Source organism: Leptidea sinapis, chromosome 19 (genome assembly GCF_905404315.1).
Source record: "Leptidea sinapis chromosome 19, ilLepSina1.1, whole genome shotgun sequence".
Classification (NCBI taxonomy): domain Eukaryota; kingdom Metazoa; phylum Arthropoda; class Insecta; order Lepidoptera; family Pieridae; genus Leptidea; species Leptidea sinapis.
This window is the reverse complement of record NC_066283.1, coordinates 11,380,748-11,452,836: the sequence shown is the minus strand read 5'-3', so window position 1 is coordinate 11,452,836 and position 72,089 is coordinate 11,380,748. Positions and strand designations below refer to the sequence as shown.

Below are 72,089 nucleotides of genomic sequence, written 5' to 3'. Positions count from 1 at the left end.
CTTAATGACACTCTAGGTCCTAATTTATAGATGTCACGAATAGCTCGTTCCTGCAGTGTGAAAATAGTGTTAACACTTAACATCAGCAGAATGTCCCCAAAGTAAAATGCCATATGTCGTAACGAAATTTTATTTTACTTAGAAATAAATAAGTTCGTTGACTCTCTCGCGCCCTGTGGTGGATGTGGTGTGGTGGATTAACTTATTAAACGTCAAGAATTCTTTATTGAAGTAGGCGTTACTTTGCGGAAATCCATAATTATCCAAATGTTTTGAGTTTTCTTTAGTGTTCATTCTGCCTATATTTGTCTTTTAAACAATTCGACACGTGTTTCGCCTCTACACGAGGCATCCTCAAAACATGTTGACTCGCGAAAATCTGGCACATTTATACAGCTACGAACAGTATTATAAGTACCTACATACTTTATTAACATCCATATTCACAAACGTTGGTTCCTTGAGTATAGCAGCAACGCTATGCTAAATACGATGTTTTTCAGTGCGTTCTTTATGCCAAGGCTTTCACTTCATAAACAATACCTAAAGGACTTTTTGCTGTGTGGACGCAGCATTAAATGGAGCTCTGTTATTGGTTACCGTTGTGTTGCGTCTTCACTCGAGTTGACCGATAGGACAGATGACAGATACAAACGTCAAAAGGATTTTTTTAGGAAAAGCAGTTTTTATATGGGCCTTGTTGTAATTTTCTTCTGAAATTATTTCCGGTAGTAGTATTATGGTGTCCGTAAATAGTTTTGACAGACTTAACCACTATCTCCTAAAGCCTCTGTTAGTTTTTCCAAAGCTAGGAAGTTCTATTTAACATAATTTCTGACTTTTGACTAGTCGAACAACTTATCGACCGTAGTGGCACATCACTAATTAAGGCAGCTATATTTCGTTTCCAAAACGTGCCAAAATCGTTACACCATGGCCATGTTTTCGTATGTCGTCATGTTGTCGGCCATAGGAATAGGATACACTATTTGTAAACTACATAGATAGCAAAGGAAGAGATTATTTTCTTTGGTACACATTATATTTACATTCTCTTTGTTTTGAACGTAGTATAGCAAAGAGAATAAAATCACTATGTTTTATAGTATAGTATCAACTATCAATTGAAATTTTGTATGAATTAAGAATCAAGATTTCACAAATTACTAAATTAAGTACATAATATTATGTGAAATCAGTTTTGCAGTTGTGAGCAATTTTCATTTTAAACTGTCCCTTGTAGTTTTTCCAAGGCCGACTAGAGTTTAGGTTACTGTACTGTAAATACGAGTAAAACCTTCGAACGGTCAAACATTTTCCTCATAAACGTAAAGGTTTTTTAAATATTTAGCATTGAGTATCGCAGAAGCTGTTTGAATTCATTTGTGTAATCTAAAACAGACCTGTAAGAATAATTATTGACCTTGTGTATAGTTAATTCGAAGTGTCTTAATCGTTAGTCCGTATGCTAGGAAGTCGTCAGTCTTAATCACCAGGAATATTTAATAATCTGGAAGAAATCATGTCTTCACCAATAACCGTAAAGTTCAATTTGCTTGGAAGCACGGTCCGAGATGAAAATGCTATCAAAAATGTTTGGAATAATAACCTATATGAAGAATTTCATATAATACGACAGGTAATGTACCTACCGTTTCTGAGAAAACTTTAATTACCTAACAATTGATAATTAGTATAAATTTAATGACAAATCTACAGGTTGTTCAAAAATTTCATTGGGTAGCAATGGATACTGAATTCCCAGGTGTTGTCGCAAGGCCTATTGGAGAATTTAGATCAACGGCAGACTATCAGTATCAACTTCTAAGGTGAGTCTTGTAATGAACGTATGTCCCTTTCATTGTAGAATAAGAATTACAAACTAATGAAATAAAATACAAAAGTTTAATGAGACAATAATTAACTTACCAATATATAAATAAACTTTAGGTACCATTAAATTTTTTAACAAAAGATACAAAATTACATCAATTACAGTTATAACATTCATTGTGTGTTCTACAAAATCTGATCAGAAATCTATTAGAATAATTATCACTAAAGAATATTCTTTATTCAAAATTATAAAATAAATAGAAACTCATCTCTAATTCAAAATATGTATTATTTTTATAGATGCAATGTGGATTTGTTGAGAATAATTCAATTAGGCCTTACATTTATGGATGAAAATGGTAGAACTCCTCCAGGATGCTCCACATGGCAGTTTAATTTTAAATTTAATTTACAGTGAGTATTAACAAAGTGGGAGATAATTTTATTGTAGATAAATACTGCATTTTTTTATTTCGAATCATTGTCAACAGGGAGGATATGTATGCACAAGATTCTATTGATCTGCTACAAAATTCTGGTCTTCAATTCCGGGAGCATGAGGAGCATGGTATAGAACCACTTGAGTTTGCCGAATTATTAATGTCATCTGGTATGGCACTTTTACTTTGCTTAAAAATAAATTTGAAGTAGGTGTTACTTTGCGGAAATCCATAATCATCAAAATGTTTTGAGTTTTCTTTAGTGTTAATTCCGTCAATATTTGTCTTTCGCCAAATGAGTCTCGTGCCAGATTTTGGTGAGTCAACATGTCCTGAGGATAGAGTCATCGTGTAGAGGTGTAACATGTGTTGAATTGTTTAAAAGACGAATATTGGCGGAATTAACACTAAAGAAAACTCAAAACATTTGGATAGCTATCTTAATGTTAATAGCACATGAAGACAATCACAGGTATTGCTATGAATGAGAATGTGGCTCATTTGTATTTTTGTCTTCCTATAATAAGCTTTCGATTGTGTTTAGGATAATAAGGGATAACATAGACTGTGCATGATCTTCTGATCTTATATGTGGAATTAGATAAATTAACCTTCCAAAATTGGCAGTGCCCCACTTCTACTTCAAAGGTAAAGGATCTTTTCCTCTTCCTTAAGACTTTTTCCTTGGCATAGTTCCTCTTCCTTACTTACATCTACCTAATCTTGTAGTAAAAAGATAAATAGTATTGTTTGCAAACATATCAAAAGTAAAAAGTAACCATGTTATGTATGACAATTTAAAAATTACTCTGTGACAATGTTCTGGATTACTTTAATCTCTCTATAAATCGCCCTATAATACATTCTTGATACAATTTTGAACCTCCTGAAATTGCACATCCTAATTCCTTTAAATGACTCCTTTTGCTGGTATTTACTCCATTTGTTAATTTTTATGTAAAATGGTTATGGTAAATGTTAGATACATAAGGACATATTAAGTATTTTTATCAAATTTTGTCTTTAAAAATATAAAAATGTTGTTTAACCAAGCATTAAAAGTGTTACAACTACGATATTTTCATCATAACTGTGCAAATACTCTTTAAAATAGGTAGTCAACCTAAACATGGCATTGGCTAAATTGTGGTGGCCTTTCCACAAAGGCCACCGCTAAATTGTGGTGGCCTTTCCACAAAGGCCACATTCAAAAGAAAAAAAAAACATTATCATATTTTTTAGAGGCTTCAATAATTTGTAAGGTTATAAAATGAAAAGTCAGATACTGTTTTACTGACTTATATTAATTGAGGTAGAACTAACAAATGAATGGCCTGAGCATGTAACTAAGTGTAAATATTAAATTTCTGCCCTTTAGTTCACTTTATAAGTTCTTCCAAATAGAATTTATTTTGATTGTTTGTTTTTTTTTAGGTATTGTTCTTATGGACAACATAAATTGGCTCAGTTTTCATTCTGGCTATGATTTTGGATATTTGTTAAAACTTCTGACAGACCGCAATTTACCTCAAGAAGAGAATGACTTTTTTGAAAGTTTAAGGTTATACTTCCCTACTGTTTATGATGTTAAGGTATGTATTCATATAATTATATAAATATATAATGAATATGATAAGAATTGCTTGAGTTCAAATGATTTACATCTATATTAAAATGTTCATTAATTGGATGAAGAACCAAAGGAAAGCGAGTGTGTTGTAACACTAATAATCGAAGCTAACCATTCTAAATATGTTTACTCATCATGAACACCATGTTAGGTAGCCCATTTCCCTTTTGAGATAAACCAACCAAATTTTCAAAGAATTTTGTATGAAGGTATTAGTAATGAATTGAAGCAGCTGTCTATCACAATGAAGCTGGTTTTATTGTCTATGCTAATGTTTATGTTTAGGTAATGTTAAACCATGCCACTAATTCCTGGGTACTATGGCTCGGATCGGCTTCCACAATCTCTTTCAATTCATTGTTATTCACCTGTGTGGGAAGTCTTCCACTTGGAATCATTCTTCACATCCAAGTTTTTTATGAAAATAAAGGATGAGACGAGCAGGACGTCCAGCTGATGGTAATTGATACACTCTGCCCATTACAATGCAGTGCCGCTCAGGATTTTTGATAAACCCTAAAAATACTGAGTGGCATTACAACTGTGTACATCATCTTGAGACAAGATGTTAAGTCTCATTTGCCCAGTAATTTCACTAGCTACGGCGCCCTTCAGACCGAAACACAGTAATGCTTACACATTACTGCTTCACGGTAGAAATAGGCGCTGTTGTGGTACCCATAATCTAGCCGGCATCCTGTGCCAAGGAGCCTCCCACTGAAAGTGAGTGTGAGTTTCCATCAAGAAAGCGTTTAAACCAAAATTGCACGGTGCGTTCATTAGCAGTCCCCTCTCCAAAGGCAACACTGATATTGCAAGCTGTTTCTACCGGTTTAGTACCGCGTCGGAACTCGTATTCAAAAATCACGAAGTATCTATCTTTCTTGTCTAAGGTGAATAAAAATAGCTACTGAAAGTCAATAATTGAATGTTGCACATTTTTTAAAAGAAGAACTAAATAGGTAGCATGTAATAAATAATAGTTAAAGTAAATTTATTGAAGTAAGCGTTACTTTGTGGACATCCATAATTATCCAAATGATTTGAGATTTCTTTCTTCTATCTCGAATAGTCTCGTGACAGATTTTGGCGAGACAACACGTCCTGAGGATGCCTCGTGTAGAGGCGAAACACTTCGAATTGTTTAAAGACAAATATTGGCGGAATTAACACTAAAGAAATCTCAAATAATTTGGATAATAGTTTACGTTAAATTTTTTCACTCAAACATCTCAAACCATGAAGGTTCTGTGTCAGTTCGAAGTACCTTTTACAATAAAACAGCAATTTCATACTTTAACCCCTATTATAATGCAAGTGTGTTATAATTTGCTTTATAGCTAATGGCTCTAAAAATGATGCAATAAGGCTACGTTTACGAGCAAGTGTGTTGAAAAATATTTTACATGTTAGTTCAGGTATTTAAAGATTTTGATATTTTTCATGACACACTGACAAGTCTGAAAAAAAAACTAACCGTACATTTCTGTTCGTAAATAATAATAATATGTTAGTTGATAATCATACAAACTATTTCTTTGTTATATTGTATCTATTATTTTTAGTAATTTGCTTAAAATCCTTGTTAAATTTGTAGGTCGAACTGTATTTTGTATTTAAATTAATGTTGTGCAATGAGAGTGGTGTATGCACCAGTAACTGGCATTCATACCAGATTATGTACCTATTAGACCATAATTATTTTTAATATTATGTTTGTAATGCTGTTGGTGTGTCAATAAATAAATAAAAAGATCTCTGAGTAATGTCCTTTGATCCTAAAGAAAGCCTTTTTGAACGCAACTATGACGTATTGTCCTAGAAACACCGCATAAGGAAGGTCATACCAACTTGTATGTGGTAGTAAGTTGCTTGAAAACTGCACTGTGGAGGAACTCCACACATGGATGATATCCTAATATGTATATCAATTGCTTGGTCGATATGTATATTATGTTTAATTTTTTTCAGTATCTAATGAAGTTGTGTAAAAACCTTAAGGGTGGTTTACAAGAGGTGGCAGACCAACTGGAGTTAAGGAGGGTTGGTCCACAACATCAGGCTGGGTCGGACTCACATTTAACTGGAATGGCTTTCTTTAAAATAAAAGAGGTAAGTGCTTATATCTTTATCCATATGTAGTATGTGTATGTTCGCCTTATGAAGAGTTCCAACTTAAACATGGTTGTAACTTATTTCGTCTAATAGGCGTTACTTTCCTTTTGTCTTATTCTACCACCTTTCTTTCCGGTTGTCTGGGGTGTTGTTCCCCACAGAGGCGGCCTTACTCATTGTTAGGTTCCGGGCGACAGGTGTTTGCGAAGCCCTTTGTCTTTCGTGAAAAGTATTTGATGCGAAAGTAGGTTTGGTTAAGGTAGTTGTCATGTTTCAGGAGGAATAAAATTTGACTTTTAAAATACTTTACACTTACAAAATTAACAAATACAGATCTAATTAATTATTAAATTGATGTTTACGGCTTTTCATAATCTAACAAATGAGCTACGTCATTTCCGATTGAAAGACTAGCAAGGGCTGAAATCTTTATCATCGAATTCCTCAAATATGTTTTAATAATTTTAAGCCTCGAAACGCTCCTTTCAGCAGATATATCATAATTCTCAAGACTATTTCGAGAGTGGGGCAAACGTCAGCCATTTTTTTCCTTTTGGACCACAATGTTGAATTGGCACAATATTGAATTCAAATTCAAATATTTTTATTCAAAATAGGATGTGACATAACTTATTGAAAGTCCAAAACTACCAGCCATTCCAAAACGGACCTGAGAAGAATGGGCGCAACAAACTCCGCGGGTTTTTTTTTTTCAAAAGAATCTGTTTACAAAGTAATATTGTACAATTAAACTTATTATTTAATAGCCTGAGGGCGGTCGCTCCATTCCCAATCTGTGGTATAATTAAGAAAGTCATTTATGTTATAGTAACATTTACCACACAAACGTTTTTTAACAATTCTTTTGAATAACGTAATACTTTTGTTTTGAACATTTTCTGGGATCTTGTTGTAAAAGCATATACATCAGGCATTATAAGTTTATGTCTGTTCCTGGTGTTAACATTATGGTTATGACAGTTTCTAGCAAATTCACTTATGTGCCTATGAACATACATTACAACATTATCAAGAATATATTGAGAAGCAAAAGTCAAAATGTTAATTTTTTTGAATTCTGCTATTAATGATTCTTTACGACCTAGGTTATAAATAGCGCGAATAGCCCTCTTGTGTTGCACAAATATTGTTATCCATATCGGCAGCGTTGCCCCATAGTAATATACCATAGGACATAATACTATGGAAATAACTAAAGTATACTAGTCGCGCCGTATCTATGTCAGTTAATTGTCTAACCTTTTTAACCGTGTCTGCTGCAGAACTAAGTCTGTTCGCCAATCCTTCGATATGGGGGCCCATTGTAATTTGGAATCTAGAGTTATGCCAAGAAATATCTATCGGCTCTCCGTTTAACAAAACACTTGCATCTACATTTTTGACATTTGGTACGGTTAATTTAATATATTTAGTTTTCTTGCTATTTAACAATAGTTTATTAGCGCTAATCCAGTACACGATCTCAGATAGAATATCGTTTACTTCGTCATACATAGCTTGGTTTCTTTTCACTTTGAAAATCGTCCGCAAACAAACTACCTTATGACGTTTTTTCTCTTAAGATTAGGAAGATCATTTATATAGACAAGGAAGAGGAACGGTCCAAGAACAGACCCTTGTGGTACTCCCATACTGAGAGGAGTCCCAGGAGATCTCCTGCCATTCACGTCGACCTTCTGAATTCTATTGTTTAGATGTGAAGTCAGAAGATCGAGCGCAGTTCCTTTTATGCCATAGTGGCATAGCTTCCTCACCAGCGTTGGATGTTGAACACAATCAAAAGCCTTAGATAAATCACAGAAGATGCCAAGTGCATTCTGCGATTCCTCCCAGGCATCAAAAATATTCTTGATTAGCTCAACACCTGCATCCATTGTTGAACGTCCCCTTGAAAAGCCAAATTGTTTCAATAGAAATAACTTATGAGAGTTAAGGTAAGTAAGCATTTGGCTTAAAATAATTTTTTCAAAAATTTTACTAAGGGTCGGCAAAACCGACACAGGACGATAGTTATTCGGGTCAGAAGAGTATCCCGACTTTAATATTGGTGTAATTTTACTATAATTCAGAAGGTCAGGAAGCACGCCACGTTTAATACAATTATTAAAGACTATTGCTAGATATACGGCTATGACATCAATTATTGAACTTATTATTTTAACAGAAATGCCCCTTATATCAGCAGTTTGTTTCATGCTTAGAGACTTAAAAAATTTAATTATTTCTCCAGGGCTAACAAAACTTAAATTGAAAATTTGTTGACATTCTTTCACATTTTCCAGAAGAAGTGACTCACCAACACTGGTGGAGGAAACAAGAGTGCTTGTGATAAATAAACAGATAAAAATTGTAATGGTTGCATAAGTACAACATGTACAGAATGATTTATTGTACTGACACAGCTTACAAATTTTCTGTGTGAAAAATATATTATTTTAGATTAATTTATTCAACTTTAATTAGTGCACCGTATCTGCGATCATACTCAACTCTTGTTTGATGTTTCAGATATTTTTCGATGGCAACATTGAAAGCACTAGTGGTCATCTCTATGGATTAGGAGCTCCATTCTCACCTAATGCTAATTTCCAAGAGGCTGTTGAAAATGGAAGCTCTTGACTCTCTGACTCGGCTGATTCAGATGAAAAATCACTGAATGATTTGTTGGAAAAACGTGAAGTTTTCAAGAAACACGGGTGCTGTGATTGTTGTGCTCCCGAGGACAGTGTCAGTCGTTAACTTGAATATTACCAATTGGGTTTCCACGACTGCCATGCTGCAAGTAAAATATTGACTATATTTATTATAGACAAAGACCCAATTATGAAAGTAGTGAGTGAACTGGTTATTGTGGGTAACTGAATAAGAATTGAGAATTGACGTGTCTATGTAATATAGTATTTAAGACTTGATTTTATGTAATGTAAATTTTATCATTCCAAGTTTTCAATTGAAAGAACAAAATTATATGTAAATTATATGAATAATTTAAAAATATGGATGTTTTTATAATTTGTCATAATGATGAAATGAGAGATTAATTAGTATTAAATATTGTGTAGGATGGAATATTTACGGTTTAATGCTAGTCTAGTCTAGAATAATATTTTAGAATATATTGGAATAATCACAGCTGTAAGGATTAAAGTTTGTTTCACTTGGCTGACTACATTTATAATGTATATTATAATACTTTCTTATACTATCTTAAATATGAAATTCAACAGGCTCATATATTATGTAGTTATAGATAATAAGTGGATACAGTATGTATTGACTATATCTATGAGACATTGTATGTTATTATATCAATACATATTATGCTTAAAGTAAAAACAATATTTTTATTCTTGCAATCCCTAACCCCTGATTTGATTTGGATCCTTCAGAAATATTTAGCAAAATAGAGGACCACAATCAATACATATTAGTAAATTTAATTATTCAAATACTAGAACTGGTATCTGGCATATTCACTAACAGTGTTCAGGGGTAAGTACAGGTGTACCCCATCAAGACAGCCAGTATTTTTTTTAATTTAACTTGATACAGGCCTGGGGTAGAGAGCGGGAGCACCTCCCCCCGCTGTCTACACACCTCGCCTGCAGTGTAGTGATGTACCGTACTTGTCAGTTATCGTACGCTCACCATGTTATCATCACGTTAATACTGAAGTCTCGCCCGTGTTATTTATTTGATTTTAATAATGACTGATCCGAGCCCATTAGGTTCAGTTTCAACAGAATAGAGTTTTTAGTCATCGCCAAGCACGAGAAATGTTTTAGACATCTGTGTTGAAGGATGGCAGAACAAAATTATTTGAGATTTTATTATTCGCTTAAAATCGTAAACTTGAAGCATTGTTTAAATTTATCGACACACTCATGATTATGGTCATCGATTATAATTATTAGGTCACATCACTATCACATTCCTAAACTCTGTATTCAACCCGCGCGTCATCGCTAGTCATGTAAGTTATTCTTACCTCTAGGTATATTTTACAGTCTTTATTTTAAAGAACCACTGTCTTATTATTAGGACTTTTTGACACGGTCTCAGCATTAGTCTTGTTTTAATGGTTACTGTATCAAATATAAATAATTATACATTGCGTAAAAAACCCTGTACGATAAGTGACACGGATATGAAGTGGAATGCGGAGACACCACTAAAAATAAAACCCTTAGATTAAATGCTACCAACACACAGAACTAAAGTAAGTAAACACATAAGGTCATCGCCCTGTACTCGTTCCAATGATGTAAAACTAACGTAAGCTGAGCGGTGTGTCAAACGAAAAGGTGGGGCCCCTGTGCTTCGAGGAACGCCGTCAATCGCGGAAATTAGACACTTTTCGGGCGCCTTTCGAGAGGATCTCTTCTTAAGAGTAGGGCAATCGAAAGATCCGGCAAGGTGGTGTCGCTTGGTGGCCGTGGTCGCCCGAACTCACGCCGCTCGACTTTTAACTTTGGGGACACGTGAAAATAAAAATTATGACACAGTCCTCCATGATGAGGATGAGGAAATGAGAGCCGGTGTTACAACAACGTCGTGAAACGTTGCACTAAATGTATCGGAGTTAGTGTCGGTCACGTCGAGCAGAACCTGCGGTTGAGAGACGCTGAGCAACTGCTATTATTATATACTTAATCCAACTGTCCCCGCTCGCCGACCAGTAGCATGAATGAAATGGGTGTGTGGGCGAGGAAAAGGGGAAAAATGAAGATGACCGCATGCAGAGGTGTCCAAACTTTTATAATTTGGTACGCTATTACTTTTTTTTTTCACATTATTTTAATGTCTTTATTTCGTGAAAATCTATATTTATATGTACTACTTGATACCAATATATGCCTTAAAATATAGTACAGGACTACACTGTATAGGTAAGTATTTGATGATTTGGTACATTGAACTCTTGATTTGGGACTTCTAGCCGTAGAAGTTTAGGATACAAATAATATTATTCCATATGCCGTCTAAAACCCAGGATGCCTTCAAGACTCTTGTTGTTTGGTCGAGGAACCTACGCTAACCACAAAAGTGGTTTAATGGGATCAATTGCCGAAGTCGAAGGATTATTTTTTAAAACTTATTATTATGCAGTGAAGAAGCACACATCAAAATACTGATGTTTTCTAGTGTTTCGTGTTCATTAGCATACCTACACTTTCCTGATTTCAACGATTTTAGGTCCATATGGCACAACAATTTCCGAAATATGCCTTCTAGTTGTTTGGCATTAGGGTTATCATTATAAACACACGTCAAAAATGATCCCAAATTCGTTCTCTGCACCCTCGAGAACCTCGGATAAAATATCTATATTGTTGAAATCATAATTTTGAGCAGCGGCCTTTTTGGATATCAAAAAGGATCCCGAATTCGTTCTCTGCACCCTCCGATACGATATCCATATCGCTGAAATCATAATTATGTGCGGCGGCCATCTTGGATTTCAAAAATGATCCCAAATTCATTCTCTGCACCCTCGAGAACCTCGAATATAGCTGGCAATGGCGCCTCTATCATCTCGCTTTTTCGTTTTATCGAGTTTCAAATCACAACGATTCTAAAGAAATTTCACTTCAAAAATTGTTGCAACTATATAAATATACTTATATTTCTTTTTTATCTATAATTTATTTCTTCTTTCTAGTCACAATTTACTGATTTAGGGAAATGTCTATTCCCTTGCAACATTATTGGGCTGTCTATGTGCGTGTTGGGGAATGTAAGTACATGACGGTCCCGCACACATTAATTATAATGTTACTTCTATATTATTGACAGGAACTTTAAATGATTATAAGAATTTCGTTCTGAGTGTTATTATTCTAATTTTTTCTACATATTATACGTAGGTCTAATATTTTGTAGATAATAATGATATACATTCGCCTACCACTTGTTTCTGCAGTGTTCTTCGTGTTGTTACTTGTATTCTAATGTTAGTAGCGATAGAACGAAATTTTCACCATCACAGATATCTCAAGTAATATTAATAAATATCGGCCTACATATTGAAAAAAATAATATATATTTCTTCCAATAAAAACTGTGTACCATAACGGGGACACCCTAATTTCTTTATTTTAATAACCTAATAGCTACCTACTTTTAACACAGAACACAAATCAACTTAATTTATTTTATTTCATTGTACAAACACAAAATCAAGACAGATTATAATCTATTGCACATGGGAACGAGTGAGACAGATGTGGGATCGTTGGTTTAGTGTTTACCCTCCGACATAATTCGTTAAAATTCAGGCGGTGGGCCAATAATAGACCAGTATGCAAAACTACTTCAAGAAACACATAATATATCCACAGACTAGAATAGCTTTTGACATTGTGGACCATAAAAAGCTATGAGAAAAAATTGTATTAAACGGAATACGCAGTATTCTGTGGCAACTGTTTGTTCTTCATTACCATCAGAACACAAATGGTAGTGTTAACTCTGGGTATGCCCCGGGGCTCAATTTTGAGCCTGCTACTATTTATTAATAACATCTACGAGTTTCAAGCACTCAAACTTGAAAAAAAAAAGCTAAACAAGCAGGAAGATAGTTAAGCCAAACTATTTCTACAAAATGAACGATTCAGTTCTCAACAAAGTAGATATTGTTAGAGATCTGAACATGCAGAGAGAACATAGTTATGTTAGTTAGAACATATATTGTAGTTTTATGTACTTTAAATAATTTAATAAATAATAACAAATTATTTGGACACACAGAAAACACGGCGTGCGATGCTTATATGTGTTAATGTTATTAAAGTAAAGCTTACATATTAAGTTATATTTGTTGTTTAAAAAGTTTATATTATATTATTTTAGTTTGTTAAAACCTAAATAAACATTCGGCAAAAATAAAAAACGTTTGTGTACTTTGTGAAATTTTAATTATAAATTATAATCACTCGTACACCAACTCTACATCACAAAGAGGGAATGTAGGCTAAAAATAATAAAATAAAGAAATACTTATTAAGATAAATCAATAAAAAAAAACACTTGACACGAGTAAAAAAAATGAATATTACGAAAAATGTTTCTTATCCTTTGATCTATTTTTTCTTTTTCTTATTTTTCTGAGCTGAGTCGGTTGCATTATCTGCTGCCTTTCTTTTCCCGGCATTTGCCCCCTTGCCTGTACTATTTCCTCCCGGTGTATTTTGGTTGGGATTCCCACTCTTCTTTTTCTTTTCTGCTCGTTCCTTTTCTTCCAACTCTTGGTTCTCTCTTTCAATTAAAGTAATAAGTGTATTACACCTGAAAAACATTATAAATTGGTTCATAATTATATCTGTACAAAAAATAATTTAACTTTATTCATCATAAGGGGAGGTGTTTCAAAGTAATGTTTTGTTGATATCTGAATATATGGTATTTTTAGTAATATACATAACTAATTAGTTTGTAAGATGCTGTATCCAATATATGATGATGATATTAAATAATAAACTGTATCGGCCTTACAAATAAAAGTGACAAAGTTATAACTAAGCATAAACCAAGAATATGTAAAATGTTTACAAATAGACATTTTGCTTACGAATAGTTTGTTCGGACGTATAACGTTTCCCGCGTTTATTTGCAAGGCAGCTTGTCATTCGGAAAACTTCAGAATTATCATTTTATTGACAGTGTTGTCAACGATAATGTAAACATTTTGCATTTTCTTTGTTTATCATCAGTTATAACTTTATACCAAGATTATTTGTAAGGCCTTATAAATATAAATTATCGTATATTAAGAGCTTGAATTCATTGCCCGTGTAAGGATGACTCGTAAACATGATCGTCGTATTAAGGTTAAAGTAACAAAAATATCATTTTGAAAAATTAATTTTACACTTCACATTATAATAATATATAATAATAACAATAGTCGCAGTCTGAATCTATTGATCTTTCAGTTCAATACAAAGTATCAATATTATCATACACTGACCGAACTCTCGGTTAAGTATTTATAATATCTAATCACCACAGTATATATTTGGCTTAGGTTTTAGTTTTAATTACGATCTTTTCATGTCCCTGTTTCTGAGTTGTTACGAGTGTAACTACAAACTGAGTTATCGTTATTATAAAGAAATATTTATCAATCAAAGATTATTTAACATACATGAATACATACATTTATAGTCATTAGAATAATTCAGTTAAATTTGACATTTAATAATAATAATAATATTGACACACTTTTCACACAAATTATCTTGCCACAAGTTAAGCATATATAGCCTGTGTAATGGGTTACAAGATAATGATATATTTAATATAATATACTTACATAAACATACATAAATTCATATAAACATCCATGACTCGGAAACAAACATCCATATTCATCATATAAATGCTTGCTAGGTGCAAGATTCGAACCCGGGACCTCTAGCTTAGTAGGTAGGATTGCTAACCACTCGGCTATACAGGTCGTCAAAATTTATAATTAAACAATTTTTAATTTTGATATTCTAATAATATTTTAATCGATAGTACTTGAATTTTTGAATAACGCGCTTTTATGAATAGTATTATTGTTTTTTTTATGTTGTTGTATGTTTTCACGAAAAACTTAGAACAAGAATTATTAAGATACAAAGGTTACTATACCATAAGTGTCAGTGTGAAATGTCTATTTATAAATTGTAAGTGTTAAGTAACTGAGGCTGGAAATGTATTGATACCGATCAAAATAACGATACATATTATATATTCATGATAACTTTGTTCACTTAGTCACGTGAAGATATTTTAATCACCAGAAACAGACATAAACTTGTTATGCCTACTACTCGGCAAAGTTATGTTAGTAAGTCTTTTGTGGGGCGATGTATATGCTTTTATAACGAGATCCCAGAAAATGTTCGAAACAAATGTGTTACGAAATTCAAAAGAATTGTTAAAAAAAAGTTTTGTGATACCATAGATTGGGAATGGAGTGACCGCCCTCAGGCTGTTAAATAATAAGTTTGATTGTACGATATTACTTCGCAACCATATTTATATGGAAATAAAATAGCCCGCTGAGTTTCTCGCTGTTCTTCTCAGGTCTGAGGCATACTTTTTGGAATGAATGGTAGTTTTTCACTTCCAACAAGTGGTATGATATCTTATGTTACACTTACACCAATATAGTACTCACCGTCGCTGTAGCTCGACGGCGGTGCGCGACTTCAGGAACCAGTCGAAGCGGAACTGCGGCGCGGCGTGCACGGCCGCGCGTAGCTCCTCATACACGTTCTCTTTGTCGAAGCCCAGCTTGTGGAGCATGCACACCAGGAACCTGGCTCAGACACACACCACTCGTAACTAACTAACTTATTTTTACTAACGATATCTCTCAATGTTTTAATAACTGTATATTCCTTGTTCGCGGACGATCTTAAAATCTATAGGCCAATCCAAACAATACTCGCCATCAAACTAATTCAACAGGACCTTGATAGATTTAATCAATACTGTTCTATTATCAAAATGCACTAAATGTATCGGAGTCAGTGTCGGTCACGTCGAGCAGAATTTGTGGTTGGGAGACGCTGAGCAAGTGGATTAAATATTTAATAATACAACACTTTCATCGTTTGTCGCCCCCGCCCACTGCCCAGTAGCATGAATGAAATGGGTGTGTGGGCGGGGAAAAGGTAAAAATGAAAATGGGCGCAGGCAGCATTTGCATTTGCCCCAAACTTTAATTATAGGGTACATTATTACTCTTTTTTTCACATTTTTTAATGAGTTTACTTCCTGAAAATTTATATTTAAATGTACTCAACACTTGATATCAATATGCGCCTTAAGTCATGAAATGATTTATTTGTATGAATCGTGGTAACATAGTTCTTAACAATTGAAAGGTGTACAATACAATGGCAAATTGCCAATATATCGGCATACAAATATTTGATTGTAAATATTGGAATTTTTCTATTTATACGTCATTAATACACATTACATAGCTATCATTCAATAAAATAAACATAAGTTTGTAAGTACCTCTCAAAAAATAACATTTAAATACTATTATTTTTGCCTAAATAATTCTTTTAAACTATAGAAGCATTTATCTATTAGCCAATTTTAATTTTAATTTTTTATGCATTATTATTTTAGGCATCTTTCTAATATTCTTTGAAAGGTTTTTTTTATGGAATAGGAGGACAAACGAGCGTACGGTTCATCTGGTCTTAAGTGATCACCGCCACCCACAATCTCTTGTAACACCAGAGGAATCACAGGAGCGTTGCCGGCCTTTAAGGAAGGAATACGCGCTTTTTTTGAAGGTACCCATGTCGTATCGTCCCGGAAACACCGCAGAAGGAAGCTCGCTCCACAGCTTTGTAGTACGTGGAAGAAAGCTCCTTGAAAACCGCACTGGAGGACCGCCACACATCCAGATGGTGGGGATGACATCCTAACTTGTGGCTTGTCGTGCGAAGGTGGAATTCAACGGCATGAATCAGGTTAAACAGCTCTTCGGAACACTCCCCGTGATAAATGCGGTAGAAGACACACAATGAAGCAACATCTCTACGCAACGCCAAGTGATCCAGCCGTTCACAGATAACTGGGTCCCCGACAATTCGAGCTGCTCTACGATGCACGCGGTCATATGGGTCGAGCTGATACTGGGGTGTGCCACACCAGAGATGACAGCAATACTCCATTTGTGGCCGGACCTGCGCTTTGTACAGCGCTAGAACGTGGGCCGGCTTGAAGTATTGCCGTGCTCTATTAATGATGCCCAGCTTCTTCGAAGCCAATTTGGCTTTGTCCTCCAGATGGCCACGGAATTGGCAATCGTTCGAGATTTCGAGACCCAGTATTCCGATACTAGGCGAGGCTTTAAGGGAAGTGTTGTTGAAGAGCGGTGATACGGCAAATGGGGTTTTTTTAGTGGTAAACGCGCAAACTTGAGTCTTCTGGGGGTTAAATAGGACAAGGTTCAATTTACCCCATTCCGCGACTTTCTCAAGATTGGACTCGATAGAAGACACTAACTACAACCTGGTTAAAGACCCTAATTCACATAACATTTGCATTATTTTGATGAAGCGCTGTTCTACAGTATGGCATCAAAAGGCGAGTTGGATCTCTTAATCCTAATATGGAATAGTCGTTTGCTGGTTTAAAAAGTTCACCAAGTTTTTTAATGAACATAATTTCTAATATATATAGACGAGTAAGCGTTACCAGACGGTGCATTTTGAATAATGGTCTACACGATTCTAGAGGACTCACATGCATAAAGCCAGAAAAACATTTGAAATATTAGTGGAGTTTATGCAGCATTAATGGATACAGTTTGTCTGAACCTTCTTAAAGCGAAAACGAACTTATTTATTTTGCCTGCCACTGTATCACATTGAGCTTTCCAGTTACAATTGCTATCTAATATAAGGCCTAAAATTTATTGTGTTTGTTCCTGTTATATTTAGAGCGTTATGTAGTGTTTTATAATCAGGAAATTGTATATATTTAGTTTTTGTCATATGAGAGAATAAATTATTCTCATTGAACCATGTCAATATAGTCTCAAATTTTATTAATAGTCATATTATAATTTATCGCTTTATGCTCGTTAGGAATAATTATGGATATGTCACCTGCAAATAATACACAGTTATAGTCAACCACATAAGGTAAATCATTCAAATTAATTAAAAATAGTAAGGGTCCCATAAGATTACCTTGAGGAACTCCAAATTTACTAATTAAATAGGATGACTTGTTTGTAGTCATCTCCAGTTTCTCATTTATTTTATAACAACTTTACTTTTACAATTTGTTGTTATAGTACAAGATTTACTTTTACAATTTGTTGTTATAGTACAAGATTTACTTTTACAATTTGTTGTTAAAGTACAAGATTTTTTTAACATCCTGTATAATATATGTAATTAACAGTTGATGTTATCAACTAGTTACTAGATTTATCAACTCACTTCACAGTGTCAAGAAGTATAATATTTTATATTTCAGTATAAGAAGCATTATTTAAAAAAGTTTGGAATACATTACCTATCTTCTTCCTCAACATAATTCTTCCCCTTATTGGTGCCATATGAGATTCTGAGCTGGTGGAACGGCGCGCGGTATCGAGCCATTTTAGCATCTAAAGCTTTCTTAATAGAGGCTCTTCTCTGTATCTTGGCTTCTCCGCGTTCTATTTGACCCATTATTCTGTCAATGTCTTGCAGTTCATGACACCTCTCCCAGAATACCGCTGAGTACTCAATAACCTACAAAAAGGCATTTATTTTCTCAAAATTGATTCCTTTAGAATTCTTTCGATGTCATTTCTAATATACTAGATACTACTACTAAAAATGAATGATACTTTGGAACTATTAAAATGAAAACTAGTGTAGACGAGCCGATCACTTTATTTTGTTCTATTAAGAAAATAATTTTAAATAACTAATTAATATTATGGCAAACAAATATGGCAATTGGCGTAAATTGATGTTGTACAGTTTCGAGCACTTTCTCTTATCTAATTTACGTTGCCACAGGATTCTTAATTTTAAATCCGAAGCGACACCTCAATCGCGCTCGTCACTTTAAGATCGTCATTTCGAATATCATCCAATTTAGGGATCAACTCTTTAATCTTTACTTTCTCCGTCTGGTAAAAGCTATTTACTATCAAAATTGTAAAATGAAACAAAATTGTAAGTAGAGGCATTTAGTAAGTATTGCATAATATGTAGATGAACTTGAATTGTTTTGTTATTCGGTAGATTTCTCGTGGCAGGTATCGTCATGCTCGCTTAAATGCCTCTGCTTGTGGCGGCGACGTGGGGCGGGTCGTTCCCTTCCCTAAAATATAGTCGAGGGAGGCGATGGCTGGTCCATGCGTCATGCTCGTGAACGGGTGCTACTCGTGGGGGCTGATGATGATCTTGTTCCCGGGAGGTCTGCTTGATGTGTATTTTTTATTATTATTATTTCCTTTAAAGTTAAAGTTATTATATATTTTATTTTATGAAATGCTCACATAATGCCTCTATTTATTTACGGTATGTGTGGATTGATGCATCTACCATACTCAATAACTCTTGTGTTTATAAGTAATAATTTTTTTTTTTTTCTTTTTTTGACTTACTCGTGTAAGCCTTTCAGTTTTTGACTTTTGAGTATTTTTGTTGCGTCACTTTGCATATATTGTAATTGAAATGATTTGTAAAACAACTAAAATGTAAATCTTGACTTAAAAGAGTGGCAATGAGTTTCTTGCTACTTCTTCTCATTAGCTCAACCCTTTACGAAGTAGCGGTAAATTCAATAAGAAACAATATTTATATATTTTTTTTGACATTCATAAGTGTCATTTTTGTGACCTACATGAATAAAGTGTTTTTGAATTTGAATATCCCAATAACAGTCAAGGTCAAATATCATTACTATTATTTTTTTATGAAAAAAGTGACCATACGAGCGGTATTTGGAGAAGTGACAGTGCCGCTCAGGCTTCTAGGATTGAATCCAATATTGTAAGCGGCATCTCGCTCGTCACTTTGAGATATAACTTACCTACCTACCTACGGCGAAATAAACTGAAACAATATCACAATACAGTAATAGAACATTACTTTCTAAATGAATCTTCATACTAGAGCACCAAAATCGACGCACGCACACATACACACGATATACATGGCCGCTAAGCAATCTTGGGGACACAAAACTATTGAGCGCCGTCGACACTGGTCGCTGTCCAACATAAATTAGCCACGTCGCGCTGATCCGCCTTCTTGTATGTACCAATCTTAGCGTTCCGCCCAGACGGAGGTATAAATTTCACGGGGACCGCTGAGTTACGCTACTATTATATTACTAGTATTGTGACACTAATGCTAAATACATGGGTACCTGGGGCCGGCAACGCTCCTGTGATTCCTCTGGTGTTGCAAGAGAGTGTGGGCGGCGGTGATCACTTAACAACAGGTGACCCGTACGCTCGTTTGTCCTCCTATTCCATAAAAAAAAAATTGCTAATTACTGCTTGACGGCTGAATAAGGTGCTAGGTGGAATCTTTCAATCTATTCAAATTTAATTTAAATACCAAAATTTATGAAGATTGAGAGTCGAACACGCGCCCCTTGTAAAGGCTTATTAAAATGTAGAGTTGAACAAACATCCCAACATTTATAGCTAACACGTCATTCAGACGTTGGGCTAAGTGATCCAAGCGTACATGAGGCGCGGGTTCCATTTTCTTCCTTCGATACTTTATAAACTAATTAAAAAATTACAAACCTCTTCCGGAGTTTTTCCTTCAACGTCTTTAGCAATATTTTCAATATCATCTCTTCCATATTTCTCATTCGCTTTTATAAACTGATTGAAATCACGTTTAGTCCAGTTTGTAAACCCTGTTACAATATAAATTATATACATAATTAATATATTACCTTAATAGTTATACAGTGTGTGGGTACAAATTGTTAGATCCATGTTACACCAAGTCGGTCAATTTATTCAGTCCCTACTTAAGCATTATTCTGTATTAAGTTATTACAAAATTAGCTAACCTAACAACATCTTACAGTGTCCATATACTAATATAATAATACTGATGTATTAAAAATATTTAATTTATTAAATAATTAGATTGGGGGTAGGGGAAATGGCACATCGCGAGGTGATCACCTACCATTTTATGAGTCCCACTCCCGTCAGTTGATAGTTTACAAAACTGTTTTTTTATGACAATACGAGACGAGACGATCAGCTGATGGTAATTGATACGCCCTGCCCATTTCAATGCAGTGCCCCCAGGATTCTTAAAAAAACCCACAAATTCTGAGCGGCACTACGATTGTGCTCGTCACCTTGAGACACACAATGTTAAATTTAATTTGGCCAGTAATTTCAGTTAACTTTTAGTTGTTAGTTTTTTCATTTAACTACGGCGCCCTTCAGACCGAAACAGAATAATGTTTACACATTTCTACTTCAAGGTAGAAAAAGGCCCCGTTGTGATACCCATAATCTAGCCGGCATCCTGTGCAAAGAAGCCTCCTACTTGTAAATGCCCTTAGTCGCCTCTTACGACACCCTTCGGCCTGGGACTTCCCTATTCTTTTTATGCCCCGGTGAAGCACAGGTCAAGCGGTAGTATTAAAGTAAGCCACTACCTTGTGTTAGTAAATGTTCCTTCTCCTGTAACTCCGCTTCACTGAGCGACTCAGCTTCATCGATCTTTCTTTGCTCCTCGCGCTGAATCTTGGCAGCGTCGGGACCTAGTTCAGGGTTCCGTGGTACCTTGTATCTGAACACCACAAAGTACAAATTTCAAATAATATCACGTGAAAATCACTTATCACAACAACATCAACCTCCCAATCTAAGGATATGCCGCACACCTCAGAACGTCAGCGATGCGGTGCGTTACGGTATTACTAGTGATAACTTGTTTGTAATGCGCTTATACGATATATTATTTATTGAAGTGATAACTTCTTATGGTAGGGTAACCGCTTCGTTACGTAACGTTACGGCGCTACTCTTTCTCCCTTTCTATCACGCTTACGGCAGCGGTAGGCAGGCTCCTCCTCTCTCACTCTAACCAATTGTTACTTTTATAAAATTAAATAATGATACTAATAATGTACAAACACAAAATTATAATGTTATATACATTTTTACATTCAAGAATTGTCTAATAAATTATTTAAGAATAAAATACTTTTTTTATCTAAAAATATAATAAAATGTTTTGTTAATAAATGAAGGGTTCCATACATTATCATATTAATAAACATAAAATTTAAGTAATAAATTAAGCTTTTCTCAAGTTCAACAATTTCAATAATGAATAATTCAACTCAGATTACTTTAAGTTATCACTTTTTTCGGGCGTGACGCACACGTTTTTTTTTTGTATGAATATTTATATTTTACTCATTTCTTATTAATATATTTATTTCATTTATAAATTTAAAACAATCTAATAAATGAATAATTAATATTAAAAGTAAACATATTTCGATGTATTAAAACAATTGTAAGTTCTTAAATAAAACCATTGGTTAAAACTTAGTATCCCGTAGCACGAATTATGAGTTATCTACCATTATAATGATATCACTCTTATTACAAGGTAATGCAGCGTTCTAGAGAAATGAACATTAAAACCTAACCTCACATTATGACATTTTTACATGTACCATTTTATTAACGTAATTTACCCGTTTTAGGTTAGAATTTATTTTCGTTATGTTCTTGAAAACGATGTACCTAATATAGCACTCTTACTAACTTGTAATAAGAGTGGTATCATTATAATAGTGGATGAAAGCTCTATCAACTACAGTTTTCAAATCTTAATTCGTGCTACGGGATACCAACGCCAACCCAAACCGTTTCTTATTTCAATTCGAACGGAGAAACAAGGAGAAATAAAAATTTGTATTATAACATACTTACCCTAATGTTTTTCTGTAGTGATATATTTCTTGATCCAGAAGTTCGAAGAGTCTCGGCGGGAAGAACTGAAAGTCTTGTACAATTGGTTGTTTCGGGGGTCTTGGTGCCTGTCAATGTCATCTCGCAGTTACACCGAGCACAGAATATAATTTTACGAAATCACTCATTGTACTAATGTCAAACACCGCCCACGTTACCATAATAGTGGTTGCTAAGGCGATAAATGTGTTACTTTTGATACTTTTTTATGATAGTTCAAATTAAATTTGTTACCAAAATTTCTGAACGATGCGGGACTCGAACCCGCGACCTCTCAGGTTCCGTCCGAGCGCTCTTTCCAACTGAGCCAACCGTTCGAGCACGCATGGGCCGTAAAATTTTGTATATCTTGTTCAACTATGTTTTTTATGATATTTATAATAAATATAGACAAATAATAAAACACATCCCCAATAATGGTTATTTAGTTTTTTAGTTAGTTAGTAGTTAACATTCGGCTGCGTGAGCGAGGATTATAAAATTATTAAAATTAAATATTAATAATAAATTAATAATAATATCAATAAATTATAATCCTCGTCAAATTCACTTTATTAAAATTAAAATAACAAATTAAACGCAAATTTTCAATCATTTTTCGATATCCTACAAATATTTTTAGGACTGACAACTTGCGCCCATCTGTACACCATTGTCACTTAAATATACCTTATATATAGAACCCATGAAACTCTGTATATGTTTGTTATATTTTTCAAAATATACAATATGAGATTCATTTCAATTCAATTCAATATTTTCATAGATGTCAAAGCTTCTTGGATCATTTAAAAGATTGCGAAAAAAAAATTTAATTTGATATTTACAACTCGGAACTGAAACGGTAACGTAATTTTCTCTAAATGAATATTAATCTCGTTGGTAGGAGTTGTATTAAAGAACCAGCTCGAGATTATGTTCGCCCCCAACCAACACATTATTTTTATGTTTATCACGTTCGACGTGATTAACAGCGTTCATGGCCAATCGTCAACGATATATATGCTTCTAAAATATGATCCCAGAAAATGTACAAAACAAATGTGTTACGAAATTTAAAAGAATTGTTAAAAAACGTTTGTGTGGGAAAGGTTACTATAGCATAAACGATTTTCTTAATGACACCACGGAATTGGAATACAGCGAACACCCTCTTTAATTATAAATGTTTATTGTACGATATCACATTGTAATCCATATTTTATGTTTAAAAAAAAGCCCGCTGAGTTTCTTGCGCCCATTCTTCTCAGGTCTGAGGCAGTCTCTTTTGAATGGGTGGTAGTTTTTGACGTTCAATAAGTGATTTTAAATCCTATTTGGAATAAAAATATTTGAATTTGAATCACAGGAGGCAACTGAAGTTAATATGAGACGAGAGTGAATTTTACAAGGTTATAGTTATTTGATCTCTAATATATTTTAATAAGCTGTATAATATTAGGCTAGTATTTATTAACAGTAACACTGACTTTAACATGCAGAATGTGTTGCACCGTCGTATTCCTTGGCATTGTTAAAGTTAAAAATTGAAATATAAAGTCAATATTGAATTTTTATCTGAAACTTTTGACAGGTCGCTATTTAGCAATAACAATAGCTTTAACCGGCGAAGATTGGACGGTTACGGTTAACAGTTAAAGTTATGACGTCATCTAAAAATTGTCAAACGGCGTACCACATTGTTTTGCCTAACCGGTAATTTAACATGTTTGTTAATGCTAAAATATATAAAAATAACATGCACATGCAAATGAATGAATTGTTTGTAACTGTATCATCAGTCAAACAAAGTAGTTAGTTGTTATATAAATTGTTAACTGGCACACATATTTACCTGTACCTTGGGCGCCTTGGGCTCCGACACTCGCAGCGCCTCCCGGAAGTACGCGTCGACGGCGTAGTTCGCCTTCCGTTCACGTTTGGGCGGTTCAATCCAGCTGCCGATTGGTGTGATCTTTTGTTTCTCACGATAATCCTCACCTACGACACAATGTAGGTACACGTAAAACTTATTATACAATAATATATTCTTGTAATCGCACTGAACTCTGAAAGCTGATTTAATATCAAGTTTATTAAATACTATGATTTTCTAAGCGAACAATATAAATATATAGAAAATCAAATCTTCGTTCTAAGATATATAATTCATACGTCTAGATTAAGTCTCTTGCTGATAGACGATATAATAACCGATGAAAACAGGCCAGGTTTATTAGGTTAGTGTACGTGACAAGCTACGTATTACACTCGCGATTTGTATTTCTCGTAATGTTTGTGTACGTGCATTGCTCAAAATAGAGGTGTACCGTCAACCTCAATTTTTTTCGATGTTTTCACAGCTGTCACAGTCTATATAGACATATGAATAATTAATTGATTATATTTTTTAATAATAATTTGTAAATAAAATTTCTTAACGAAGCGGGATTCGCACCCACCACCTCTCGCATACCGTTCGAGCGCTCTTACACTGAGCCAACCGTTTGAGTGACGTATCGTTCATAAATCTTGTTCTGCTCTCAGGTTGTAGCTTCATCTTCATCATTGGATCATGCTTCATCTACATTTCTTTGCTAATTTATAAAATGGGAAAAAAGTGGGTTTCACCAGTGGGAAGCTCCATTGCACAGGATGCCGGCTAGATTATGAGTACCACAACGCCTATTTCTGCGGTGAAGTAGTTATGTATAAGCATTAGTGTGTGTGTTTCGGTCTGAAGGGTGTCGTAGCCAGTGAAGTTACTGGGCAAATGAGACTTAACATCTTATGCGCAGTTGTAGCGCTGCTCGTCACCTTGAGAATTTTTGGGCTATCCTAATCCTATAATCCTGAGCGGCACTGCATTGTAATGGGCAGGGCGTATCAATAACCACCAATTCGAACGAACGTCCTGCTCGTCTCATCCCTTATTGTCATAAAAATCCCAACCTTCGAACTGATAAACAGAGTCTGTGGTCGCGCCTGGTGTGTCCATTGAGAAGGCTCGCAGTGATGACTCTCCGAGACTCTCCAATTTTTGTTTCAATTCCTCAGTCTGAAAACAACCACAATCAATCAATATTATTGTATTGTTTTAAATTTTAGAACACTCAAAACATCTTTTTTGTTTTTAAATAATATTTTAATAGAAGCAGAAATATATTTACCAAAGGGAGTGACAATAACATAACATATTGAAACCAGTGGGAGGCACCGATTTCTGCCGTGAAGCAGTAATGTGTAAGCATTACTGTGTTTCGGTCTGAAGGGCGCCGTAGCTAGTGAAATTACTGGGCAAATGAGGCTTAACATCTTATGTCTCAAGGTGACGAGCGCAATTGTAGTGCCGCTTAGAATTATTGGGTTTTTTGAGAAACCTGAGCGTCACTGCATTGTAACGGACAGGGCGAATCAATTACCATTAGCTGAACGTCCTGCTCGTCTCGTCCCTTATTATCATAAAAAAAGAAAAACATATTGAAACAACACTTGTTCATCATGAAGCTACATCAGATTGAAAGGGGCTATCACATAAGGCGGAGAACTGATAACAAACCCCCGGCCATTTTGTAAATCATACAATGTCGTACCTTACTTTCACCCTTAGCCAATATACTGTCAATATCCTCATCAGTAATCTCTGAATCCTTTGACGAGAACACATGGTTGGCTCCATGTCGGATCATGTTAAGCATTTCATCTTTATTCAACTGGCTCTTTATATCCACAAGTCGCCCAGATTGTATAACTAATTTGTCCAGCCGTAACTTCACTTCAGCTCTTTCCACAATCTTTTCTTCAACTGTATTGTCCGTTATTAGCCGAAAAACCCTAACCTGTAAGATTAATATTTAATAAGATCAGCTTATTCGGTTTTCAAATTAGTTATATTATTCATTCTTTCATTTCGGCAGTAAGATATCCAATGCTGTACAAAGGCGTCCCCCAAACATCTACACGAGGAAACCAACCCTCACAATTAGTTATGTAAATAGGTTAATCCAAATATAAAGACATGTGAATGATAACCATCTCATTCATAATAATCTAATAATTTATAATATCTGTAGATTGCACCTTTTTAGATGTTAAACTATTTTGTCCCTCTCTGGTAAAATTAAAATAATGTTAATTGAAAGAGACACCACAGTATAAAATGTCCGAAGGGCGTTTTATATATTATAGTCTATTTTTCCTTATTTGTCTTAAATAGTAAACAAATATGGCGCACAGAAAACCAGCTTGGACCAAGAGATAATTCATAGAGACAGATAGGAATCATCGAACGAATGAACGACTCAATGGTTTTTATGCAGTGAATGATAAGTATCGGGTAGAAGGATAGAAATAATACGAATAGTTACTTTAATAATTCTATTATTCAGTTTCCGATGATAAAAACTATCTTATAATATCATTATATACCTAAAATAAAAAAGCAAATAAGCGATCGGGATTTAAGAGCAAACCAGCGGTTTCCGTCCGCTTTGTAATTTAATGTAAGACTATACAATCATATATCTTTAAAAATATAGGCATATTTCTTATAATATTATTTTAAGATAAAAAATAAAGATATGGAATGAATGATAAAAGATAAGAGATAAAGATATGAATTGGAATATGGTTCCTGACAACCATATTCCAATTTATTAAACTGTTCAGTAAGATACGAAATTATAATAATTAAAATATCAAAATAACTCAATAAATACGTGTAAGCTTATCAAAAGTATTGAAGTTATACTTCTTTTGGCGCGATGGAGAAAAATGATGAGAGTGAATTTTTACGATGCGCGCGCACACCGACACCTGAATTCTACATCGTGAAGTTAGTTCTAGGTGGCATGAAAATCGATAACTATAGTTGTATATTCTAGTATTTATATATTTAGAACACGTGTTTCGTAACAGTACAATTAAACAGTGTGAATAAATAAATATTATTTAGGTGTTTTTATTAAATCAATTTCATATACGACGGTGATAGTATTTACTAATAATTAATTAGTATATAATAATATATTGAATATTAGTGATAAAACTGATTTGAATAAACTGTTTTGAGTGCATTTATAGATTTGAGGTTAATTGTCGGTATGTATAATTTATTTACATCGTTAACTAAAAATTATTATCTAAAAAAATATATATTTTTATCGTTTTGTTTTATTTCTGGCATATTAACAAATGTTATGTATAAAAAAAATTATATCTAATATCTTTAAATGAGCAATTCTTGTATATATATATAATTGGAATCTCGGAATCGGCTCCAACGATTTTCATAAAATTTAGTATATAGGGGGTTTCGGGGGCGATAAATCGATCTAGGTTTCAATTTAAAAAAATGTAGTTTTATCCGTTTAATACAAAGGTAAATTTCGACACTATATACAAGACTATAGTAGCTCAGATGGGACATTGGGGGATCCGGAAAGCAGAAGACCCGGTTCGAATCCAGATGTCCTATAAGTTTTTTTTTAAATTCAAGTTTGTACATTCTTAAAAATCCGAGCAAGGCTCGGTTGTCCGGATATTGCCTGTTTATATACCTTAAATACTGAGTGTTTATACTATCTTTGAGCTTAACTATTTGTTAAAATTTGATTTGACGCCAAATAAGTATAACTTCTAACGCGTGTACATAAGTACACACACTCTTTTTTTAACTCGTACCAAAGAATTACCAAGCCAGCTATGAGTTGCTACTTTGTATTCTTATAAAGCTCGTTCAGTGTATTATTTGTAAGCTGTCATTTTGTTATTGTATAAGTTACTTACACCCATTATCAGTAATGGCCACAATATATTGATCCGGATAATTATCTTAATTGGAAATAAAGAAATCTATTAACCGAAAAGCAATTGAAAATCTTTTAAATTTTTATGGTCTTAGGCTACCTGTTATTCATAGCTATCAAACGTTCTTCACGATATTTCACTGTTCGGAGTCGATTCCTTTTTGCCGTTCCCGTTTCATGGGATCTATATTACGAAAAGGGTGGCACCTTTCGTAAGCCTACCCAAAGCTACATAAAAAAATGACTATTTAATAAATGACAATAAAAAATAGGTAGTAGTATCCAGTAGTATAAGAAATGACATCAAAAAGAATTCTAAAGGAATCAATTTTGAGAAAATAAATGCCTTTTAAAGCAACTAAATGTTTTAGTTTACCTGATGTTATGTAAAAAAAATCCTACAGTAGTCCTACCCTAAACTAAACAAAATAAAAGTTCACTTTCCATTCTCGATAATTCATTCTAAATGTACCGTCTCTATAGCCAAACATCAAAATCTTATGTTCATATATAAAATAATTAATACAGTTTTAAGAAAATTTATTGAAGTAGGCGTTACTTTGCGGAAATCCATAATTATCCAAATGTTTTAAGTTTTCTTCAGTGTTAATTCCGCCAATATTTATCTTTAAACAATTCGACACGCGTTTCGCCTCTTCACGAGGCATCCTCGGGACATGTTGACTCGCCAAACTCTGGCACGAGAGATGTCTCGACACTTAAGAAAACTTAAAACATTTGGATAATATTTGTTTTGTTACTATTTGTACACAAACATTGTACAATTTTAGCAGACCAAGGAACAATAAAAGAAAGGTTTCATTTGTACTCACCTGTTTCATTTGTCCAATTCGATGAGCCCGGTCCATAGCCTGCAGATCCATTTGAGGATTCCAATCAGAATCGTAAATGATCACAACATCAGCAGAAGTTAAGTTGATACCCAGACCACCAGCTCTTGTAGACAACATGAACACAAACTTCTCACTGCCTACAGCATTATATTCTTCAATTTGTCTGTTTCTGTCTTCATGTGGTGTTTGACCATCCAACCGACAGTACTGAAAGTAAATGGCATAATGATAAAGAACTTAATAATACTTAGGCTGGGGAGCATCATATTAGCTGTTATTGTTAAGATGTAAGTCAAATTTAACGTTAACAGTAACGCTGACTTTAACATACACTGCAGAATCTGTTGCACCATGTTATTCCTTGGCATCATTGTCATAAGCCGGAAGACGTCTGCTGCTGGAGAAAGGACTCCCCCAAAGATTTCCATAACGATCGGTACTGCGCTGCCCTTATCCAACGTATTCCGGCGATCTTGACCAGATATTCGGTCCATCTTGGGGGCCTACTGTGTCTTCCGGTACGTGATCGCCATTCGAGGCCTTTACTGCCCCAGCGACCGTCTATCCGTCGAGCTATGTGCCCTGCCCATTGCCACTTCAGTTTCGCAATGATTTGGGCTATGGAGGTGCCTTAATATAATAATTAATTAAATGATTGTGTACAGAAGAAAGAATAGAATAGAACAATGTTTTAGTTAAACACAAGCAAAATACTGTTTTGCAATTGAAAAACTGTTACTGTTAGGTCACTGTCAAAATAAGTGTCTAAGCCATGTTTAAAATATTTTTTTTGTACTTAATAACACCGTCTCTGTTTATGACAGAAACAGATCTGGCAGTCTACTTGGTATTTTATCTTAAAAAAGTGATCAAAGTAGCAATGGAGAGAATTCGAAGAAATCCTGTCAAATCTTTTAAAAATCTAGTGATAGAGGTGATCTAAGCTTTTTACCTTATACTGTCTCCAAAGGCAGTAATCCTCAAGAATATCCAGCATTCTTGTCATCTGTGAGAAGATCAAAACCCTGGAATCCTGTTGTTGAAGCTTGGGTAACAACTTGTCCAGTATGGCCAGCTTGCCACAGTTGTAAACCAGATGTTCATCGGTGGTATATGGAGGTCCCGGCTCGGCTCCATCAAACAGATATGGGTGATTACAACACTTTCGTAACTGCATGAGAATATTTTGAAGTCTCATCTTTTCAACTTTGCCAGCTCCGTTCACTGAAATAGTAAATAATACATTTGAATTCCACAACATTCAACAAGCATATTAATAATAGGGAAGTTAGTTATGTATAAGTAAATAAATTAAAGTATGAAATTACCATTTTATTGTAACAGGTACTTCGAACTGACATAGAACAGTCATGGTTTGAGATTTTTTTTCGGAGGAACTCTGGGTAAATTATACTTTCAAAACTTACAGCGGCAAACATATGTAGCCTTAAAAGGCCACATTGAAATTGCTTCATTTTGTATGGGCCTACTGACATTCTTGTATGATGCTACACAAACCCATGGTTGCAAACTCATCTGGCATTTGACCAGAATGTTGATGATTTTATCCTCATACAAAGAACATTATTAAGACAGGGAATACAGATTTTAGGAAGAGGCAGAGTTCAGGAATGTGATAGTGATGTGACCTAATTATAATTGATGAACATAACGAGTATGTCGATAAATTTAAACAATGCTTCAAGTTTACTGTTTCACGTAACCTAGGTTATAATGATGAAAAAAATATTTTATTAATTTTATCATCATGTTAAACTAATAAATAAATCTCGAATTTTTGTTCTGTCATTCATCAACTCACATGAAATCGAATGTAAAAAATTTTTCGCCATTACTCGTGCTCGGCCATGCATAATTTTTTTTTAACATAATCTGATGGACTCGGATGAGTCATTATTAAAATACAAAAAATAACACGGGATCGCAACTTTAGTATTAAGTAGTTACGACTACGACACAACACTACACTGTAGACGTGCGAGGTGAGGCTCCCCCCGTTTGACCTCAGGCCCCGGCTGCGTTCAACTCCGATATCGTATGTATGTAGATCATAATTGCAAGTATGTAACATAAAGCTATATTTTTTATTTTTACATACCAACATCAATATCTTTCATTAGAACTTTTGTGTACCACTCTCTTTGCATTTTACTTAATCCAACATAAACCTTAACTTCTTTCTTGGGCTTTAATTTCTTTTCCACCTCAGCCTTGAGACGTCTCAACAGAAATGGTCTCAAAACTGCATGAAGGCGGGTCACTAATTGATTATCACCAAGGGCGGCGTTTGTGTTAAACCAGGCATCAAAATCCTATACAAAAGAATAACACATTAAAAAAAATATTGAATTACGCGTTATTTTGCAGAAATCCATAAATATTCAAATTTTGTGAGTCTTCTATCAATTCTACACGTGTTTCACCTCTACACGACACATCCTCAGGTGTTGACTCGCCAAATTCTCACAACATTTGAATAATATATTTTATGTGAAATTTATTTATAATAAAATATAGTTATTTATTAAATACTAGTTTTCAATCAATGCCCTTGCCCTGTAACTACAATCAATAACTGTATATATAAGACAAACTGTCGGCATTATCATTATAACTTTGTATCATATAAAAGGACCTGTATGATACAATTATTTATTTACATTTACATAAGACTAAGAAATCACATAAAACATTACGAGAAAAAAATAGACGTGGAACGAATGAGTGAAGAAATAATGACTTATCAAATAAATAAGACAAGTTTGTGTGGGCAAGTCGTTCGCGGGAGATCTCGTAGAACATTCGTCGACCACATTGAAAACGTCATGAAAAATGAAAGGTCCGAAGCACCCGGAACCTGCAGGTATGAAAAGAGCAATGAATGTTAGAGGAAGTGTGTGAGTTTTTTAAGGATACAGGCGTGTGTGTGCGCAAAAAAATTGCACCAAGCCCGTTACAAAATTCCTACTAATATTATAAATGTGAAAGTTTGTATGTCTGGATGTATGTTTGAACTTCTTTAACGCAAAATCTACTGAATAGATTTTGATGAAACTTTACAATAATATAGCTAACACACCAGAATAACATATAGGCTATAATTTATAAAACTATAGTGTGAATTATACAAGATATAAGAAATAAGAAGTGTGATTGTTACTAATGAATACAACTAGCGCCATCTCTTATCAACTAGCAAGCACAAGATCAATACAATTTATACGGCAAAACAACGTTTGCCGGGTCAGCTAGTAATTAATATATTTAAATAGTTCAACAAATAAATTTGAATCTACCCTCCACACTAGTTTTGAACACTGTATATCCAAGAGTTAAGACCTAGTTAGATGGTTCCATCTTGAAGTAATTTCAACTAAATTATTAGTGCCGAACCTAAGATATATATCTTAAATATATAAAAATTAAATTTTCATTTCATTGTGCCCATATCCAAAAGTCATCACCTTTCATCACCGTGGTTGTTGCTCTGCTGCAATTTTATTCTAAAATATGTACATATCAATAATAATACTTACGTCAGAGCTATTAAATACATCTGGTAAAAGAAAGTTCAGCAAAGCCCAAAGTTCATGCAGGTTGTTCTGCAAGGGGGTTCCAGTCAACAACAATCTATTCATACTTTTGAATTCTCTAAGCAACTCCGATAACTTAGACTTCTCATTCTTTATCCTATGAGCTTCATCAATTACCATGTATCTCCAATTGAATTTTTTAAATACTGATTTCTCTCTGATTATCATCTCATAAGATGTAATGCAAACATCCCAGTTTCCAGGCATTAGTGTCTCGCGAATAAATGCATTCTGTAAAAAACAATTAAAACTAAACAAAGTCCCACATTCCTAATTTAATTTTATTGAGATTGAGGTAATAAGTATATCTAATATATAAAATTCTTGTGTCATGGTGTTAAACTTTGAACTCCTCCGAAACGGCTTGACCGATTCTCATGAAATTTTGAGTGCATATTGGGTAGGTCTGAGAATCGGACATCTATTTTTCTACCACCTAAATGTTAGGGGTGGTTTTTTTTTTTTAATTTTTTAAATTTGTTTGATTATGAGTCAGCATTAAAAAATACATACAACTTCAAATTTTCATTCATCTACGATCAACAGTTACTTTTGTATCGCGATTTTAATATCGGCAATACACCGCACATAGGTAGATTTCGCGAATTTAGGCGGCCAAAAACATTTTATTGTGTTAACAGCTTTTAAATGGGGTTTTAGTAATTAAAAGAGGTTATTATAAAATGAAACACTGTATGGAGTAAAACAAAAATTTTTAATAAATTATTTACTAAAAATATATATAAATATTAAGATTATAATAAAAATTTATATTATTATGTTGTCTCAGCGGAGTAATTCACGGGACGATGCCCGGTCCTTTGAGAGGCTTGCATGGGGGCATGGGTCCAATATGTAGAGGCCCTTTGAGACTTTTAACTGTATAAAAAAAAAATATATATATATAAATATATATATTTACCTATATAACTAAATATATATAAAAAAATCTAAATAAGTATACTAATATGAAAAAAAATAACGACATTTGATATTTACAAATTTGATATTTGATATTTACAAAATAATTTTATTCCATTGTATATCATAAAAAACAAAAAAAATAAAACATTTTATAAAAAGTTATTAATCTTCAGAAAAAGATGTGTCGGAGTCCTATATTTCATTTTCGGTCTCATTTGGATCCCCAGGCAACAACATTGCAATAGTTTCGCTTAAAAAAGATTTATGTGAGGTTTTCCTGATTGGCCTCAAACTACTTAACAATGGATCTGATGATAATAATAATCTATGAAAAATATCTAAGTTGCACTCTTCGCGCGAAAATTTTCTCGCGTAATTGAGCCTGTAGGTGCGAAAGTGTTTGTTGCGTGCCTCTGCCGCTTCTTCTGACAGCTGTCCTATCGGCAGCAATGCATGTTCGATGATGCTTTCACCGTGGATTAAAATCTTATGCATTGTTGGCGTCATGGGGTGCCATCTATAAAGATCAACATATAACTTTGCTGTATCCAAAGCGTAGTTATTATATTTAGAAACATCAATTTTATGGCCACTAGTAATCACCTCTAATATAACCTTCAACCTATGGATAACTTCATGGTTAATGCCTGTAATCTCAGCAGCCAATTCAGTGTCATCAAAAAAGCGTCTACTGGTATTCCCATCATTTGTGTTACCAAAGTTAGCTTTACGCATATCAACTAAAAGGCCAGTTTCTGTTCTGAATCTTTCTTGAATTTCCCTTTTTCTTTGTTCTTCTAACAACTTTTCCTCTGGGGTCCTCCTTTCTCTGTACTTTTTTACGGGTAATTTATATGCTAAATGCAAAATGCTTTCAAAAAAAATGCTTCCTGGCGTGTAAATTAGAGATTCCAAACTCGAGAGCTTCGGGACATTTTACTACATTATTTTTACTAAGATTATTGAAGTCTATTGATGTCGCTCCACATATAAAACACCGACTTGTTGAAGAAGTGTTTGTAGCTGCGTTGCATACTTTGCCGTCAATCATCGTCATTTTCATAATATGCCGAAACGTATATTCGTTAGAATTAATATCAACTTTTGTTGCGGTCAGGCGCTTTTGTGCATTTTCTACATATGCTATTTCTTCTCTAGTGATATTTGTTGATTCTTTCACGAAGCCAAATCTAATCGGTCGGCAAAATCGTGGTGACGAAGGTGTAGGATTCTGCCATACAACCTTTTTGCCCTGTTCTCCACAGACAATTTGGATTGGAACAAAAGAACTCAAGAATATATTTGCATCAGAGTCGGCATCTTCTGTAAATTTCTGCTTATACCGCGTTTGTTGTGAGTCGTCACAACCCCATTTCAATATAATAGTTAATGATTGTCTTTCATTAGAATTAAGTGTTATCAAAACTTCTTCCAGGAATTTCAATAAGCGCGTAACGGTGTGATCAATTAGGCTTTGAAGGTCCATTTCCGCGCAGGTAGCCGTTACCCGTAAAGCCGATTTCGGCGGGTAACACTCTTGCTTCGCTTTCAACAAAAGGTCATAACAAGGGAAATGTCTTTTGTTTGTTGCTCTTATTATTTCATATTGCCTACGTGTGAGATCAGCCTCAACAAACATCTTAAGTGCTTCGCAGGGGGTCAACGGAGGGATAGCTTCATCAACCTTAGAATAAGCCTTTTTGTATTGACTGGCTTTTGTTGGCGAATTGGTTACGTCCTTCAGGACTTTGGACGGATTTCTTTTTCCATCTGATTGTAAAAGTACTTGCGCAGCATGGACTATTACTTCAGGGTCCACAGAAGAACGTATTTCTTCTGTTTTCCTTCTCTTGCTTCGCTCACTCAAATCGGCAAACGATTTACTTGGACGACCCTGGCGATGAGTTGTTTCAATCGGAATCTCAAAGGTTCCACCTAACCAAGAACTATTATTTTTTTCGAAAAACTCTTTATTTTTATGTGCTTTCAACCATCTTTGTTTCATTTGCGATCTAACGTATGAAAATTTATGCTTAAGAGTTTTTTTAATTGTCTTCTGTATCACCATAGCGCACCAGCAAGTAATTCTCTAAATAATCCAATTTCTCATCAAAAGAAGGTAAGTTTTGTCCCTGCATTAGGTCATATAAATATTTTTTCGTCACTACCTTCACGCCAGAGGTATTTGATGACCCTAAAACGAAGACAACTATATTTTAGAAGCGTTAGAAAAAATAATTTTTTTTCTTGTTTTTTTACAAAAAATCTTTGATTAAGGATTTTTCCGAGATTTGCGGTTTCTAGCGGCAAATTTTTTGTTTACTATAATACTAAGACCCTGTTTATACCGTAAAAGAGAAGAAAACAGTTGGGATGGACCCTGAAGTATAATTAAAACTCTTGAGAATTCGAAAATCAATGATAAATTTGTACAAAAAACATCTTGTCTTACAAGTGAAAAAAAAATATGACAATCTGTAATAAAACACCATTATTATATATAGTTTCAAAGATTCATACCTGAATTATGCGAATCCATCACTTTCACTAAGGTAATTAACTTCACAAAAAAAATATGGACTTTGTAAGAGAAGTTGCACAGTGAGCGACGCGACGCGTCGAGAACTGTAACGTACACCGGGAACGGAGGTCAAGTTTCGACTATGTGTAAATAATTCATGGCACATGGCCCAAGGGTGGGGATAGTGAGGATAGATTCATGGAAGTGTCTTGTAACGGTACCGGTCAAAGTTTTATGGCTAAATTGACTTTGAAAAAATGACTTTTGGCCGCCTAAATCGTCGAAATCTACCTATGTGCACCGTTTGCTGGGTCAGCTAGTATTAGAAAAATAAACATACTCAAAACTCAAACACTTCTATTCAAAATTTGATTTTTAAATGCCTTATTAATAATTCAAATCCACCAGTCATTTGTAAAGCCTCATACCTGAGAACAATGACCAAAATAACCTCAGTCAGCCACATCTATATTACATTAGGTACTTTAATAATTGTTTTAAATTGAAACACATGTGCTTTGTATTCAATTAATACAGTGATCCCATTATAAAAGCATATCAATTGCCTAGCAATAGAATATTCAAGTTGAAAACGTAATGTTAGTTTTTTTATTTCAGTAAGGGATGAGAGAAGCAGCACATTCAGCTGATGGTAATTCATTCACCCTGCCCATTACAATGCAGTGCCACTTACTTTAAAATTCAAAAAATTCTGAGTGGCACTACAATTGCGCTCGTCATCTTGAGACATAAGATGTTAAAGTCTCATTTGCCCAGTAATTTCACTAGCATAATGCATTCCAATGGATTACACACGTACTGCTTCACTACAGAAGAAGGTCCCGTTGTGGTACCCATAATCTAGCTGGCATCCTGTGCAAAGGACCCCTGGTATATTGTAGTAATGAATTAATATAATTAAATGCTCATGAACATTAACAAAGACATACCCTTGTTTCTTGATCACCTATAAGACATACAGCTCTAAGTGATGGACACCATTTTTTAAACTCATTCATCCAATTTGTCAGTGTAGATTTTGGCACAATAACAATGTGGGGCCCAGGTACATTTCTGCAGGTAACATTTGTTTCAGTTAATTAAGTATTTATTTAAATTTTTGATATGGTGTACACTATAAGGTTTAATTTAATAGCACCAATAGAAGACACATGAATTGTGTTTTAGTGCTAAAAATAACATTTCTTTAATAATAATAATAATAATATATATATAACTCTTTTTTATGGAAAAGGAGGACAAAAGAGCATACGGGTCACCTGATGTTAAGTTCTCTCCACATTCTCTTGCATCACCAGAGGAATCACTGGAGTGTTGCCTTTAAGGAAGGTGTACGCACTTTTGTTGAAGGTGCCTATGTCATATCATGCCTGAAAAACCGCTCAAGAAAGCTCATTCCACAGCTTTGTAGTATGTCGAAGAAAGCTCATTGAAAACCTCACTGTGGATTACCACCACACATCCAACAGTGAACCAACCAACTGAGAATTATTACAATTCAAAAGAGTTCTATACTTAAGATAATATAAAAAACACTTTGAATTATGACAATAAATAATAATCAATTAAAATGTGCTAGGGTATTATGGCTTAGGATTCTAGGTACATTTATCTACTATTTTGTTATGTGTTTTTTTTACTACAATAAGGGACGAGACAAGCAGGATGTTTAGCTGATGGTAATTGATACACCCTGCCCATTACAATGCAGTGCCACTCAGGATTCTTTGAAAAACCTAAAAATTCTGAGTTGCACAACAATTGTGCTCGTCACCTTGATACATAAGATATTAAGTCTCATTTGCTCAGTAATTTCACTAGCTACCGCATCCTTCAAACAGAAACACAATAATGCTTACACATTACTGCTTCACTTTACTACTGCTTATTAGTGATAAAAGCTCAGAGGAAGCTTATTGAGGTTCAAGTAGTAATAATATAGAATGATAGTTGTACTATGTTTTAACATATAAAAGCCTTGATATATTAAACAATTAAGGTAGTTTTTATTTAAATATATGGAGTTTTTGTTGCATAAACAATGTGTATTATTTACAACACTTAACTTACTTGAAATGTTTCATATAACCCAGTAAAGATATTGTTTGCAAAGTTTTTCCCAAGCCCATTTCATCAGCCAATATACCATTGATACCATTTTCATACAGTGATATCATCCAATTAAGACCACGGACTTGATAATCACGCATTTCTCCATTTTTTATGTATGGTGGAGATGATTCAAATCGAAAAATTGATTTGGTCTTTGTATTTGTTTCTGCTAGAAGTTCTTCATCTTCTTCTTGTTCGGTTTTTCTATGTCGGTGACTAGAAATAAGGAAATATTAATGGAAATATTAGCAACTGGTAAATCAATAAATAAATAGAATACAGTAATTTTTATTGTGACTTACTCTCCTGGTTCCAGTTCGGGTTCTTTGATTTTCTTAGGTCTTCCAGCTTTAGCTTTTGGTGGACTACTACCGGATTTAGGAGTATTACTCATAAAGTGTGAAAAAATCTCAGTTTGTTTTAATAAAAAATCAAATCTCTTAGAACGGTCTGTTTCAATTTTACTTTCGAAATCGCCTTCCCTGCCCTTAGATGAAGTTGTATCGCTCGATGACCCATTCTGTACGTAACATTAAAAAATATAATTTACACTAACAAAGTAAATAAATATTATAAAATAAACAATGATAGGTATTACTTACGGAGTTTTCTCCAACATCCACATTTTCAGTTTCTTCGACTTGCGACATGTTGTTTCAGTTAAATTACTATGTATACGATAGAAACAACTAACATACGTTTCATTGCATGTGTAGTAATGGTTTATTTAATTACTGATACAAATTATGTTTATTAAAATGATAAATTGCAGCAGTCAGTACAACAAGTACACAATTGACTTATGTCCTACCCGTTAACCGCTTACCGCTACCGGCGCGGCATAGACACTCGACAGTGAGGAGGTACATCCTTAGTAGTCTGGGGGTCAGTCAGCTCACAGCTGTCAGTAAAATATAATATTATTCTTTGTATAGGATACAGTTAACAGAATAAACTGAATAGGCCACAGAACACTATATTATTATAATTGTGGCGAACTAATAAGCTAACAGACGTGAATAGAATGCTTCCTTTTTCTATTTATTTTATGGTTTATGTTGTTTGAAATATAAGTAAGTGGTTTAAATAATAATGTGTAATAAATAATATATATGAGCAAGGTCTGGCGAATACGGTGAGTTACGAATGGTTTCTAATTGCAGTTCCTGTACGATAAACGATTTCTCGTGCCATACAGGTCTCGCGTTATCATGGCGCAATAATGGTGAAGATCGATTCATCAGTCGGGGCTGTATCACTGCTAGTTTTGCTATCATTGTTCGGAGTTCAGCACACTATACATCTGCCGTTATAACTTGACCAGATCGGAGAAAGCTACAGTGAATAACGCCATGCTGAGACCACTATACAGTTACCATTACCTTTTTATTGGTAAGCTTTGCTTTAGGACACTGTTGCGGCGTTTTACTAGGGGTGAGCCATTGCATTTTTCGCTTACGGTTATCGTAAAGATTCCACTTTTCATCGCATGTCAGAATTCAATCCAATATTCCTTCATTTCCGTATCGATTCAACAAGGCAACACAAGTTTTAACACGCATTTCTTTCTGCAGATCAGTCATACATGAGGCACCCATTTTTCATATTTGTTTATTCTATTAATTTGTCAATAGCAAATGAGTCAATGTTGTTGGTAAGGTAATGTTAAACTATACCGCTAATTCCTGGGCCATAGTAGGCTCGGATCGGTTTCCACCGTCTCTTTCAATTCATTGTTATTCACCTTTATGGGCGGTCTTCCATGACAAAAGCGATTAAACCAAAATCGTACGGTGCGTTCATCAGCAGTCCCTCTCCAAACGCAACATTGATTTTGCGAGGTGTTTCTACCGCGTTGGAACTCGTATTCAAAAATCACTCGAATTTTCGAATCAAAGAGGATGTAAATACTATGTAATAAGAGGCGGGACTGTCATTTGACATAAGTTTGAAATAGTAGTAATTATAAAATCACAACAATTACAAATAATCCGGCTAAGTTTAAAAGCAAACAGTTGCTTAAAATGTAGTGGATTTCCATAACTCTTTTTCTTACAAGATTATAGCCGTCATCTGTCAATGAGTGGACGTTTCATACAATCGAGTGTGTTGCGGCACATCACTAGTGCCTCGGGGGAGGTGCGAGAACGAAGCCTCCAGTTCCCACCATTCAGTTCGTCAAGGACGGTCAACCATCGCGCACGCATCATAATAAAGAAACCTATCGGCCTCGGTATCCTCCGGGGCCTTGGAAGCTCCTGCTTCCAAATTGGCAGCTGCTGCTGGCTCCAATAATAGGCAGAGATACGAGACACCTTGACAGTAAGTGCCAGTAGTGGTTTTTCACCTTTGCTTCACGAGCTACTCCATCTTTACCTGGGAACAGACAAACTATTCGCCCCATCTTCTACTGCATCGGTGGAACATTACCTTCTTTCAAAAGAACCAAATCGCCAGGGTGCATCGGTATACTTGGGACACGCCACTTATTTCTCTGTTGTAGGTTAGAAATATATTCTAGCTGCCACCGTTTCCGAAAACTTTTGCGCAACGACTCCAGACGTCGAAAGCGGTCACTTTTATTGACACTAGTCTGCAGGTCCCGTGAGGGTAGAGACATCTATGGTCTTCCTTTTAGAAAGTTGGGGTCACCACAATGTTCCTTCTCGGGAATCTCTATAAATAAATACATAACTGTATTGAATCTATGGTAGGTATATTAATTGACCTTTACAAATATGACTTAAGTGCCGCGGCCGATAGGTTTCTTAATTATGATGCGCGCGCGACGGTTGACCGTCCTTGGCGGACTGAGTGGTGGGGACTGGAGGCTTCGTTCTCGCGCCTCACCCGAGGTACTAGTGATGTGCCGTAACATCCTCCGGGGCCTTGGAAGCTCTTGCTTCCAAATTGGCAGCTGATGCTGGCTCCAATAATGGGCAGAGATACAAGATTTTACTTTAAGGTGTATAATAAAACTTTGTAAATTAAATTGTGTGATGATGATGTGAAATAAAATATGTCTATGTCTAAGACACCTCGACGGTAAGTGGCAGTAGTGGTTTTTACCTCTGCTACACGCACTACTCCATCTTTACCTGGTAACAGACAAATTATTCGCCCCATGTTCCACTCCATCGGTGGGGCATTTTCTTCCTTCAAAAGAACCAAATGGCCAGGCGGCATCGGTATACTTGGGACACGCCACCACTGTTGTAGGTTAGAAATATATTCTAGCTGCCACCGTTTCCAAAAACTTTGGCGCAACGACTCCAAACGTCAAAAGCGGACACTTTTATTGACACTAGTCTGCAGTTCCCGTGAGGGTAGGGACATCAATGGTCTATTAGAAAGTGCCCTGGGGTTAAAAGATGGAACTCATCAGGGCTTGATGATAGGGAACAGATAGGACGACTGTTCAGGATCGCCTCTATTTGACTAAATAGAGTTGCCAACTCCTCAAATGTTAAATGTGTCTGCCCTAGAATGCGTTTCAGATGATGCTTAGCTGATCGAACACATGACTCTACAAGTCCATCAAAGTGTGGTTCGCTTTTATAATTATGGCTGTGTCTATAGGGCTTATTATGACGTATTGATTATAGAACATCCGATTGCATCCGAACGAATTATTAAAATCTGAAAGAAATCATTTAAGGAAGGACTTTCAGTCAAGCTATTCTTACGTTCTTTCCATTTAAAGCTAGTTAGACTGTAGTTTGGCTGCGACTAAATATATGACCGAAGAATCCCGTGATTCGGTTTTTTCACCCAGCGTATTTAATGCACATAAATTCTTTGAAACATGATCAATGACGAATAGTTAGCCTTTCGCAGAATCGCGCTGTACTGGCTGAATGTTGACTAAATAATGCAAATGGTTACTGATGAGCTGTTTGACATTGTTTTATCTCTCAAAAAGGAGACTCAAAGCTTCCTTATAATTAGGCGAGCTAACCTCCAAATTGCTGATTGAACTGAAGCTTTTCCTTCAAGTTGAAGACACTCAAGACTACGATTTCTGCAGCGAAGGGATCTGTGCAAGGACGTTGTAAATTGATATTAGAACGTAGCGCACTAGACGATCCATTTTTGCTTACCACTATGGGATCTGTAGATGAAAACGTAAATGCGGACGCGATCCTCTAAATCTACCACCCAGAAAGTAGACAGGTCCCTAACCTCATAATTGACAAGACAGCGACAGCAGATATCCTCTCTAAGATACACACATACCCCGGCATGGAGCAAAAGATGTTACTCAATTTTATACCCTGCGTCTCCTTCAGGTTTGCTGCACCGACTGAAGGTGGCGGTGGACGGTGTTTAAGTTGGAGCTGCACATCATCACCCCACCCCGCACACCGCTCCACGTGTAATGGTGTAGTTGCCTCGTTTGTATACGACGGCGAACTGAGCGAGAATGCTAGGGGAGCATTTTTGCGATGATGATACTTCTTTAAGGATAGTACTCATGTTGTGGTGGTGGGACGGGACATAGCGCCAGTTCTCGAATCAAATTATTCATGTAGGTCAAGGAAATGACACTTGTGAATATCAAAAGTTTCCGTTTCTTTTTATAAATTTACCACCACGGAAGCAGAGTGTCTGTTAACAGGATCATCTTGCCACCACAAGTAGCGCCCATTCACGAGGATGAAGCATCGACCAGCCATCACCTCCCTCGAGCATAATTTATTGAAGGGAACGCCCCGTACCACGTTGCCGACACAAGCAGTGTCATTTAAGCCAGCATGGCGAAGCCTGGCACAAGAACTCGACTAAATAAGAAAAAAGAAATATTATCACCTACACATTATTCAATACTCATTAACTAACTCTACTTATTATTTGACTTTTTTGCTTAAATTTGTTTAATATAATTCTATATCGATGCGAAACATCGTTAAATTTCGAGGCGTAAGGCCGCTACTTCACCTTGATTTTCTGTGCATGTATGGTAATTAATCCGCACTTATTACACCCGTTCGTGCTGTGGTCATGAGACAGAAATGAGTCTTCTACTTTAAAAAGACCTTAGCCACCTCTTACATAGTTGGACACCCTTGGGCTGGGAACTCTTGTATTCTTTTTAACTTCCGGTGAAGCACAGGGCAATACTACACCCATTTAGGCTTATCACATTGTGCCAACTACACGTTAAATTTCTGAACTGTCTGAAGGGCGCCGTAGCTAGTGAAATTACTGGGCAAATGAGACTTAACATCTTATGTCTCAAGGTGACGAGCGCAATTGTAGTGCTCCTCAGAATTTTTGAATTTTTCAAGAATCCTGTGCGGCACTGCGTTGTTATAGGCCCTTCCTATAACGATGTGTGATATGTATCGATTACCATTAGCTGAATGTCCTGCTTGTCTTGTCCCTTATTTTCATAAAAAAAAACAAGCACTCAAAGCTAACTGTAATTTTAATTATATCCCCACTGGTTAGAACATTGCCAAATGGTACAGTAGAATAGTTCATCTATTTTTGATGTGTCTTTCTAGCTGATGACATTTTAAATACGATTGTGGTGTCTCCCCCTCCTACAAAAAGAGACGATTGACTTTAATATTTGTATCACATATTAATATAAACAATCCCCAATAATTTCAGGTGTCTCAATATATCAAGTGTAGGTTACTGTTATAGGTGGTTTAAGTATCATAAAAAATTGTTTAATGGTACAAAAAATTAAATGATTTCACTAGACATTATATTTGTAAAAACATTTTATAACCACCTAAATCATTAAATAACATTGGTACTTAAATGTTGAGTTTCATTTGATCCATTAATACTCTTTTGGTTATGTTTCGCTTCACAGATTAATTGATTTAAATATTTTCTTTTTTCTTCATATGTTTGGCATTTTTCGTAGGCGCGCCATGATACCTAAAACAAAAAAATATCGACATCATAGTTCTTATACATGTATATCTCTGGATACCAACATGGTACACACCCTTAGATCATATTTTATACGTCTAGAATCTGGATAGACTATGACAGCTGTGAAAACGTCGAAAAAATAAATTTAGAACTAACCCTTATTTAGAGCAATTCACGCACACTAACACAAACTGTCATACAAATCGCGTGTGTAAGACGTAGCGTGCCACGCACATTAATCTAATATTACTGGCTTGTTTTCATCGGTTAGACAAGAGAATATCGAGACATATAATATATGATCTAAGTACACACCATCATTGTTGTCTTTGTTGTTTCTCAAGGAACATTATACACATAAATTATGAATAAACAACAAGATAACGAGCAAATCTTTAAGTATGTTTTGTTTTTTTTTTTTTAAGGTTTTTTGGTTATTTTTTTTTATAGAAAAGGAGGACAATCGAGCGTACGGGTCACCTGGTGTTAAGTGATCACCGCCGCCCACATTCTCTTGCAAACCCAGAGGAATCACAGAAGAGTTGCCGGCCTTTAAGGAAGGTGTACGCGCTTTTTTTGAAGGCACCCATCTCGTATCGTCCGAGTAACACCGCACAAGGAAGCTCATTCCACAGCTTTGTAGTACGTGGAAGAAAGCTCTTGAAAACCGCACTGTAGAGGACCGCCACACATCCAGATGGTGGGGATGACATCCTAACTTGTGGCGTGTCGTGCGAAGGTGGAATTCGGCGGCTTGAATCAGGTTAAACAGATCTTCGGAACACTCCCCGTGATAGATGCGGTAGAGGACACACAATGAAGCGACGTCTCTACGCAACATCAAGTGATCCAGCCGTTCACAGAGCACTGGGCCCGACAATGCTCTGCGTTGCACGCGGTCAAATGGATCGAGCTGATACTGGGGTGCGCCAGACCAGAGATAGAGCAATACTCCAAATATGGCCGGACGTGCGCTTTGTATAGCGCTAGAATGTGGGCCGGCTTGAAGTATTGCTGTGCTCTATTTATGACGCCCAGTTTCTTCGAAGCCAATTTGGCTTTGCTCTACAGATGGCCGCGGAATTGTCAATCGCTCGAGATTTCGAGACCCAGAAATCCGATACTAGGCGACGCTGTAAGGGAAGTGTTGTCGAATAGCTGTGATACGACAAATGGGGATATTTTAAGACAAGTTCCTCCCGGCACTGATCGACGATTTCCCGAGAGAGACTTGCATGGCCCGTGTATACGGCATCGCCCGTGCTGTCGAATGCATAGTAATGTATGTTAGAGGTGTCCAACATATCATTCATATGCAGAAGAAACCGTGTGGGAGACTGCACACAGCCATGGGGCACTTCAGTGTTGATGGGCTTGGGTAATGGCCTCCGGTCCTCGACACTAACCTATGCGAAACAAAGCGGCATAGGCCGCTACTTCACGCCGGTATTCTGTGCGAGTGTGGTAATTAACCCGGACGAGTCTGGCCCGATTGTGCTGACGTCATAAGACGGCAGCGTGTCTCTCCCACTTTTAAAAAGCCCTTAGTCGCCTCATACGACACCCATGGGCCTGTTCTTTTTACGTTCCGGGGAAAGTACAGGGCAAAAATCCTTTCCCTTCGTCTACACCAAGGTATACACCAAGAGGGTCACCAGTTGATCAACGGCCGACAGTGCGGTATTTTCGCCATGGTCGGTCGGCGGGCGATATGTGGTATACATACATATTTCTGGGATGGCCTCCAGTCCTCCACACTAACCAATGCGGAACATTGCGACACTAGGCTGTACTTCACGACGGTATTCTGTGCGAGTGTTGTCATTAACCCGGACGAGTCTGGCCCATCTTATGACTACAGCATGACTCTCCTACTTCTCGCCTCTTAGGACACCCTTGGGCCTGGGACTCTCCTATTCTTTTTAAGCCCCGAGGAAGCACAGGGCAAATCCTCTAGTTTCAAGAGAACTTGGGAGTTAGAGATCACATAGCATCAGGTGGCACATACACTAATTTGTCCTCCTCTTCCATAAAAAAACCAGATATCTGAATTGGGCCTAATGACTTTAAATATTTAGTTATCTTAACAAACTTTTGTGTGAAACAGTAGATAGTACAGAGCATGAATGTAATCAAACCACATATGTTGTATATTAACAATTAATTAACAACAAGGTTTATTGAAAAAAAATTGGTGAATGAGTGTGAATTAGGGTTATCTCTAATATATGACTTACAATGGTGGAACAAAATCCTAATGCATTAAGCTCTCTTGCTTTCATATAAAACTGACCACATGGTATATCTGAATTATAAATCATTGCGTTTCTCCCAGCAATAATTAATGCTATCCAGATATTATTATCATTAGGCGCAAACCAATTAAAACCAAATTTGGACTTGCTGATTTCAGTCACTGGACTTGGAGTACCTTCTTTACTATCACATATAATTAAATCTGAAAAAAAAAATATATGTAACTATTGTTAAAGTGGCATCACAATATTATATAAGCCACTGTAACACTCAACATGTCCAGTTTGTAGATCAAATTGTTGATTTTTTTTTATTTAGCAATCAATTATAATCAGCAACAGAAGTTGATATAAGTAATAGAACACACAACACCTTATATACATACAGGATGTCCCAAAGTTATGGGACATGAAGGGACAGTACCTTAAATATCGAAGATAGGCAATTAATATCTGTTCATTACTTTAGTTCACTGGAAACAAACAACAGGGCACTGGATCTATATATATATATATACAGGGTGTCCCAAAGTTATGGGACATGAAGGGAAAGTACCTTAAATATCGAAGATAGGCTATTTTACTGAAAGAAGACTTTATGTTATTTTTAAAAGTTAGTAATTCTGCATTCAAAGTTTTTCTAAAAATTACTTGCCTCGTCTGGGAATCGAACCGACTTAAATGTAAAAAAAAAACACCCCTACCTTATGATGCCAATCGAAAGAATGGCCCTAAACTAATAACTCTTCTTAAATAACATAGTATTTTAAAAGAAAGTAGCCAATTAAGTGGGTATTTTTTTGTAAATTAATTAATTAAATGCTCAAAATGTGATCCCTCTTGTCTTACGCAAATCGCCAATCTTTTAATGAGTCCGTTGCCTGTTAATTTTCTTATCATTTTATGGTGAATACTCGATATGATATGGCACAATTCTGTTTGTAACTCGCCCACGTTCTTGTATCATTTTATGTATAGCATAGCTTTCACATATCCCCAAAAGAAGAAATCTAATGGTGTAAGATCCGGGGATCTGGCCGGCCATCTAATTGGTCCATTTGTACCAATCCAAGTAGGAAAACATTCATTTTACGTTGTTCCTTTCTTTTAAAATACTATGTTACTTGAGAAGAATTATTAGTTTTTGGCCATTCTTTCGATTGGCATTATAAAAGTAGGGGTGTTTTTTTTTACATTTCGGTCCTTTCGATTACCAGACGAGGCAAGTAATTTTTAGAAATCTTTGAATGCAGAAGTACTAACTTTTAAAAATAACATAAAGTCTTCTTTCAGTAAAATAGCCTATCTTCGATATTTAAGGTACTTTCCCTTCATGTCCCATAACTTTGGGACACCCTGTATATATATATATATATATATATAGATCCAGTGCCCTGTTGTTTGTTTCCAGTGAACTAAAGTAATGAACAGATATTAATTGAGATTACTTCATAGAGTGCAGTTTAGTCCAACTTCAGATATAGCATAGTTTTTATTTTGATTTGGGACCGATATTTTTTTTTTCGAATTTGCTTTGTATGGATATATTTTCTATTAGAGAATTTTTTGATGAATCAATTTCACTATCACAACAGGGAGCATAATTAACTAAATGATGTTATGAAATATTATCAATAATACTAATAATAACAGAATTTTATTTATTATGTACAGAACAATGTCTGTCCATTTAGCTAGTTGATCTATAAGATCAATTAGTGATAAAGGGTTTAACTTAATAATATTACAAAGTAATTTACTCAACCCAAGTAATACAGTACAGATTAGTGATGAGATGATGCCATAAAAATTTTCACTTCTTGTACATGCTAGAAAATTTTGACATTTAATTGTGCTAGTCTATTAATTATACCATTCTTATGTTGGATACAACCAGACCGAGGGGCACCAGTCATCTCACATTGGGTGCCTCGGGACAGGCTAAGATGTAGAGGCAGACCCCAAAAATGTTAAAGTAATGATTGAATTATACTATTTTGGGAATGCATTTGTGTTTAATATTTTCCAATATTATTGTTACAGAAGCATACCTACCTCCCCTTTGATGGTGAGTTACAATGTGATGAGCGCCTACAAATTCTTTGCCTCCACGGGTTTCTTCAAGAACTTTTTTTACATCTAAAAACATTCTTTCTGTTATGTTATATTGCTTTTTATAGTTTTCATCAGGTATGTAGTCTGTGTACTTTTTAGCTAGGGATAGGGCTTCTTTATCAGACAAGCACTGCCAATCAACATCTTTATGCATAATTTGAATCTGATTGTGAAGAGTCAATATTTCACGTCCATATGAGAGACAATGCTTTCCATAATTTGATAGTAAAAATTCCTTATTTAGAACCCTTTTCATTAAATCCAATGGATATGATTGTAAAAGTCCCAGGTAAGACACACAACATGCAAAAGATCTACCATGTATTTTAATTTCATCTTCCCTAATTGGTTTTCTTAATTCACTAAGTACTGTTTCTATAAAATTACGTTTTGTTTTTGGTTCTAAAGAAAAAGTACCAAATGTCAGTACTAGTCTTTCAATGTCTTTTAAACGTGTCAAAGATATATTATCTAACACTTTATCGGCAATCTTTGTCAAACAAGGTTCATGCAGCGTTAATGTGCTAGCTGCCAGTAAGGCTATATGTACATTACACATCACTGATAAACGTGGAACCTCATGCTGCAGAATGTCAAGCAGAGTAATTATTTTATCATCAATCGGTATTTTTCTCGAGAAGCGAACAATTTTTAACAAAGCTGCAAGTGAGACTTCATGAATTTCCTTTATATTTGCTACTAGGTTGTCAATAATTTTTGAAACCAAATTCATACTCCTAATAGGGATTTGGCTTTTGAAAAATCCCATTGATACTACTGCTAGTTCATCCAAATTAAATTGGTCATAGTTTTTCTCTAAACATAACTCTAAGTTGTGCATATCAGATGGAGAGAATCTCATAGTTGCTATATAGAACATAGTTTGAATATACTGACTCTTAGTTAACTTATGTGACTTGTATGTCAACCTTTGAATGCTTTTATAACAAAAATCTGAAGCTCTTGTTGCATTTAATAAATAGAATAAATAAATATATGATAACCATTCATCAAATGACCATTTTTTGAACCTGTTTATGCAATCATCATCCAAAGCAGCCCAAATCTCTATATAATTCCTTGTTCTTATTGAATTTGTTTCAGGCCAAAGTGTCAATGTGTAGAAAAGGGATTTAAGTTCTTCATCTGTAGCATTCTGTATATTATCAGTTAGACTATCTACAAAATTATCAAACACAGAATTAGAAATACACAATTTGTTTTCTGTACTATATGTAGCAAATTTTTTAAAATGTTCAAAGATCTCTTCCTTTGATTCATTCAGCCAGTTCTTCGAAGTAAGTCTTTCAAAATCTTCTTTACTCATAGGTATTCGAGTTTCTGTTTTGATAAAATCTGACACTTGTCCAGTTCTTTTCAGTATTTCAAAGGCATAATGGTTTTCTTTCTCCATGAATATTTTTACACACATACGAGAACTACTGTGTATCACTCTAGTATGAGACTTAACCTTCAAGAGTCTATTCATAAGATTGTTATTGTAAGCATTCTTACTAAGCAGAATGTTTCGAATACTTTTACTTAATCCTAGCATGGTTTAACAAATTTTTAAATAAGGAGCGTAATAAATATGTATCAAGACGTATCTTAATACTACTATATTTTTTATTATAATTCCTTGTGATGTAATTTATGAAGGAAGAACTGATTAGTGTTTAGGATTACTGAAAATTGAAATTGATGCCTAGGTATAATACAGTAAGAGTAAAAATATCCTTGTTTCTTTATTATTTATACGATTACTGTTTAAACGATAACAGCTTATGTCCAAATTCCCAAAATTTTATTCGGAATTTGCCCAATAACCCACATTAATTGCCCACAATAAATATTAATTGGTTTGGTTTGACATATTTTACTTTGTTTTGATAACGTTTTGGTAGGTAGCAATTTTTTTTAATTTATTGGTGCTAGACTGTCAGTCGGAGGTAGCATTTGGAAGTATTCAGTTTGGCCGATCAGATTTGTAAAATTGCAGTATTTAGAATATTAAGTAATTTTATTTAGCTTGACCAAAACCGTTGTACCGCGCTCTAGAAACGCGCAGCGAAACGGTGGACGGGAAAGAAAGATTGCTCTTTCTTACAGTCGCGCTTACAGTTCACATGAGATCGATATTGCCGGACCGATCTTACGGTATATATTTTTTTAATTATCCGAAATACATTATTATTTTTTATCAGTTTTAAGTTACGATCGGTGTATAAAGAGATGAAATGGATATGCGGTAACTAACCAGTGTCCGGCCTGGTGCGCACAATCCGGCCGGATTCCGGATAGTACAATTCAAAAATTTCGCATCATTTTACACAAAGCAAAATATCATACCACTTTAACTTATTTAAACAAGTAGCAAAATGTGGTGAATGAATACCAAATTTGCCGCATTTTTTGGAGAAAATAGCCTTTCCATCTATACGCTGCCAGGCGCTGAAAGATAAATTCTAGCATGCCTTGACAACTAGGGGTACTGACTCAAATTAACTGACCACTAAATGTGTGCTGTCGCGCTTTTTTGTTGGACTATTTAAGATAAACATTTCCTTCATATATTATATGTTTATTTTTAACTCCTTTGGTTTTTGCAGCGCACGCATGAATAGCTTTCATCCATGCATTCTTACAAACTTTCGCGTTTATAATTATAAAATATAAATAAATAAAAATAGCACTGAAAAATAATGATAAATTCAGTATGAGAAGTAGGTTGAACTTGAAGTCAGTTGAAGATAAATTTAAAAAAATATATCTAAAGTAAATTGTAACTATACATGAAAGTAGTAAATCACATCAATTTTATTTTCAAGTAATAAATCAATCATAGATCATAAAAGTAAGTAGTAGTAGTAGGTAAGTACTACAATTATTATATTCGATTGCCATCTTGCAACCCGCGGTTCTGTTCATGGAATAGAATAATAAAAAAATCGCGATTAAAAAACAGGAGTTGATCATAGGAGGGTGAAAATTTGAAGTAGGTATATATTTTTAATGATTAACCATAAAAAAATAAAGCTACAAAAAAAAAAGTTTGGGGTTGAGGTCATGTAGGGGTATCAAAAATAGATGATGGCCGATTCTCATGCCTATTTAATATTCATACAAATCGGTTCAGCCGTTTCGGAGGAGTTTAGTAACAAACACCGCAACACGAGAATTTTATATATATAAATGTTAAAAGTAAATTATTTTTAAAGCCTATTACGAAATAAAAGACTGCATTTAAGCACACACTAGGGATGGATACTTACGTATTTACGATAGAATGATAAGCCTGCTTGGCAGTGAAATAAAATCATTTAGGTATTTTGTTTTGATTAACAAATATTGTATAATAACTTCATAAGTATTATACTATGAATATAACCATCAACCAATAAATTTGACTAATATTTATAATCAACCCTTACATTCAATAAATAAATTTAACATTATTGAATATAAATATCACATCAACTTCAACAATTTCAACCAATAAATGAAAAATCATATTCAATAAATAAAATTAACAATTACAATTATTGAATAAAAATATCATATCAACTTCAATCAATTCAACCTGGGTTTGCGAATTAAATAAATTGAATGCTTTTTATTGAATTAGGCGTTACTTTGCGGAAATCCATAATCATACAAATGATTTAAGTCTTTTTTAGTTTTAGTTCCGCCAATATTTGTCTTTAAAACAATACCTATAAATCAATTCGACGTGTGTTTCGCCTCTACACGAGGCATCCTCAGGACGTGTTGTCTCGCCAAAATCTGGCATGAGCCGGAAGCCGCTCTTATATACCCTCGTCCCATGAAATGACGCGTTGTGATTGGTCGGCTGTTGTGACGTATAACCCCCGGAAGAGACACGTAACAAAGGTGATGGGACTAAATTTGTTTGTTCATTCAACAATGTAAACCTGTTATTTTTGTGTTTTATTATTTCTAATTGCTCTAACACATTTAATCGAAATCCTTTTTCACATATATGTAAAATATTAAAATTATTATTGTTTCCGAGTGAGTGACCTGTATCAATTAAATGTTTCGCGAAGTGTGATTTTTCGGGATGATTATTCCTAAATGCGGCAATATGTTCCTATAATCTAATTTCGATATTTCGACCTGTTTGACCTATATATACCCCGTTACAAGTGTCACAACTTAGTTTATAAACGCCGGATTTTTCGGAATTATTAACAATTACCGGAGCGGTCGTTATCAAGACTTTGCACGAAGATTGTTCTTTGTGGAGATTTTGGTTTTATTTTATAATGAAAATATAATGTTCATTACAAAAACATAAAAGGAAATAAATAAAACAAGTAATTAACATTGAAAATCAAAATTTATTTTAAAATATACCTATTTTTACACTTATTGTCGAATGAAAAGTCTGTGTGAAATAAAATAGAAACACAATATGAATAATTTATACATCGTCTTATAGCTTGTTTCAATAGCTTTCAGTGACAGTCACTTAATTCACCCTAGTTATAAGCATTTTATAACTACACTTAAAATAATACGCACGGGGAAAACACTGCGCGAGCGCCGAACGCTTGCCGATCTAAGGTGTACATCAAGCGGCGGAGCGCGCTGATCCGGAAAGGTTAATCGATCTTTGCCATTACATATTCGACTGACATTGTGATTCGTTTGGAAAGACACATTAATATTGTTTTTCCTAAATATTTTAGCTATTTTGTCTGATATTGGACTAATATATATCAAACTACCCACATATTTGGTATTTGATTGTGGTGGGACGGGATAAAGTTCTGAATTAATTAAATGTTTTTGGTTATTTTTAATTAATTTGTTCACTAACTGTTTTGTATAGCCGTTGGAAACCGCGATTTGGTATATTGTATTAAGTTCTTTCGCGAAGCTCTCACGGGACAGTGGGACTGACATTAATCTGTAAACATAGCAGCGGAAGGCCGCTAGTTTATGTTGTACGGGGTGGCAAGATGACGCGGGAATACCAATATCTGTATATGACGGCTTTCTATAGATTAGGAATTTTAAAATTAGAATTCCCATACAACATAAACTAGCGGCCTTCCGCTGCTATGTTCACAGATTAATGTCTGTCCCGTGCGATTAGTGATTTTCTGTATGCGATATTTTTATTGGAGACGAAGTGAAGTGATATTTTAAACAAATAACTATAATGCGACTAGTAAGTGACTTGTTATTGTTAATTTTATTTTCAAGTCGTTGTTTTATAAGGAAGGTAATTGTAAAGCCTGTGTATCTTATAGTGTTCAAGTATGAAGAAAAAATCATTATATTTATCTAATAGCATTTATATTCTATGATCCAATATGATAAAATATTCAACTTCATTAACTTCAACCAATAAGCAAATGTTGTACTTGACAAATAATAATGAGTAATATTTTCAACCAATAAAAATATCGATTTATTTTTTTATCAGTTAACTTTTAACTAATAGAAAATTTCAACCATTATTGACATCGATCTATGTATTAATTAAAAAAAATATTAAACTTTTGTGTTTGTAGGTATTTCGTGAGTAAATATCTATATCACATAATATAATATGTAAGGTTTTCGTTGGTTATGTTCCCGCGTAGGGCTTGTCATGCTCGCTTAAAATGTGCGAGGGAAGCGATGGCTGGTTTATGCGTTATGCTCGTGATCGTGCGCTGCTTGCTACTTGCCTGGTCGGTAGTCGGTACTGTCTACGGCGATTTTGTATTGATAATAGCTATACCATTTTAAATAATAATTTCTTTTTTTTAAGCAAGTCAAAATGTTTATGTAATTTTGGTGCATCACTTTACATACATATATACAATAGACGTATACAATATAACGTAAAATATATACATTTAAAAGAGTGGTTATGTTTTTCTTGCTATTTCTTCTCATTAAATCTCAACCTGTCCGAAGCGGTGGGAAAAGTGTCATTTCGACCTAAGCCTATAACATTTCTTCTTGTCAACGTCATTGTCACATGTTGCTGTAGAGATCGGTCTTCGACGTGAGGTTAATAAATGGAGCGATAAAATTAATTCATTGGATATTTGTATTAGATACCAAACGTCGAAATGTGTTAATTATTTTATCAAAACTGATTTGGGTATTTTCATCGTTTTTAAAAGCACAACTGAGGCATTTTAGCGCGTTCACTTCTTAACACAATATAATATAATCAAACATTAAGTTGTGGCCATATTTATTTTACCATTACCTGCAATCTAGTAGGTATACTTAGTCTGGCCATAAATACAGTTACAATAATAAATAAACAAAATATTACATTTGAATTTGGAATCTGTAATTTCATATGATTGTTCATTGAGTTTTTTCATTTTGGCGCCAATACATTGTACAATATTTTGCGATATTAAAATGGAGTAAGGTGATAGAGAGAACCGAATCGATTGCATTACACTAAGTAGGAATGGAGCCAAATGCAATTTTTAACTCTCCATACTCTTGGTATTAGTAAAATGTTTATGTACCGGGCATTGTAGGTATCTACACTGAGACCTCCTCTGTTTGTGACAGAAAAACATCTGGCAGTCCACGTAGTGTTTGTACTAAAAAGGTGGTCAAAGCAGTTAGGGAAAGAATTCGAATAAATCCTGTCCGAAAGCAAAAGATTTTATCTCGGAAGATGAAGATAACACCGTTTTTTTATTTTACGAGCTAAAACCATGTCGCGTATTTTTAAAGATGACTTAGGACTTGCAGCCTATGAGAGACGTACTGGTCATTTCTTATCTGATAATTTAAAAAAGAATAGGGTGGTAAAATCGAAACAACTACTGAAGCGGTATGCAAAGGCAGGTCCCAGAAAAAAATTGTTTACGGATGAGATTTTTTTTACAATTGAGCAACATTTTAACAAACAAAATGACCATATTTATGTTCAAAGTTCAAAGAAAGCTTCCCAATTAGTCGACAGAATGCAACGTTGGCACTATCCGACTTCAGCATTTCTTTGGTGGGGATTAGCTATGAAGGAGTGACTGAGCCATATTTTTGTGAAAAAGGTATCAAAACATCGGCACAAGTGTATCAAGATACCATTTTGGAGAAGGAAGTGAAGCCCTTTAACAACACCATGTTCAATAACCAAGAATGGTCCTTCCAGCATGACACGGCGCCGGGTCATGAAGCTTTGTCTACACAGTCTTGGTTGGAAACGAACGTTTCAGGCTTCATCAGAGCTGAAGACTAGCCGTCATCTAGTCCCGATCTTAATTCGCTGGATTATGTTTTATGGCATTTAAAGTGATGTTTTCAGAAGACTGTAGCGCCATCTGTTAGTTGGCCCGAAAATGAAAGCTTTGTCAGCTGTCACTCGCTTTGAAACCTTTCAACTGTTGAGTGAAACTTGTCACTGCCCACTGGTCATAAAATGGCGGCTACTTCTAGCGTTTGCGCATGTATGTAGCTCTCGTTTTCCAATTTGCATATTAACACTAAATATATAATTTATGTTCTGTTGTGACAAAATTAAATAACTAACTCTACGCGCAATTTCGAAATGTTAAAAAATTGCATTACCTACATTAAAAAGTAGAGTAAGTTATTTAATTGCGTCACAACATTAAAAATGAATTTTATAATTCCGAGCTTGTATATAGTTATTTTCGGGGCCAATCTCCAGATGGCCCTAGTTTTCAAATAGACAGCCCATAATGCGTAGAGAGGGCTCTCTTTTCCCTATATATTATTATACTCTTTGGAGAACGGCTTGCTCTAAAGGCCATGATAATTTGGAGTCTCTAAAACAATCCGTACGATTGGCAGTAAAGAATTTTCGATGGGAAAATTAGTAATGCTTCTATTTTCTGGAGCTTCTATTCATAACCTATATGTTTTAAGGACTGTATTGCAGCCAATTAAGACCACTTGGAATAAGCTTTTTATATTTTAAATTATTTTATATTTATGTATTAAACTAACACACTGTAAAAGTAATTAATGTAACTTGCAATAGATTTTTTTTTGTTTCAGTGGCAAGACTCGTACAAGAAATCGTAAGATCAACCGCTGAATCGCGTCTCACTTTGAAAACCCCTATCTGGTGTCGTGAGTTCACAGTTCAAACATGAATTATTGTTTTAACGTTACGAGCACACCCTGCCGCGAGAGTAGGTACTCTTATCAATATTGATGGTTCAATCTAAAATCAATTGTCCATACCTCCTTTCCAAAGTTAGGTTATATGTAGCATACCAGCACTCTAGGAAAGAAAAAAGAAACCTTCTCAGTGCCTCACTTAGCCGTTCCAATTACAGAGCTAATGCATTTTTCCACCGCACTTCAAATATTTTCAATAAATTATAACATTTGCATAATATTGTTGCGTAGCAACCCTTCGAAGTATATGACGAGAGTTGTCAAACTTCAAGACATTGTTAATTTCAACAGCTCCGTCAGCAATACTCGTAGCTCAGCGGAAAAGTGTTTACTTTAGACGCTGTAGACCCATTTCCAATCCCTGACCCACTACCGTGTCAATACTGACGTATTCTGTTCTCACGTGCAATCAGCTAAAATAATTTTGGCTAATTGTAACTTAGTGCTAGATCCTAAATAGGATTGCATTGTATTTCTATTAAGCCCTTTTTATTCTGAGTTAGAGTACGTCTTTTAACTCAGTATGCCGCTTGGCAAAGGCCTTCTCTAGCTCTTTTCATTGGAGTCTGTCATGGGTCACCCTTCTCCATTGTATTTAATCTAGTTTATAAGTTTTAAATCTCACAAATTTTATACCTAGACTTGTTAAGCATTGTAATTTTTAGTTGATTTTTTACTTGTAAGTGGAGGCTAATAAATAGCCTTTACTCATTAGCATTTACCTCTGTATTACGGCTGTCAGCCCCCTAATATAAATAAATTATCAAAGAGGATGTGAATAGAGGTGGGACTGCCTAAGTAAAAAACTGGAATTTTGTTTAGTAAGAAACGTGTAGTGATTTGAAATTGTAGTAATTACAGTATGTCGATTGGCGACGAAGTATAATGCGGCTAAGTTTGAAAGCGAACAGTTGCTTATTGGTCGTTTTCAATAACCTTCTATCCTTAGTTTAACTTGCTAGAGGTAAACAAATCTATCCTTTCACGCTTACTTACATTTCAATAACCTATCGACATAAAGCATTGGACTATAACTACACACATCAAAAAAGTCTAAGCAACATGTACTAATTTAAATTTTAGGATGGTTTTTCACATTATGACGTTGTATTTTTCTTTTATGGAATAGGACAAACGAGCGTACGGGTCACCTGTTGTTAAGTGATCACCGCCGCCCACAATCTCCCGCAACACCAGAGGAATCACAGGAGCGTTGCCGGCCTTTAAGGTGTACGCGCTTTTTTTGAAATAATATTTTTAGGGTCCTATGATGTAAAACTAACAGCTGTTGTCTTTATAAGCTCTTTTAATAACAGAAATTAACAATATTAGAATATACTGCAGAAACTAAGGTACATAAGCAACTAAACATTTTTTTAACAAAATGTAATTTCTAAAGAAAATGAATTTAGTATGAAAGAATATAGTAGGATATAATGATATTAAAAGAGGTAGATATGTCACTAGCGCGCCGAAAATCAATCGCCTGAATTGAGTCAATTGGTTCCTTTTGTCGTAGTCGCTCTCTCGATACGAAAACGGTACACACGCGTTTGTTGTTGACAGAATTTCTTACAATTTGATATAGGTACAACATAAAAATGCCGTCTTGTGTTATGGGAAGATGCACTAATTACGAAAGTAAAAAAAATCATAGAATAACATACCAAAGTTAAGAAATCATGAATTATAACATTTTATTTGATTTCATTATTTATCTAACAAAATAAATTGCCATGACAACGCCGATCGCCACCAAGCCGATCATAGATTAACGTACAGAAATGACAAAATATTGATGCTGTCTGTTGCGGGATGATCGAGGTAGCTGAACTATCAAACTACTAAAACAAGGAGTTTTTTCAGTATATCCCTTGCTAACTGCAGAAGAATCAATGCATCATTTTCTTCTTCTCCCATTACCTTATTGTAATAAACCCTCAACAAAAAGACATTCATAAATAATATAAGATACAAAAAATAATAATTGTAATCTTAAAACTTTTTGGGAGCTGTTGTTAGTAAAATTGTAAAAATGGGACCCTTACTGTAGATACCTTTCGGTTTTGTTTTGGTGCCTGTATGTTTTTTTATTATTTTATACATACATAATTAATATCATCAATGTGGCTATATATTATAATCAATATTAAATTATTTTTTTATAAAATCAATGACACATTATCTACCTAATTTAAATGCAGTTTTACTACTTTATATAGCTTTTACTACATGAACTCATGAATGAATCGAAATTTAGGCATAAATCACGGTGTACGGTTAAAAATCATATCTGATGAATTAACTGTATTTTCTCTATGCAAATACGAAGCAATTAGCAAAATAGAGTTACATTACAAAGTGTGGCCTCCTCTGCTATTCAGAACATGAAGGCAACGATTATTCATTGAATTAATGAGACTGTTTATGTCATCTTGCGGTATTCGCTCCCAATGGAGTTGTAGCAAATCCTTCAGCTGTTGGGTTGTTGTCACTCCGTCCAAGTCCTTCCAAACACGTCTCTGGAGCGTGTGTGCTCGATGGGGTTGAGGTCTGGCGATTGTGCAGGTCAGGGCAATACCCGGACATTCTCCGGTGCCAAGTATTGACTGGTTCGCCGAGCTGTATGTGAACGCGCATGCAATGCATTAACGTAAGATCGGAGCCAAAGGTTTGTGCAAATGGATGGACATAAGGTCTGAGATTATCCACAACGTAATTTTCAGCGTTCATGTTTGCATTTACAAAAACGAGCTCAGTTTGCCTGTTCTACATAATACCCGCCCATACCATAACTGTTGAGCCGCTGTATGGATGAACTACCTGAATGCACCTGAGCATTTCAGTATTTCCGGGCCGACGGTACACTCGCACCCTTTTTGAATCAGGTCTAAAACCGAATCGCGACTCATCGGAAAACAATTTTATCCCATTTTTCTTGGGTCCATGTTCTGCGTTCTCTACACCATTCGTTTCGTCGAGCGCGATTCCCGTGACGTATCCTAATTGGGCGTCGAGCTCGTAGGCCGTACTCATGCAGTCGATGAATACACATATATATAAATGCTGAGATACCTGAGATTGATTTCTTCCCGCTTGCAACATCCCTACAGCTCTTTGCATTTCATTTGCCGTCAAATGACGTCGCTCCATAACTAAAGAATATCTAACAATTCAATTTTGTCGCTAACTTTATTTAAATGGTTGGTAAAATTATAAAATCAAGACTAAACGTAGCAATAAAATCGCACTTAAATTAAAACAAATTACCTTTTAGTTAATTTTATGAAAAAAAAAAAACAAAACATACTCGTTTTTTTTTACAACCAGCCAGTATGTCATCAATAACAAAAAAGTTTACATACCGATGCACTTTGAGTCAATAAAGACTTAGAAATTAATTAATATAAATGGTACATTTGTAAGATCATGCATGTTACTTAGACTTTTTTGATGTGTGTATATTGGACATAAATATGGATAGATAAGATCTTGTCATTATACGGTGACAGCAATGTATCCGTAACTAGAGATACGTTATTGAAAACGGCCGTAAAACGTAGTGGATTTCGGCTATCTCCGTTTTTTACAAGATTATAGCCGTCATATCTGTGAATATATTAATGACTGCACGTATCATACAATCGAGTGAATCGATTTTTTCTTCGAGTTTCGATAGGCTGCTCTTATGGTAACAAAAGTATTTTTTTGAAACATAAAGATACACATAATTTTCCATATTTATTTACTACAAAAACTTAAAAAGTTTCAATACAAAAATTAGTACACGTCCAACTTAATTTTATTGAATGATAAGATCAACGTTGCTTATTAAAATTACAACACACTATACATAATATGAAATTCTTAAAATTAAATTATATATTGTACAACACAATAATATGATGTGAGGCATCATTCATATACTAAAATTATCTCTAGAAAAGTTTATAAGAAAAAAAGTTCCCTATAAAATAAAAATAAGTAAAAGAAATAAAAAAATAATCAAAATATAATGTATGTTTAATGATTGATATGATTCCATTTTCTTGATTTTTTTTTCTACTAAGCAGTCTTGATTTTTGCATCAATTAACATCATCTTTGACATCTATACTCTGTGTTAATGATACAATGTTTATTCTTACTCCCAGGTATAGATTCTATGTGACACTAATAATTTTGCCAATTTCAGTTTTTGATCACTTCTAAAATATTGTGAGATACTTATATATTCGGTTTGTCTGTTTGGTTACCGGATCATGATAATTTTTCATTATGTTAGACTGAGCACTTCAGGTTTGGTTATGTCACTTTGTCAGCCTGCAAGGATCAAGACGAATTTCCGTTCTCACCATTATCTTGGAAACTGTTGGAATTGACTGAAAATGGAGCACCTAATCCATAAAGATGGCCACTAGAGCTCTCTATGTTGTCATCGAAAAATATCTGAAAGCACAAGCAGTAAAAATAGTAAAAATTTCATAATGATTATTACTCTTGTTTAAATCAAAAACATCCTCACATGAGTGACTGTTCCTCTGCCATAAGGATTCACATCAATGTTCCTAAGTTTAATATGCCATGTTAACTTTCAAAACTATTTTCAATAATTTCTGTTATCAAAATAGTGTGACCATACCTAAGATTTTTTTACGGAAAAGGAGAACAAACGTAGCGTACGGGTCACCTGGAAAATACCACCACCCGCATTCTCTTGCAACCCCAGAGGAATCACAGGAGCGTTGGACACGCTATTTTGAAGGTACCCATGTCGTATCCTCCCGGAAACACCCCATAAGGAAGCTCAATCTGTGGATTAATTGTACTTAGTAATAGGCTTTGTTCTACGTGGAAGAAAGTTCCTTGAAAACCGCACTTTGGAGGAACATCAGACATCTAGATGGTGGGGATGATATAATTTGTGGCGTGTCGTGCGAAGGTGGTCTTCGGCGGCAGGAATATCTATGCATCACTGTGATTTAAAAATCTTTTAACCGTTTCAAATGTCAAAACTTACCTCTTTGATTTTAAAAAACGCCATTCCTGTCAAATGAGAATCAGACCCCGCCTGATGTTGGGGTCCAACTCTTCTCAGTTCAAGTTGATCAGCTACTTCTTGCAAACCACCCTTTAAATTCTTACACAGTTTCATTAGGTACTGCAAAAAAAGTCATTTATATTATAACAACACTGCCATATTTCACTATTCATTTAATTAATACAAGTCATGCACTCAGCTCCGGGTTATGCATCTGTGGCGCCCGTAGAAAATTCAATCGAGGGGTTATGGGCCTTATGAAGTGGCAAAAAAAGAGTAGCAGATCAAACAAAGACGATACTTATACTTATGAATATGGACTCATATTATTATCATATTTTTTTTTTTGCATCAAGTCGTAAATATATCACGTCTGTGTGTCAACAATACGTGTTGTCACACTAACTCATACATATACATGTACCAGTGGGAGGCTCCTTTGCACAGGATGCTGACTATATTATGGGTACCACAACGGCACCTTTTTATGCCATGAAGCAGTAATGTGTAAGCATTATTGTTTCGGTCTGAAAGGCGCCATAGCTTGTTAAATTACTGGCCAAATGAGACTTAATATCTTATATCTCTTGGTGACGAGCGCAATTATTGTTATTGACTCTCTGAGTTTTTGGTTTTTCCCTTGCATAATCGGATACTTATACTTTCAAAGGTGTGGAAAAAGATTTTATTTAGGAGTATTGGTCTGCTGGAGTTTCAAATCGGATCCTCGGGAGCTATTACTTTTAGCAGGCGTACGATCCTCAAGGATTCAGGTGGGATGTGCAAGTAGCAAGGAACTCATAATATGAGGACATAATTACCTTAACATCATAAACCGTTGGAAAATATAATCGTAGACTATCAAAAAAGTCGTTTTCATCTTGAGGTAGGTTCTGATCCGTCAATAATTTTAATAAATAGCCAAAGTCATAGCCGGAGTGAAAACTTAGCCATTTAATGTTGTCCATCAACACAAGTCCTGTAAGTCAAGAGACAATTAATTTACCCAGTGATTCAACCAATAACTACGCCAAGACGTCTAGTCGAAAATTATATATTTAAACGTTAAATATTCAAAGAGTTTAAATACCATTCTTTATGATGAAACGCACAGGCAAAGAATACGTAATAGTACAAGTACAGAAGTCTTACTCCGCAAAATCAATTAAACAAATAGGGACTCTAGGAGCCATACGATATGGTGTATATCAGATTGCACAACGCTATGAACCTACATTTTTATTCACCTAGAAGTTGCCTCTCTTCCTATCGTGTGACTCTTATCTCTTCTGATGATGTTACGGATGTCTTCTTTACCTAAAACTGTACCTACCTAGATAAGGTCATCTTATAAAAATAGCCCAGTTTTTTCTATAACATAAATATGTAATCGTAATTTTAAATCAATATTCTTTCGTTGTCAAACCTACATGAGTTGAAGATAGTAATGTAGGTATGTGTTCATTTTTCCTTCAAAAAGTAGGAACTGTTTATATAGGTAGGTACCTAATACTAGGTACATACTTCTAGAACTATGAAGCGAGATAGACTTCCACTTGTCCTCTTAGGTATTAAATTAATGACAAACAATTTTTTTGCGGTCGGCATTTGATCTAAGTACGAAAAACAACCATTGAACCTACATAGTAAAGGGGATAAATAGGTAGCTTTCATAAATGGTAATTTCATACCAATAATGAGCACTTTAAATTAGATTGTTTCAGCGTCTTTAGGAAGCCTAACAAATTTAAATTTGGATCACAAAGACTTTTAATATGCTTTGTTTTTTTATGTTTCTCCATTTTTAAAATATTGGTCGGATCTGTGAAGCCGACGACCACAAAGCTCGTGAGTCCCTAGTGGCTGGCTTACTCTGTAGAGGCCGCCGCCGGGAGTGAGGCAGGCCTGGCAGGTGACATAGTTTAAAGATACAATACTGCTTTATACAACTTATTAGTGGTTTTATACTTTATTAGTGGCAGATTAAGCATTCTCAACTAAAATACTTGGATCAGGATAAATATCACTTCATATTAAGAAGTGCACACAGCATTCATTGCTATGCAGACGACAACACTGGTGATGCCGTATACACGGGTCATGCAGGTCTCTCTCGAGAAATCGTCGACCAGTGCCGGGAGAAACTTGTGTCTTCTATCGAGTCCTCTCTTGAGAAGGTCGCGGAATTTTGGAAAATTGAACCTTGTCCAATTTAACCCCCAGAAGACTCAAGTTTGCGCGTTTACCACTAAAAAAACCCCATTTGTCGTATCACCGCTCTTCGACAACACTTCCCTCAAAGCCTCGCCTAGTATCGGAATACTGGGTCTCGAAATCTCGAGCGATTGCCAATTTCGTGGTCATCTGGAAGGCAAAGCCAAATTGGCTTCAAAGAAACTGGGCGTCATTAATAGAGCACGGCAATACTTCAAGCCGGCCCACATACTAGCGCTCTACAAAGCGCAGGTCCGGCCACACATGGAGTATTGCTGTCATCTCTGGTCTGGCGCACCCCAGCTCGATCCATTTGACCGCGTGCAACGTAGAGCAGCTTGAATTGTCGGGGACCCAGTGCTCTGTGAACGGCTGGATCACTTGGCGTTGCGTAGAGACGTCGCTTCATTGTGTGTCTTCTAAGGCATTTATCACGGGGAGTGTTCCGAAAAGCTGTTTAACCTGATTCCTGCCGCCAAATTCCACTTTCGCACGACACGCCACAAGTTAGGATATCATCCTCACCAACTGGATGTGTGGCGGTCCTCCACAGTGCGGTTTTCAAGGAGCTTTCTTCCACGTACTACAAAGCTGTGGAATGAGCTTCCTTGTGTGGTGTTTCCGGGACGATACGACATGGGTACCTTCAAAAAAAGCGCGTACACCTTCCTTAAAGGCCGGCAACGCTCCTGTGATTCCTCTGGTGTTGCAAGAGATTGTGGGCGGCGGTGATCACTTAACAACAGGTGACCCGTACGCTTGTTTGTCCTCCTATTCCATAAAAAAAAAGAATTGTCTACCCTAAAATATTATGCCTTATAGTTGTTTCAATACACATTCCTTTTTTTAAGCAATATTATTTTTTACCTGAAGTCATCAATAGTTCTGCAAACTCAAGAGGCTCTATTCCATCTTCTTCATGCTTTCTAAACTGAAGACCAGAGTTTTGTAGCAAATCAATAGAATCTTGTGCATACATATCTTCCCTAAAATTAAATACAGAGTAGTGTTATATTATAAAATAACAATATAAATAGGTTTTATAAATCAAGTAATGACATTAAACTTACTGTAAATTGAATTTAAAATTAAATTGCCAAGTTGTATAGCCCGGAGGGGTTTTACCATTTTCATCCATGAATGTTAATCCAAGTTGGATAATTCGTAGTAAGTCCACATTGCATCTGAGAACATGGAAGCCTAAATAAATGAATGTGATAAACAAAAATTGATTTTGGGGATTGACAAGGTTTAAAACAGCACCTCCTATTATTTAATACAAGTTCTTATTTTAAACTGTCAAGATACTGTATAATTAGTGTAACAAGTTAGGATATCATCCCCACCATCTGGATGTGTGGCGGTCCTGTTTGTTTGACAGTGCTGTTTTCAAGGAGCTTCCTTCCACATACTACAAAGCTGTGGAATGAGCTTCCTTATGTGGTGTTTCCGCGACAATACAACATGGGTACCTTAAAAAAAGCGCATACTCCTTCCTTAAAGGCCTTCAATGCTCCTGTGATTCCTCTGGTGTTGCAAAAGATGGTGGGTGGTGGTGATCACTTAACACCAGGTGACCCGTATAATAGTTTGTCCTCCTATTCCATAAAAAAAAACATGTACCAACTTGATCTAGAATATACTAGCCTGATATGGTCCCACCAATTTTGATAAGTCAATATGTGTGGGTCAGCAAGTGGTTTAATATTTAAAATTCTAATGAGCTAATGTCACATGTAGCTGTCTATTTATGACTTATCAATCAAAATCAGTTACAGTAACTAAATTTGCTTAGCTTTTCTATATTGCTGTATCTGTTTTTTTTAAAGAGTACAAAGGAGTGTTCATGTCACTTGATATTAAGTGATAATTATCCACTCACATTATCTTGCAACAGCAGAAATCACAAGAGCTTTGTAGGTCTTTTAAAGGGCTGTATGTGTCCATCCATTAGAGATGTTCTGATCTCTCGAGAGCTTTGACTGTTTATACACTAGTATATTGTAGGTTGGTAAATTATATCTAATATTATCACTTTAGAGATAACGAATTTTGATATACCTTAGTAACTGGTACTGATAATCTGCTGTCGATCTAAATTCACCAATTGGTCTTGCAACTACACCAGGAAATTCTGTGTCCATAGCAACCCAATGGTATTTCTGAACTACCTGTTACAAAATTCAAAAATTTTAAGCAATTATTAACTTTTCACAGTCTATAACATTAACAGGACTATAACAATGATGATCATATTATTGTGAATTTGGCAATCTAATGGGCTTAGGTGGTCACTAGGAAAATATTGTGACCATGTTACATTAAACTTTGAACAAGTATCTAAATAACTATCTATGTAACTAAGTATCACTATATCTATGTAACTAAGTATCACTATACCTGGCGGATATATTGAAATTCTTCATGTAAATTGTGGTTCCAAACATCTTTTATTCCGCAATCTCCATCACTTGACGGCTGAGGGAAGGCAAAGCTGGCAGCAGGCATCTAAAAATTACTGTTCTTATATGCCTTTAACTTATGATAATATTTTATTTGGGCAGTCAAACGATAATATTATTCCTACATTATAATTTTCTCGAATAAGAAAAAAAATTTAGCACGGAAAATTGTAATAATAAAGTTAATAATACCTTAAAGCGCTTTTCTAGTTCTAGACTCTTCACATGAGGTTTTGGATGGCGTGTTTATTACTTTTTCAGGCTGTATTCAAATAATACGGAATAGATGTGATTTGAGTGTTGGCAAATTATTGTTGTTGCTTGTAGTAGTATCGATGTATCTTATTTTATGTTAAAGGAAATCACCATTAATTTAGGACAAGGTATGGTCGACTGTTATATATTTTTACAAAAAACGGAAATTTATTGTGACGCTTAAGGAAGTAAAACATTATCGTAGCACAATAAAACAAGCCAAAACAACAATCGCTGTTAAAGTTACACTACATACCTAAATATGTACATAAATAAGCAATAAAAAAAATTCGAACTAATTACTTTTACTATCCATTGTAACGTCATGAATCATCTGTCTAAAGTTGACAGATGACAGTGACAACTGACAGTTTTTTTCTAAAAACACGGGATTTGGATCAGAGATAAAAATGTGGGCAGGTATATTATACTAAAATTAGCTAAAATAGTATTTTAAGAAAATTAAGGCAATGTTCATATTTCAACTTATTATAATTGCTAAAAATATATTTAAGCAGTGTACTATATAGGTACTGTACGATAATTGACACGGATTTGAAGTAGAATGCGGAGTGTATTAGCGCGTGCGTAGGAAAGCATAATTTTATGATATTAAAAATTAAAATCAGTTATAGCTAAACCAATAGACAGACATACCTGAGGTTCGAGGAAGAGATGGTCTGCAGCTGGGTGCCCCCGCCAATCCTCTAGGAACTCCTGGTGCTAAAGTTTGTTTTGTAGAATGAACAAATAAAATTTGAAAACAATTTTTTTATGAACGATGCGGGACGACCCACGACCTCTGACGTTCCGTGCCAGTGCTCTGCCAACTGAGCTAACCGTTCGAGTGACGTATCGTCATAAAATCTTGTATGCTTTGTTCAACTCTCAGGTTGTGGCTTCATGCATTGAGTTGATGGTTGAGCGGTTATCAACTGTAAAGTAGATCCTGTAGATGAAGCCACAACCTGAGAGTTGAACAAAGCATACAATAATTTTTACGTATTACGTCCTAGTTGATTATGTTGGTATCAAAATTTAGTACGCATTTAACACAAGCGACATTTCTCATCATTTTCTATGGCACTCCCGTCTTTTGAACGTAGTGTTTAAATTCTCTGAGCCAATTAGTTATTTAACCGATGCGATACTCAATTGGCATTATATTAGCCAATTACAGATACAATTACAATACGCATTAGTATCTGCGTCTGTTGTCTATAGTTATCTCTCTACTTTTACAGGAACTATCTACACTATAGTTTGCCAGAACAAAGAGAATAAGCAATTACAGCGCAATCACGGAGATACCACTAAAATAAAAGAAAAAATAAAAACCCCTTTAATTAAATTCGACAATAAAAAGAACATTTAATAAGAAATGTGTTCAAAAATCTTGAGAACCCCTGACTTATTTATTGTATCAGTAAGCTAAGGTCATTGCCCTGAACTGGGCCCAATAGCGTAAAGCATCATCAAACACCATCAACTGGCTCAAACGAATAAGGCGGAGCCTATCGCACCTTTGTGTGTCTGTCTTTCACCTTCTGTCACTGTCTTTTAATACGTGCCGATGCAGCCGATCGGAGAAATTAGAATTATTGCTTTACAATAATTACAAATTACACTCACTCAGTTACCCGTCAGCTCACGTCTTGATCGGATGAACAGCTTTTGCGCTTTTGTTTTTGTTATTGATAGTTTTTGTGCGTCATGTACTCAAATGAAGAGTATAGTATAGTAAGAGTAAAATGAAGAGTACGGATTATGAACAAAATTATGTACTTCCTCGGTTGCTCGGTTTAGAATGAGAATAATAGCCGTTCTGCAATGCATTTCAGCGCCTGCACTTGGGTCAGTACACCACGGACAGCGTCCATCCATCAGCGCGCTGACGCAAGTCGGCCATGGTTGCAAGATTATCTGGAGGGAGAAGTGCTGGAATTGTTCGCCGATGATCCAACTCGAAGCACGCAGCAGCTTTCTATTAACCACGTGCGCGTGTGGCGTGTATTAAAAGAAGGTGGCTAAAATCTCTTTCAATATTGAGTGCAGCGTCTAATGTCTAAAGCGGCTGCACCCGGAGGTTACGCGGCCATTATGCCGTTGGGTGTTAAAAAAATTGGCGAGGAACCGAAGTTTCTGCGGGTTCTCTTCAGCGATGAGTGCTTATCCACCGCACTAGGGTTTTTAGCTCACACAATAAGCATGTTTGGTCCATTGAAAACCCCCAAGCTGTAAAGCCTAGCTATTTTCAAACCGGAGGCGTATCAATGTGTGGGCTTCTAATCCTAAATGACACTAATAGGTTCTTACTTTTTTAAGCCTGACAATGAGAGAGGAGAACTATTTAAGGCTTCTGCATCAAGAGCTGTCGCTCGCTTTTATTAGACAAAGGATTTTTATTTAATTTACTAGTTTTCTGAAAATTCATATTTATACGTTTTTACTCCTTGATACTGTAACGCGTGGGTCCTCCCTCACACGCGGGATCATTTCATAATAAAACAATCTTATATATTCTATTAATTATATATTCTTATTCTTTCACCTTCTGTTAAACATTATTTTTTTGATGATTTCTGCTTCATGGCAATCTGTTTTCCAACAATAAGCTACTTCTTTGTTTGATTTCTCAGTTTATGTTTTCCTCAAGAGCCACACTTGTGTGAAAATTCTTTTCACACGACTCTCTTGTTGTCAAGTGGTAAATCTTTTATGTAGGCTCGGTATGTCACTTCTTTTTAGCCGGGTATACTGAAGAGCATCTTCTCCACTTAGAGCGTGTGCCAGTTTGTTTACATGGACGGTCAGCTTCTCCTGATACTTCAGGCTGTGTTGGGCTGTTTCCTGCCGAACTGTTTTTAGGCCGAAGTCGAAGTATATGTATCTATTACTGATACAATGAGGGATGCCAAGCATTGTTCTCAGAGCTTTGGTCTGGAATCTTTCCAGGATATCTATATTGCTATTGCTGGCAGTGCCCCACAACTGTATTCCGTAAGTCCAGATTGGTTTTATGGTAGTTTTATACACTAGCATCTTGCTGTAGGGATTTAGTTGTGATTGGCGTCCCAATAACCAGTTCAGTGACCGCAATTTTCCATCTAGTTGTTTCCGCTTTGTCCAAATATGTTTTTGCCATGTAAGTTTTCTGTCTAGGTGCATGCCCAAGTATTTTGCGTTATTATCTTGAGGGATAACTTTGCAGTTTAGCTTTACTGGTGGACATGTTTCTCGCCTAAGTGTAAATGTTACATGTACCGATTTGCTCTCATTGGCTTTTATTCTCCAACGCTTCAGCCACGTCTCAACTTCTGTTAGGTGGTTTTGCAACTGTGATGAAGCCGTTTCTGGGTTGCTATGAGCCGACAGTAATGCCGTATCGTCAGCGTAAGTCGCAGTCGTGGTGTAGTCAGTTGTTGGGATATCTGCTGTAAAAATTTGGTATAGTACAGGGCCCAAGATACTGCCTTGAGGGACACCTGATTTTATTTCGTGTACTTCTGAGAGATCATCGCTGTACTTCACTTGGTAGCATCTTCTATCTAAGTAAGATTTAAGTATTCGGAAGAGACAATGCGGGAGATGCTTTTTTATCTTGAACAGGAGGCCGTCATGCCATACCTTATCAAACGCTTGGCTGATATCCAAAAAGACTGCCGAGCAATATAATTTATTTTCAAGGCATCTGCTAATGGTGTCAATTATACGGTGTACCTGTTCAATTGTCCCGTGTTTTTCCCGAAATCCAAATTGATGGTTCGGTAATACTGCACTTAGATGTTCTTTCATCCTGTTAAGCAATATCCTTTCAAACAGTTTGCCAATAACTGGTAGCAGGCTGATAGGTCTATATGAAGTAGCTTCGTGTGGGGGTTTACCGGGTTTCGGTACCATGACTACATGTGCAATTTTCCATTGCCCAGGGAAATGTTCTAGACTTTAGCTGGCATTAAAGATGTTAACTAATTTCGTTACACCATTATGAGGCAGGTTTTTAAGTAATGTGGCATCAATGAGGTCATAGCCGGGTGCTTTACCTTCCTTAAGGTTCCTTATTTCTTTCATGATTTCTTTTAGGCTGGTACTTTTCAGTGGAAGACACATTTGGTTCGCAGATTCAATGTATTTCTTGATTTCCATAGTTTGTTCGGGATTGTTTTCAGGGAATGGTTGGAAAACTGTTTTCAAATGTTCTGCAAAGATTGTTGCCTTTTCTTTATTTGATCTTGCCCATCCTCCTTTTCCAACATTTATAGGAGATATGTGGATTTTCGGGCGCTTTAGATTCTTGGTAGCCTTCCACAGCGAGTAGTTTGTGTCTCTCGTTGGATCTAGGTTCGAAAGATAGTGTTGAATATTATCATTTTCTAGGGTGCTGATAAGGCCTTTGAGTTCGTTTGAGAACCTATTGAATGCAGTCCTATCACTGGGATATCCAGTAGTATGCCAGGTTTTTCTCAAACGACGGCGCTCTTGTATTTTCTCTTTAATATCCTTTGGATATGAGTTATGTTTCATAAGTTTTCCTTTACCTGTCTTTTTTGGAGTTGCAGAATTGGCAGCAATGTGAATAGTCATATTAAGTTGTTCCAGTTGTCTTTCGAGTTCTTCTATTGTATTAATCTTGGTCTTTAGTTCTGTCTCTGTCGTGATTATATTTTTATAGATTGTCCAGTCTGTAGTGTTCAAGTTGTATATTCTAAGGGGGGGTTCTACCAGATTAACTGTTGTAGTAACATTCAGTATAACTGGTGTGTGGTCAGATGTGAGATCTATACGTGGTTCTATGTTTAAGTAGTTACTATCTATGTTTTTAACAATAAAAAAGTCTAATAAGTCTGGGATTCTTAGTCTGTCGGTAGGCCAATAGGTAGGTTCTCTGCCGGAATGACATTCTAACTTCATCTTTTCTGTGGCTTTACAGAGTTGTCTTCCTCTAGTGTTGGTCAGCCTAGATCCCCAATTTAAATGTTTTGAATTCCAGTCGCCAGCAATTATAAATCTGTTACCCAATGTAGAAAAATAGTTTACGAAGTCGCTGGCAGTTATAGTATGTTTTGGAGGACAGTATACAGCGGAGAATACTGTTTCTAGTTTGCTGTCTACAAGTTTAATAGATGTTGCTTGTATTTTTTCTGTTCGGTATTCCTCAATAGGGTAGTGTTTAATGTTGCTTTTAATAATCACTGCTGTTCCTCCATGGCTATTCCCAGTTGGGTGATTGGTTGTATACACTGTATAGTTATTAAAGTTTATGTGTGTCTTCGGTGTGAATCTTGTTTCAGAGATTAGTGCAATATCAATCATTTCTGTTCTGAGAAAAGTTTCGAGTTCTTGAC

At 35.3% G+C, this 72,089-nt stretch overlaps 4 protein-coding genes across 5 annotated transcripts; 1 reads left to right on the top strand and 3 right to left on the bottom strand.

The window, feature by feature from the left end:
* The first annotated feature begins 1,102 nt into the window (after window positions 1-1,102).
* Window positions 1,103-9,381, top strand: LOC126970056 (CCR4-NOT transcription complex subunit 7-like). Its single transcript, XM_050815737.1, has 7 exons — window positions 1,103-1,639; window positions 1,720-1,829; window positions 2,137-2,250; window positions 2,328-2,446; window positions 3,711-3,868; window positions 5,878-6,018; window positions 8,551-9,381. Exons 1-7 carry the CDS (start codon window positions 1,523-1,525, stop codon window positions 8,659-8,661), a joined length of 870 nt encoding a protein of 289 aa, XP_050671694.1. The 5' UTR covers window positions 1,103-1,522; the 3' UTR covers window positions 8,662-9,381.
* A 3,555-nt stretch (window positions 9,382-12,936) lies between these two features.
* Window positions 12,937-39,214, bottom strand: LOC126969971 (chromatin-remodeling complex ATPase chain Iswi). Of its 2 annotated transcripts, none has more exons than XM_050815611.1 (17): window positions 38,975-39,214; window positions 38,675-38,892; window positions 38,331-38,588; window positions 37,190-37,313; window positions 32,738-33,025; window positions 31,300-31,513; window positions 30,133-30,404; window positions 29,160-29,387; window positions 26,113-26,358; window positions 25,472-25,577; window positions 24,375-24,520; window positions 22,502-22,608; window positions 21,211-21,344; window positions 20,330-20,445; window positions 18,088-18,308; window positions 15,212-15,352; window positions 12,937-13,329 (listed from the first exon to the last, which is right to left on the bottom strand). In XM_050815611.1, exons 1-17 carry the CDS (start codon window positions 39,020-39,022, stop codon window positions 13,125-13,127), a joined length of 3,072 nt encoding a protein of 1,023 aa, XP_050671568.1. In that variant the 5' UTR covers window positions 39,023-39,214; the 3' UTR covers window positions 12,937-13,124. The 2 variants fall into 2 exon arrangements, with proteins under 2 accessions (XP_050671568.1, XP_050671569.1); XM_050815612.1 differs by having other exon boundaries at window positions 24,381-24,520.
* Window positions 39,215-43,782: 4,568 nt separating this feature from the next.
* On the bottom strand, window positions 43,783-50,514 carry LOC126970059 (uncharacterized). The gene is made up of 4 exons (XM_050815741.1): window positions 48,575-50,514; window positions 46,502-46,722; window positions 44,116-44,267; window positions 43,783-43,918 (listed from the first exon to the last, which is right to left on the bottom strand). Exons 1-3 carry the CDS (start codon window positions 50,187-50,189, stop codon window positions 44,124-44,126), a joined length of 1,980 nt encoding a protein of 659 aa, XP_050671698.1. The 5' UTR covers window positions 50,190-50,514; the 3' UTR covers window positions 43,783-43,918; window positions 44,116-44,123.
* Window positions 50,515-60,778: 10,264 nt separating this feature from the next.
* On the bottom strand, window positions 60,779-67,051 carry LOC126969861 (CCR4-NOT transcription complex subunit 7). Its single transcript, XM_050815439.1, has 8 exons — window positions 66,682-67,051; window positions 66,428-66,535; window positions 66,089-66,198; window positions 65,098-65,211; window positions 64,895-65,013; window positions 62,635-62,792; window positions 61,793-61,933; window positions 60,779-61,221 (listed from the first exon to the last, which is right to left on the bottom strand). The coding sequence occupies exons 2-8, from the start codon at window positions 66,533-66,535 to the stop codon at window positions 61,105-61,107; spliced, it is 867 nt and encodes a 288-aa protein (XP_050671396.1). The 5' UTR covers window positions 66,682-67,051; the 3' UTR covers window positions 60,779-61,104.
* Window positions 67,052-72,089: the final 5,038 nt, after the last annotated feature.

Bases quoted from the DNA above. Each gene is read 5' to 3' on its own strand.
- LOC126969971 (XM_050815611.1), bottom strand. From the start codon at position 39,022: ATGTCGCAAGTCGAAGAAACTGAAAATGTGGATGTTGGAGAAAACTCC. The intron at 33,026-37,189 runs GTATGTCTTTGT...TGTTTTTTACAG, and splicing joins TAGGTGATCAAGAAACAAGG to AATGCATTTATTCGCGAGAC. The intron at 24,521-25,471 runs GTTGGGATTTTT...ATTGTGTCGTAG, and splicing joins CTCTGTTTATCAGTTCGAAG to GTGAGGATTATCGTGAGAAA.
- LOC126970056 (XM_050815737.1), top strand. From the start codon at position 1,523: ATGTCTTCACCAATAACCGTAAAGTTCAATTTGCTTGGAAGCACGGTC. The intron at 3,869-5,877 runs GTATGTATTCAT...AATTTTTTTCAG, and splicing joins CTACTGTTTATGATGTTAAG to TATCTAATGAAGTTGTGTAA. The intron at 6,019-8,550 runs GTAAGTGCTTAT...TTGATGTTTCAG, and splicing joins CTTTCTTTAAAATAAAAGAG to ATATTTTTCGATGGCAACAT.
- LOC126970059 (XM_050815741.1), bottom strand. From the start codon at position 50,189: ATGCTAGGATTAAGTAAAAGTATTCGAAACATTCTGCTTAGTAAGAAT. The intron at 46,723-48,574 runs GTAGGTATGCTT...TTTTTTTTTCAG, and splicing joins AACTCACCATCAAAGGGGAG to ATTTAATTATATGTGATAGT. The intron at 44,268-46,501 runs GTAAGTCATATA...TTTTTGTTTTAG, and splicing joins TAGGATTTTGTTCCACCATT to GTATCATGGCGCGCCTACGA.
- LOC126969861 (XM_050815439.1), bottom strand. From the start codon at position 66,535: ATGCCTGCTGCCAGCTTTGCCTTCCCTCAGCCGTCAAGTGATGGAGAT. The intron at 62,793-64,894 runs GTAAAAAATAAT...CTTGACTTACAG, and splicing joins AGAACTATTGATGACTTCAG to GACTTGTGTTGATGGACAAC. The intron at 61,934-62,634 runs GTAATTATGTCC...CTTTTTTTGCAG, and splicing joins CAACGGTTTATGATGTTAAG to TACCTAATGAAACTGTGTAA.